General features: G+C 42.9%; 1 protein-coding gene across 1 annotated transcript; it reads right to left on the reverse strand.

Annotated features, from left to right (window-relative positions):
* Positions 1-344: 344 nt before the first annotated feature.
* BARX2 (BARX homeobox 2) lies at positions 345-33426 on the reverse strand. The gene is made up of 4 exons (XM_066564423.1): positions 33154-33426; positions 4870-5167; positions 2396-2480; positions 345-1625 (listed from the first exon to the last, which is right to left on the reverse strand). Exons 1-4 carry the CDS (start codon positions 33347-33349, stop codon positions 1374-1376), a joined length of 831 nt encoding a protein of 276 aa, XP_066420520.1. The 5' UTR covers positions 33350-33426; the 3' UTR covers positions 345-1373.
* Positions 33427-71771: the final 38345 nt, after the last annotated feature.

A 71771-nucleotide genomic window follows, 5' to 3' on the forward strand; every position in this document is an offset into this window, starting at 1 on the left:
AATCCTTGCCATCCCAAAAAAGGGATATTCAGAAATCATCTTCACAGAGCCACAAAGAGCCACTAAATATGTGTCCAAAACTGGAGGAGGTGACAGAAAATAGTGCCCTTGTTCTGACACATTCACCCAGTGACAAGGTGGCATTTACAACACCCTCACCTCCCTCAGCAAGTGCTACAAATAGTTTACACGGAGCACGTTGTAGAGTGATGTTAAGGAAAATCTGATGATTTCTATTTCCTCCAGATTTTGTTGGAACAGAAAAACCTATTCCAGAAAAGCCTCTGCCTGATACTCTGAAATAAGAATCTCTGGAAGAGAAACAACAGCAGCAACTGTTTAATTTATGTATTTTATTTTTAATTAAAAAATAAAAGTTATCTTAATACATCTCTTGCAGCCTTTGGGCAAAATGCACTCTTAACAAGACTCTATGAAACATGATGCACATCTTTTCCTGGCACATATCTTAAACAAATGCCAGCTTCCTGCAGCAACTTTGGAAATCCACCATTTTCCCCAAACCCTGAAAACATTTAACAGTTCATTTAAAAAATCCCTCTAAAAATTAGAAGTGGGCCTAAAGCAAAAGTCCCAGATCCAAGCACCCAAAAGCTTTTGGAGGAGACTTATATCCAAATGCTCATTTCATTCCAAGTTTTATCCCACATCACTGCAAATTCACAGACACAGCACCCAAACCACCCAAGGAGAGGCAATTGGAGCTGACCCAGGTATGGATCTCCCTTTGGAAGCTTTGATCTTAACTGGGCCAAAGCAAACCTGGGGGTCTGAACCGTTTCCTAAAATTGTTTAAGTCAGGCCCATCCCTAACAGAATTAAGTGCTGGTTACACAAGGAAATGGTGCTGTCAGAGCTCCCATTCCTTGGCTATCCCTGATCTGAGCCCAGGCCAAGCTCTTTGTCCATTGGCACCACACAAGACAAGGATAAAGCCAAGGGAACACACTGACCCTCCAACATGGCCACACACCTGCCTCCCACTGCCTGGGAGAGCCCCAGGCTTCTCAAGGAGTTGTCTTGGTGTGGTTTTCCCTGGAAATGTCCTGGCTCAGCCCTCCCTGCAGGAAAGCTCAGGCCCTTGCCAGAGGAACAGGCTGGCACCATTCCCACGGGATGTCTTCGTTCCACCTGGCCCATGATGGCTGATTCCCAAAGGCACACCGTGACCAATCTTCAGACTTATGCACAAGGTCTACATACATATATATATATATATATATATTTATATATATATGTACACTCACACCACTACATACATATTTAAATATATATATACATATATATATTTGGTTTTGATTTTTCTCTTTGATTTTTTTTATTCTCTTCTTTTCCCCTCCTTTCTCTCCCTTTTAACTTAATGGTGTAGTCTCCTCTGAGGAAGGCTCTGGTATATGTTCTGGAGACTTCTCTGTCTCCAACAGGACTTCTGGGTTTTCCTCTGTTAGTTTTGGCTCCTCGGAGGCTTGGGATCCCTCCTGCAGCTGACTCTGAGCCTGGCTATTCATTTTCTCCTCTGCTTCAATCTCCTCCGAGGTGGGAATGGAGTTTTTCTTTGGACGGCCTTTGGGCTTCGTTGGAGCTTCCTGTCCACCCTTCAACACCTGGAGCAAAAAGATGAACTGTCAGGATTCTGAACTCTGCTGGTCTCAGACATCCTGTTCCTATGTCTAAGTCCCTCTCTCTACACACCATTCCTGCAGCAACAAGACACTCCAGCCAAGGATCTATATCCAAGGTAATGCCAAATTTGTTAGAAGTGACAGTAACTTCTGCAGGTGCCATATGCATCCAATGGAACAGCCTAGACTGCATCTCGTCTCCCAAATCAGAAAACATAGACACCTCCACTAGAGAATATCACAGCATCATGCTCCCACCAGCATTTATTGAGTGGCTGACCTTCATAAAAAAGCATTTTAACTGGAAAAGGACCATGAAGATGAGAAAAAGTGAAAGGTGAAACAAAGATATGAGAAGTAAAAATTAGTATCAGCTCTCAAAACTGCTCTGTTTCCATAGAGCAACAGAGTCTTTTTTTTCTATGCACAAAACCAATCTCAGAAGCACTGAGATCACAGGAATGCAGAAAAATGCAGAAGGAGATATTTTGGTTTTTCCCTCACTTCTATTCTCATTTCTTTCACCTCTTTGCTTTGTCCTCCTCCTACTGCCTTTAGCCCCCTCTAGCCCACCACATGTACTTGCAGTATGAACACTTTAAAAAAAGAGACCATCTCTGTGAGAAATGATCAGGAATAAAACAAAATTTGGTATAAATAGACACAAGTCACTCTACTATGTTCAGCTTCCAAATCTGTTATTTGCAAGGAGCCATTTAAGAGCCATGGAGAAATGACAAGCACCCACTCACCATTTTCTTCCACTTCATCCTACGGTTCTGGTACCACGTCTTCACCTGGAGCTGAGTCAGCCCCAAGGATTGGGCTAAGTCGAGCCTGGGAGACAAACCAGACAACAAAATGAGTTTACTTAAGCCAAGAGGAGCTCAGGTGCCAGGTCTAGGCAGTGCAACACTGTTAGAGCATTCAGCAGTTTCTCTCTGATCAGTTGTCTCAAGAATGGTCACACAGAAGTGGTAAAACCCGTGAATTTAGGATGCAAAGATGGATGCTGCTATGGAAGATGCAGGTGTTGGCAAGCTCTCTTTTCTAGACATGGCAGGGTTTGTCTGCCCTCTTTGAGACATGAACCTGTTGCACTCCAGCTGCTGATGCTCTATGTTTGTCCATTAATTAGGAGCTACTGGTACATCACATCCCTGAAAAACAGGTCCCTGGTGTCTGAAGCAAACAGGTGGGAACAGACACACAGCATCAGCTACTCTTTGTATCATATTTCTCCTTCACTACCTTCAGAATGGGGATCATGGTACTTGCCCATTTCTCATGGAATAGTAGTACATCTAAATCTATCAATTTAATATACATTCTGTTATTGAGGCAATTTAAGCTTCTAAGTGAATTTATTTTTTGTATGTTTAGCTGCAGGGTATATGTGGCAGACAGCCCATAATCCTGATTCATCCTTCACAAATCTCCAACCCATGCAAGTTCATGTGAACCCATTCATTATTTCTATATTAAAGCCCAGGATATGAAGCAAATGTGGCTCAGAGTAGCTCCTGATCCTTCCCCACAGGTGATAGCACCATGCATCTGGTGGTTTTGTAATGGAGCTGCACAAGGGATGGAGCTGGAAATCCTCAGCCACGCCAGGAAAGTGCACCTCAGAGTCATGCAAGTCCTGCAGGTGGGACAGATCCAACTCAGAGCCACATTCCACAGTATTCTGCATTCTGTGACTTTTTGGCAAATATCTCCTTGCCTTTGGATGGGCAAACACATTTGTGAAGGCCAAGTTTTTCATAATGAAAGCTTTGTTACACCTGGGCTCCTTGGGCAACCAGATTTACATTTGTAAACACCCACATACCCCACCCTAGCTCTCTGTGCTCCACCTCACACTCAAGGATTCATGCTTCTCTCCCACTCCGGATTCACTCTGGACCTGCAGGCTTGTTCTGCCACTACATCACATCGGAAGCCATTGATCTAAGACACCATTACTGTTAAGAGTAGAACATGTCAGAGTCATTACCCTGATGATAAACCAGGGGTTTCAGGTGCCCTCCCAGGGCTACAATCTTCTATCCAGGACAAAAGCTGCAGAAGTGAACACAGGTCACAATTCACTGCTTTGCCAGGTTTTCAGCCATGCTGTTGACAGAGAGAAGCTTGGCTTAGACAACCCTTTGTGCCTTAGTGATCATGTCTGGTAACACCTGGTTTACTTGCAACCAGCTGCCATCTCTTGCCACATACCTCAGTGCAACCAGCACTGCCTGGAAACCCAAGGAAACAAACACAGAGGAAGTGGTACATGGGCAGGAATTGCTCATCGTCCTCAATGAAGCCAAGGAACAGTCATATGAGATTATTAATTACCAGCCTTGAGAGCCTCAGCAAACCATCTGGTGATGTGAAGCTGTGAGGAGTCATTGCAGGCATAGCAGGAACTCTGAAACTCCATGAGGCAGGTTGGCTACAACCAGGAATTTTCACCTGCAGCAATTTGGTGACAGGCAGTAGGAGCAGAAAATGCCATCTTCAGAATCAATTTAAATATTGGGACACTGCCCTCTGTGGAGTGCAGGGCCTGATACCTTTCAAACCTTCTCCAGGTTTACAAACTTCCTAGGAATTTGATGGGTCATTTTTCCATAATTTAAATTTCCAGAGTAGGATTCAAAGCCCTTAAAAAAGCTAAAATCTCTCTTAGTTTGGTTTGCCCATGTGGTACCAAGCAGTGCCTAAGAACTTGCCTGTGCCTTTGCAAGGCACCTTTCAACTCCAGGCTCTGCTTTCCAACCTTATGAACAGGCCACCACCTTCCCACTGAATTGCTGCCCACGGTGCTGGATAAAAGCCAGCTCAGGAGCAGCTGAAGATACCATGAACACACAGCCATGAGCCAGCAGATCCCAGGGGGAGACAGGCTCCATCATTTTTCAAGTGTGCAGCAGGAGTTGGAAAGGCAGAGATCCTTCTTCTCTGAGGAGATCTCTGAGCCTGGAGAACTGCTCCCAACCATGTGTATCATCTGACATTTCCACTGATATGATCTATTTGTGTCACCTTTGATCCCAGGAAAAGTAGCCTTGAATTTGAATCAGGTTACCTGCCATGGCCGCAGCCAACGGCAGAGGCAACTTGGTGGAGCAAGAGGCAGCACCCCCAGCCAGGGAATGTTCACTGTGGAACAACTGAGCAGGGCTGGAGCATCCCTTTCGCTCATCCCTACTCCTGGTTTGAGCAACCAACCTACCTGTCGGGGGTGGAGAGGTACTTTTGCTTCTGGAATTTCTTCTCCAGGCCCATGAGCTGGATCTCGGTGAAGATGGTCCGACTTCGGCGCGGCTTCTTCGAGCGGGGTGGGGGCTGCTCTGCCTCCGACTCGCTGCTGCCCTGGGCCTCACTGGGGGAAACCTCCGTGCCCACGGCGGCCCCGCAGGGCTGGGCTGGCAGCAGGCGGGAGCTGCCGGCGGCCGGGAGCAGCGCGGGCAGCGCGGGCGGCTGCCGGGTGATGACGGAGAGGAGGGGGTAGGCCCGGAGAGAAGGGGAGCCTGGCAGGGAGGAAGCACAGGCAGATGAAGGACAGATCAGTGCTGTTGTGTTTGAGCAATGTGAGTGCAGGGGAGAGGAGGGAGACAGGAAGGGCTTTCCTGGCTCTGCCATTTACTTATTAAAGGACAAGCAAGAATATTCACCTCTTTGGACCTGTTCCTTCTCCCAAATTGCACAGCTTTTCTTGGGCTGGGGAACCCTAACCCTAACCCTAATTCTAATCCTAACCCTAGGACAGGGAAAGGAAGGACTGCCTTTCCACTCCTTTTTTAGGAGATATTATAACCACTGAAATCATCTGTCTGATTACTGCAAGAGAGTGAACTCCAAGCAAAGGATGAAATATATCCCCAATCTGTTCCCAACTTTGTTTCCCTGGGGAAACTAGGACAGGGTTCACTTGAGATAGTCCCCCTGCCCTTGCAGGTAATAGACAACAGAGTCTGGTTCACAGCTCATTCCATCCCCTAATGGGCAACTGCATCAGAACCACCCTTGCCCTCCATTGCCCACACTGATCCCGCTGACCATGCAGGAAGACGAGGATGAATAGACCCCAAGAGTTCTTCACTGAGTGAACGCTGCATCTTACACCACCCAGTTGATACCAGCCCTAAAAACAAACCAGTTCTGCTCCAATCTTTTGAGATCAGGGCTGTTCTGGGATGACAAATCCAAACATTCCCAAACACTAGAGGAAGTTCTGATCCACATCAGGCCTTCTGATTTACAACTATAGCAAATTCCTGCTCAGCCTTAGCCCCAGGAAATTGAATGTTCCTTTAAAGTTTGGGCAGGGAAATTGAGCTACATACGGGAAACGTAAACTCAGTGTCAGATATACAACCTGCAGAGTCTTGGGCAACTCACTTTCTTGCTCCGTACCTCGTTTTACCTCATTTGCAAGATGGAAACAATCCTCCTTACCTACATCACTGATGGTAAAATATGGATTAAAATTTAATGTACACAAAGTATTTGGAGATCTTTAGATAAATGGGACTGTGGAAAGGAACATATTACACCAGCAGGCTGATTGTGAAACCCTTCACATGAATCACCACTAATGAAAATAATGATCTCAAGACCTCAATGAGTGTGTTGGGGTGAGTAACTCCACACTGTGGAAGAAAGGAGTTCCCAGCCTGGCCTGCTGATGACCTGTATTCCTCAGCCCTCTCCCCAGCTGTAGGCTTGTGATCACAGGAACCAGGTCCTAGGTGAGCTGGGTACATCAAAGAACATCATAGACTGTTGATCGTTGCTTCTCTCCTCAATCACAGCAAGTTGTGCAAAATCCAGCCACTTAAAAAGCAAGCTGGGGAAACTATTGTCAAAACTCTAAATAGCTGTGACTACAGACTGGGGTTTAGGCAGACTAGGGCTTCAGTCTTGCTTTCTCCTCCACACCTCCGCAACACTAAAAATCAAAGTATTTCCATTAAATGTAAAGCTTTCCACTTAAACCACCAAGGAAGCATTTGAGAGATGAGATCAGGTTTGCCAAGCCAATCTTTAGCTTGTGTCAAGCCTTATCTACCTTTTTTTTCTGGGTATTTTTTCTAGCTGAAGACTGTGCTGATCTACAGCACCACTGAGTAACCTGGTGGAAATTTTGCCTTGATTTACAACTTCAGTGGCTGTTCAAAGATCATAAATTAGGACAGAGTGTGCTGTCCTTTGCTTTACACCTCTGTCCTTTGCTTTACTCACAAAATCTATGCTGGTATTTATGCCCCCTCTGACACCACTCAGCTAAACAGAAGACAAAGCAGATGCTGCTCCCATAGCCTATGTCCTTCTTGTCAACCCACCACTGTTCATTTCTGACACTGTGGGACAACAAAAAACTTGCTGGCCCACCCATAGAACAGACGATTTCTTCTCTTTCAGCCAAATTTGCCCCAAAATCATCCCCTCTTGCCTCCTTGAAGGGTTTCTCAATTTCTAAAGTCCTATGAAGGAACATTGAGGCCACCTCCACCATGAGAGGTGTTCCTGGGTGTGCCATAGGATTCATGAGGACATCGTGTGTTGATGTCTTCATTTGCAGCAGTCCTGGGACTCAGCCCCAGGACACAACTGCGCTTGGTCACTCAGGCTCCAACAGACTTCTTGGATCCCAGTTCTACCCTGTTCTGGATAAGGAGACTTAAGCTTAAGCTTACTCCAGAAAGGAGTGGGTCCAGTCTTATTACATCCCCCTATCCACTGCTCTGGAGTCCTGGTTCAATCCTGCCCATCACAGAGGTCCTGCTCCTCTGTAGGTTCATGCTCCAAACCTTATCCCACAGCCCATTCCTGTTCTCACTCATGGGTAACTTTGGGCACCAGATCACTGATTAATCAATACTTTTGTACTTCCATACATTTCCAGCAGGGCTCTCCATAAAGCACAAAATTACTCATTAATAATAAATCATCTGAGCTCAGAAACCCCTGAAAGGCTCCAAGTGACTGACACCTCTGGATGAAAGGATTTTTACAAGAAACTCTCTTCAAAGGAGGTCAGCAAAGTCATTTGATATCAGAGCAGCCAGGGATATTTTCTTTTCTGTATGGCATGGTAGCAGCACGTGGAGTGCTTGAAGGGAGGGGAGGGCGGTTACAATCGTCCCAGAACATAAGATCTGCCTTCATCAAACAGAGAAAAGTCTCTTCAGGTTATTTTTCTAATAGTCAGGTAAGATTTGGATTACAAGAACTGCTTTTCAAGATGACCAGCAAGGCCTTGGCTATTTTTGCAGGGTAAAAGAGTGGTTATTAGAGAAGCAGATGACACCGGAGTTGTTTGGGTCTGGGTTTTCAAGTGCTGAGCACCTGAATGGGGAGATACATTTTCTAAAATTCTCAGCAGCCAGCAGCTGTGCCCTGGTCAAACACTTAGAAAAGCTCAGCACATGCTTATTTTTGGAGCCCACGGCAGGTCACAAATGTATTTACGGCCCTTCTGAAACCACAGTGCTGCTTCTGCGCAAGTCGTGGTTTACAACCGCCTGGCTGATTCGAGTTCCAGGTGCTGAACAGATTTGTGAGGCTGTTGACACTAAGTGTTGTGTATTTGTTTATCATTTGTGCTTGCAAGAGTAACCTTTGCTTATGGTTTGACACCAACAGTTGTGACAGGGCTTTTAGAAACCACTGTAAATAATGAAAGCATCATGATCAGCCCAGCTTTCACAAGACTGCTCAGTTTTTTGCCCTCAGCCTGGTGAGGACACAGGATGGATGTGGCACAGAGTAAGAAATAAAGATGGCATCTAGAAAAGACATGAGTGTCAAGGCTGCAGATATTTTTTGGGAGAAAGCTACAGGTCAGAAAGGGGGCAATGCTTTAGCAGCCTCTTGCACGTAGAGCAAACCAGAAATAACTGACCTCTACATTGCACAAGGAAGCTTTCAGTTCCCAGAGAATGAAGCCCAAGTTCAGTGTCCTGCTCTGGATCTAGTTATCCCAAAGTTCAAAGCAGCTGAAGGTGAGCCAGTCCATAGTCTCTAGGTACACTGCTAACATGACTCCCCTTAAACCATCTGTACAGTTCTCACCCTGATAAAGCCTTGCCTTCCAAACGCCACGAAATCTGAGGCGAGATCTAAACTCCTCATCCCCCGGAGTTCAAAGGTACTTCTAGACTGACATGGTATTGTAAGAATGGAATAATTTCCTAATCTTCAACAAATTAAATGCTGGCAGGCAGCTCTTGTCTGCTCAGCACTGTTGTGACACGCTCTGTCTCCCAAACTGGGATGAATGGGAGTGAAGAGCTCTTTCTTTCCATACCTGCCTTTCACAATGGTTCCACTGAACACGTTCTCACCTGCACTGTTGCGTGAGCACTTTTTCTGACCTACTGCTCTTTTGTACATGAAAATGCAAAAGATGCCCATATAAACCAGAAAATGAGGAATTTGCTACTCTAGAAAAACACCTAAAGCATTTTAATATTTCCATCTAAAACTGTCAAGAGGCCCCACACTCCAGTGGCGAAACCACCAGTGGTTTAGGATTCAGGAGGTCTCACTGCTCTTCACAGGGACAATGGTCTCTGACTATGTGGTTTTCTATAGAAAAGTCCCAGTTTTATCTACTAGAATAATCTTAATCACCCCAAAGCAGGTATTCTTGGGCTCACTCTGCTGCTGAATACTTCTCAAATATTTGGGAAAAATAAGTATAATCCCATACTTCATACTATGCACTACTGAAGGAGCACTGCCTAAACAACAGATTTTTTTCCTGTAGTTCTTTTTTAAGGATTTGAATAATCTCAGTTTCAAGCAGTAAGAATGCTCTTATTTCTGTGCACCCCACAAAGCAAACATCTGGCCACTCCTGCTAAAACTAACCAAGGGCTAAAAATAAAAAAGACATTGGATCTGCAGAGCATTTTCTATGATCTGACAACATTTTGCTTTGCTATTTAAATCTGCGTTGGCAGACACTGTACAGTGAATAACAGATCTGTAGTAAGCACTGCCCACATCACCTTGGCATAAACTGGCATACTCAAGCCACACACAGGATAACCCTGGACTCCTGTTTCCTAATTATATGTCAGATATTTCTGCAAAAAAACTATCATGGTTTGATGTATCCAAAATTTTTTCTTTGTCATTTGTTTTTCTTTGCAGCAGCAACAAGAAGAAGATGTTACATCAAGAAAACCAATCTGAAACCATCTCCTCTCACCTTCTGGAACGTTTCTAATAAACTTATTTTAAACTTCTGACCTCTACCTAAGACACAGTGGATACACCACCACTGGACAGATCACCTTGCAGAAGTTGTAATTAAAAATAAATACTTGAAACAAGTATTTTCCCCTTATTTACCCCCACCTCCCCTTGTCCCTGGCTTAATTTCAACCCCAACAGACACGGAATAGAAGGAAGAGAGAACAGAAAGCACTAATTAGTTGCACGGTTTGACTGCCGGCAATGGAAGAACAGTTTTCCTCCCAGGCAAACTTAGTTTCCAAATGTTGTTTTGGAAAGCAAGAAAGAAAAAGGAAGGAAAGATTTATGGATCAGTTCCTCTTGGCAAGTCAGCCCTGCTCAGAGGCTGAATGAATCTCACTCAGAATGGGCTGCAGCAAAAGGTAAATAATAAAAGAAAATGAATTTATGACTTAGGAAGGTCTATAAATCTCTCATCTCCTGAGTGTCAAAACAAAGAGAACCAAGGAGTTGAGTTCATTTTGCTGAAGGAGCAGGCAGTCTCCAGACAGGAATAAGTGATCCCTGAGTGAAGTAAGGAAAACAAAAGAAGCATGGAAACGTTGAGAATTAGTTGAACCGCACACAGTTTCTTTAGTGGGGAGGCCATTACATAGACTTTTTCCACCACAGATCCCAAAAAGCAAAGATTTTCCAACAATACCAATTCCATGGATCTCAGCTAGACTTCACCACCTCATCCAGAGCATGAGGGACCTGGTACAATCCAGGAACTCAATGAGGCCCAGGAGCCAAGTGCTTAAAGACAGCAGCCAGGTACCCAGTGTGTGCTGCAGGACACATGGCATCCCCTCAGTTAGAGTGGGACTTTGCCTTATGGCTGCCAGACCTGCCAAAAGTTGACCAGAGAGAAAACCTGACCCTTGTACAAGGGCTCTGTTCCTCTGCTGAGCTTCCTCAGGCAGCACATGGATCTGCAGCACCTAACTTGTCCCTTAGGAGCACCACTGAGGGCAGGAAAGCAATTCTTGCAGTCAGGTGAGACCTTATTTAATCTATTTTTGATGACATCAAATTTAAACCTTCTCTGCTCCCTCTATACCAGGCTTAGGCACTGAGAAGTTCCCCAGACATGGGAGATTCTTATTAACTATTAGAAGGGTTCTTCCCAAGACCAACACTGTGCTCCACCAAGCACCCTGATACAGACATAAAGGCAAGAGGAAAGGAAAGAACAGCAAAAGGCTGTGCATATACCAGAAAAATTCACATTCTCTCAGGAACAAGTGCTTAGGAGAGGGTTGAGGGCAATTGCCAGGTCTCTCAGACTTCCTTGATCTAGCCATTTCCAAGGTGCCTGGCCCCACTAAGCACACTCATGAACACTTCAATCCCAAGTTTAAAAAATGACATGGGTGATGTTTCTGCAATGCAGCATGGTGGGAACAGATCCCTCCGCTATCTCCGGAATGGGAAGCAGCAGAGCCATGCCCGGGGATGGCTGCTCCTGAGCCAATTATAGCCTGGGCAGAGGTGGGCTAATGAGGCAGCGATCACAGCGCTGACAGCTTGGCACTTCCCAGCTGTGAGTCCATGTATTTGCATGGAGCAGCCCTTGGAACACACTGGCACACACAGTCCTTCAGAGCTGAAGTCCAGGCATGGCAACAAAGCCTCCCTAAGCCTCCCCTGAGCAAGGCAATTGAGCCTAGAGGTGGTACCTAGGTATGGAATTAGATGTTTTTAGCATCCCTCGCAAACAAAGCTTAGCCAGAAAAGTGCAGACAAGTAATTTGTCAGAATCCCTTTTTATCAACTAGTTCAGGCACTGATTCTCTTCTCATCCTTTTCAGTCTTTAGGAAAGACAACCCTCAGATACTCTTTTAGATTTCCTATACCTCTCTTAGTATTGGAAGAGCTGGAAAATCTGCAGATAATCCTCTGAGCCTTTGCAAGTGCCATAGCTCAGCTCTGTAAGCAGATTTTTCTGTGACTATTACATATTAAATGGGAATCCTGGAACTGGGAGTGTTTGAAAATGCTCTTTGTTGCCATTCTTCCTCTCCAGCACCTCAAAGCTGAGTGACAGACTTAGCCTTGTTTGGGGAGAGGAGAATTGTCTGCGGTTTGGTTTCTTTTTCTACTTGCTCTCTTTCTTTGGATATGTGTGGAAAATGGTGGTAGCTAAGCTAGACCTAAAGTCTCTGCACAAGAGCAGAGGTGAAGGGCACTTCTGGGACATTTTAAGAGCTTCCAAAAATAGTCTTAAGACTCAGCCAAAATGCAGAGAGACAAAATTTCCATAGGAATTGTGTCATGGAAGCTACTGGAAGGCAGAGCAATCAACCCAGAAATCTTAAGTGCAGAACTGGAACACGAACAGACACTGCTGACACTCTAAAATAGCACCAGTGAGGTTCCTTGGAGTAAAGTTTAACTGCTCCCTCAACCAAAGACTGCAGGTACATTAACACTACATTCTTTTGCTACTTCAATGAACCCTACTAATCTGACAAGGACCATGAGTCTTGCAAACATTAAATACAACTCAGCAACACAGCAAAAAATGTAGCAAATGGCTTCTCTTCATTGTGGAAAAATCCAGACCTAACTGATATCCATGGCAAAATACCCATCAGCTTCAGTGGAGCCAGGATTTCACACTCATGTGCTCACAGAAAGAAAACAGACGACAAAACAAAACAAAGGAAGTTATTGCAACTAATTTTAGCACAGGGAAAATGATCGTTTTTTTAGGCATTCTTACTGAAAGCCAGTTCTTCAGGAGTCTACACCTCTGTATGAGCCAAGTGAGAATGGGAGAAAAAATTGGCATCTAATCAAATGTCAATATTTTACCTCAGATTTTCAGGTGGGCTCAACCAGGAGTCGTGTTTAACCTACCCTAAGAGAACAGTCCCTTTTCCCTTCAATCACTCTTTTTGGGGGGATCAGGTTTTTAGCTAAATCTGTTGCAAACAAAATCACTGATGTTGGTGGAGGTTGACTTAAAAGATGCTCCTCCCAAAGCATCTCCCACTCTGCAAATCCTAGTACAACTTCCCAGGGATGACTGGAGCTGGACACAACTCCACCTTCTGCTCCCTGTGGTCTGGGACACTTGGAGCTGTGGCTGAGTTCAGTCCAATTTCAAAGCCACAGGGGAAATTTTCTCAACTCTGTAGGATCCAGATTTTCTGTTTTAAGTCTGTCTCCATTAGCAATTTATCAACACATTGCTGTATTTCTTCTCAATAATAACAGCAATTAGTAAATTTGAATGATGCAAGGCTTGCATGCTGCTGGCCTCCACAAAAACCAACAGAAAAATAACTAATCCTTACTTATTAATGACGTTTGATATTCATATCATACTTTTTTGTGTGTTTAAGGCCCTGCACACACTACATAATTGGCCTTGGACAGCTGAGAAGCCTGAGAGCCCCCCTGAACAAGACTTGTCTCACTCCCTGCTGCCACAGGCACCTTGCCTTGGACAGGGCTGGATGTGGGACAATTATCCATCTTAAAAACACAATCCAAAACTAACCTAGAGCAGCAGTGTCTCCAGGGATGCCAGGTCCCTGAAGGATGGCACCAGGGATCCTCTGGCAGGGCTGGCGATCACCATTCTGACAAACTGGCTTTGTTCAGGGCCATTGGGGGGGAGGAGATGGTAATGCACCTTTTGAAGCTAGAGTGGAAAGACCTGGCTGTGCTGTCCTGGGGCAATCACTGGGATATCCTGGGATAACAATGCTCAGCCACTGAGTTTATTCCCAAATGCTGGAAAGACACAAGCCAGCAGCACCTGGTGCTAAAGGCTGCTGTCCCTGCACAGAGCAGCCTTTCTTCCAGGCTGTCAGTCAAGCAGAGGAGTGTGCCAGGACCTTGTCAGATCCTCAGTGAGGAGGAAAATTTATATATAAGGAAGATTTATTTTGTTTTAAAGAAGCATTTAAAGAATCTATTTGGCCAGCACTCAAGAAATCCTTTGTGGCAAAAGTAATGGCACTGTGGCTTCATTAGCGGAGAACGAATCAGAACACACACCACGTCTGTACTTTGAATTTTTCTGTTTCACATACTCAAATGACAACCTGCCTTTTGGATGGGGACCCCCTTGACTCAAACCTGCCCCCTCCAGCCAACCTGAGCATGGCTCAGAGAGGTGCTCTAAGGCTACACAAAAGGGTCTCTGTCTGGGATTCCCCATCTTTAGCTGATGAGTCCTTTAAATCCTTCTCAGTGGGAAAGGAGGTGCTCTGAACACAAGCAGATCTGCCTTAATATTTATTGGATACGTGGGCCCAAGGCCATTGTGACTTCAAACAGCTCCCAAGGGAAGGCAGGCTTGGAAGTGAACCTCCATTCCAGACTCTTACTGCTTGGACTCAGAGGGAGTTCTAAGTCTGGGCTACATCAATCCCAGCACATCTCCATAAACAACAACAGTCAGACAGTGCAGGGAAATTCCGGGATACAATCTGCCAGCTCCCTGCCCAAATCTGCACCAAGGGACACTTTGAGTCCACTAAGCCAACTTCAGCTTGAAACTCTTTTCTTTTGAACTGAGTCATGTTAAATACTTCAGTCAAGAGTTCTCTCCATCACTGTGGAGAAGGCTCAGCACTAGAACTCATCATCCACTGACCCAGACTTCACATGTGAAGCAGCCAAAGGATGAGAGAATGGAACAGCTCTAAAGGGTGGATTTACAGGAAGTTTCTGGTCTTGACTATTGGGGATGGAGGGGGAACACAGCACCAGAACTCTCAGGGTGTCTCAGCTTAAGTTGCAACAATTTACCAATGACAGACATGACCAGACATCATGGGACACTGGGAGAGGCCAAATCAATTCCTCTGTCCAGGTGGTGTCACTGGTCAAGGAATAAGATTTGGACTTTGATGGTGAAACAGCTCATCCTAGCTGAGAGGGTGGAGTTTGATAAAAGGATAAGTCCTGTCCTGTGCTTTGTTCTGCTCCCCAAGCATCCCTCCCTGGCCACTGCCCAAGTTTTGAGTCTATATGGCCCTTGAGCCAACACATTATGGCCATTCTTACATCCTCACACATCCGAAAAATGATTCTGCCTTCTCTGAGGATTTCACAGTTTCTAGCCAAGATCAAACACACAATGCCATGGACACATAAATCAATCAGTCCCCCCCTTCCTGCTCTGTAATTATTATCACAGCATCCATAAGCAAACACCAGCCTTGGTCAGCTGACAGGCTGTGCACACAAAAGCACTCTTCAGGTTTCTCAAGCCCACCCTTGTGTGAGATCCAGCAGAAAGCTGGCCATAAATATCACTACCTCTTCCTGTCCCAAGGCTCTAAAACACACTGCTGAGAGTGACACATGGAAAGAAAGAGAGTGCAATTGTTTCTCAACACCAGACTGTGTAAATTTTGCCTGATGGACCCTTTGGAAAACACTTTTTCCTTCTTAGAATAGTGGATCAGTGTTTAAAATACACACACATCCAGCTCTTTTCCTACCCGCTGAAATGAAAGGGGGACTTCAACAAGTGCCAGTGTTAACCTGAAATGGATCTGTCACATCTTGGCAAAGCTTTTCCCTCATAGTTGTGGCTTATAATCTCAAGGGTTGCTTTATTAATAATTTTGCCCTCATCAGGACACATTTAGGAGAGTGCTTGGTCTCTCTGAGCTGGATATATGATTCTTTTGCCCCCATCAGGACACATTTAGGAGAGAGCTTGGTCTGTCTGAGCTGCATACATGATTCTTTAATTTTGCATCTGCCCTAATACAGAGAAAACCCATCTCTGTTTCCTCTATGGACAAAAATAAACTCTGTGGCTAATTTGGCTGAACAGCTGCACAAACAATGCAATTTAGAAGGATGCAAATGATACACAGGCAAGTTTTGTTCACAGCCTGCCTGTCCTTTGTGGTTGACAATTAGATCAATGGTCTTAACCCATCTCTGGTGGCTGGGGTAAGGAGGAGAGACATGCACAGGGAACAAAGCTGAGGATAATGGACATCCCAGCATTATTCCAGGAAGCTGAAACCCTGCTAACAGAATCTAGAGCACCCTGGAAGAGGATTTCCTCCAAACCAGATCTTTTTGTTTGAGTAAGCTGACTATGTCACAGCTTCCATAAGCACAGGGCATGGCTATTTTTATCCTCTTCACATCAAGTAACAGCACACCCATGTCACCTTACAGATCCAATCTTAACTGAAAGAGAATGAGTTTAGGACAACTAAGCTTTCACGTTTTGGATGGGGGGAAATACACAGCTGGATTTCCAGGTTACAGAAACTTTTCACTGCCAACGATTCTACAGCATAAAAATCAATCATAAAAGTCCTGGCAACTTCATTCCTGAAGCAGCTTCCTTGACTTCAGGACTCTCTGTATTACATAAAGTCAGTCATGAGCTGAAGATGTTGCAAAAACCATCAGTCATGGTTCCATCTCCACCTCTGCCTGCAGACATGAGTGTCCATATGGACATGAGGAGGTGGATGCTCCCACCAGTAATACCCCAGTCTCCCAGCAAGCTGATTGATGGGAGCCAAGACCCATTGTGCTCATTCCAATGTCAGTGGCATATTGGGGTTTTTCAGCTGAAACAAAAATCAAGTTTCCCTCTTACAGAAATTCATCTAATCTCAAAAAATAAGCTGAAAATGTCTCAAGGATGGGCAGTCCCCAAATGGACACATACAGAATAAGCAGTTGCATGAGAAAAATGTCAGCCTCAGAGTTGCCAAGTGCTTTGGAGGGATGAAAGCAGGTATGTGCCAGAAAAGCGATGATAAGGTTTTCCTGGCATCCATACCACAGCCCTGACAGAAGGATGTGCCAGAGATTCCAGCTGGTGAGCTCCAGCTGTTGTGACCTCCACCTGCTCAGAGCAGCTGAGGCTGCCCCATCCCTGGAAGTGGCCAAAGCTGGGCTGGATGGGGTTGGAAGCAAGGTGGGATAGTGGAAGGTGTCCCTGCCCATGGCTGGAACTAGATGAGATTCCAACTCAAACCATTCTGGAATTCCATGATCTGATGATCTCCAAATGCAAGCCCTCACTCATGTCCAACATTCATCTGTGTGATTTTTTCTGTTCTGATAGGAAGAAACACTGTTTTCACATCTCCAGACAAATTTAGATTAGACGTCAGGTGGAGATAATGCCCTAATTAATCATAATGGATGGAATTAGGTTTCTACAGTGCTCAAATTCAGCCTTAATTGTGAACAAATGCCCTTATGTGCAGAAATGTTAGAAGGATAACTGTTGCAAACAGCTTCAATCCAGAACTACAAACATGCCCCTGGAAATGTTCTGATTTAGGGATTGAGGTGGGAAATTTAGGGATCCAAATGGAAAACCCTCCCTCAATCTAAGATTTGAAATCAAACCTTTGGTTATCACCCGCCATCATTCATGGATTCTCCTCCGAGTTTCCTACAGCCCCTGTCACCGGGAAACGTGGCGCTGCTGAGTTCCACAGGGATGTTGGGGATTCATAATCTCATTCCAATGCCAGTTACAAAATAGGCAAAAAACAACACAGCCCTTTCTTCCCTTCATGTGTAGGTGGGTGTATAATTCCCACTAGCATAAGAAGCAGCTCCAGGCTAATGGGGTATTGTCACATTCCCACCAACTTTACTCTGTCCCATAAAAGAACCAAACAAACAAAGTTCTGTTCACTTGGATGTAGATTTTGGGGAAAGAGGACGTCAGCCACAATATCTCCCTTCCTGGCATTGCCTTAATGGTCAGTCTCAGCCAACTCCCTGAATCCCACTGGACTTCTGTTTTCCCCACATGCAAAATGAGGGCAATAACACCAACCACACCAGTGATATGGCCTGGAAAGGACTCAACAGCAGCCATGAGAGGAGGCAGAGGTGTTGCTATCTCCCAGCTTGCTGCAGACATTTTGCATTAATGCATTGCATGAGTGCTGTGTCAAGAACTCTCTTTTGTGTCACACGATTATGAAATTCTTTAATGTGCCATTAATATGTATGTTAATTTTGAAGCAATGCATGTGTCCTGTTCTTGTGCAAGCAGTAATGTTTCCAGGGGAACTCCTCCAATAAGAGGCACAGATACAGCGTGTGGCTTTCCCAACAAAAATAGCTTTTTTAAGCTCAATTTTAAAAAAGTTCTTTTTACCCAAGAAAGACATTCTGCCTGGGATCAGCCATCCCTGCCAATTTTAACATGATGCCGATCTAAATAATTCTGCAGGGAATATTTTATGTATCTCCCAAATCTCACCACTACCAGACTCTGATTTGGCTGTGCTGGGATGAAACACATATTAGAGTTGGCATTTCCACATGCAGACAGACAAAATCTTTACACTGACAGTGTTTTCATTAAGCTCTGAAATAGGGGCTGTATCCCACCTGGAATGTTATTAAGCTGTCCAGAGAATTTAGGCAATTATTGACATTTACTGCTCTCTGATGAAAACACCCAACACTGCTGACCCATCATGGGAATTGGTATGCTCTGCTCAGCAATGGTGTGATAGTTCTGAGGGAGCTTTTAAATTCTGAGACTCAAAAGAGCCTTTAATTCACATTTGGTGAACCTCATATGAAAAACTGTTTCAATTTTAATTTTTTTTTAATCCCATTTTTCCTCTCTATTGAAGTATTGATGCGTTGCCTACAGCTGTCCCTGTTTCCATCCCAGGAGATCTGATGGGAAGGAGATCCAAGGGCTTTCATTTTATGTAGAGCTCCTGAAAGATTTGCTTGGACCCTGCATCCCATTTCACTGCCTTGAAACAGATTTTCTCCAATTAATTAAAAAGTACTTTTAAAAGTCTTTTTCCTTCTTACTTAAAGCCATTCTACAGAAGTTAAAGACTTGACATTAGATGGATGCAATGCTGAATCCATATGGATATAAATATATAGTTGGTTAATAAAAAGGTGAGTTCTGTGTCCACTCTGTGTATTCCAACCACCACACTCTACCATCACATCCTTTACACATACAAAATGACAAAGTAGAGGGAAAAGTGCAATCGAAACTGCAGCAAAATCAGAAACTTATAATCTGATACAAAAATTGGCTCAAATAACAAAATATTTCAAATTATTTTAGTCCTCTACTAAAAATAAATTTAAGAAAACAAAGTTTAAGGCACTTGAATAGCTTGCCCCTTCGAATGCATAAAGTTTCAGAATGACAACACATTCCTACTTGTTTCCAATTCGGAGGGAACAAAGTAAGAATCATGAAAGAAAAAGAAAAACCCCATATGAAAAAAATAATTTTATGAGTTGTCTTCTCACACATTAAAAGGAGGCAAAGGAAAGGCAAATTGAAATTATTTTCTCCTCTCTGTGGGTCACCTTTCATTAAATTGCTGAGAATGAAACATACTCCCACCAGGATGTTAACATCTCATTTTCAGTGCTGCTGGGGTGAGAAGCCTGAATAAAAATAAATGGCTTCTCCAATGAGACACATCATCCATCGTCAGCATGTAAAACACAGTCATTAATCACAGCACAACCTGCTTATTATGGGCATTCAAGAACTGGCAATACAAATGCTTATAAAACAGGGGCTCCTTTCACAATTGCCTGCCCTTGTCTCTCAATAGTTTAGAGGATTAACCCTTTTGCAGTGAGGGATAGGCAAACTGGTTTTGCTTAATTCCAAACCAACCTGACATCATGGGTTCAAAAGTTCGACTTGAACATTCTCAGGTGCAGTTTGTGTGAGGGAACAAAGAGCTCAGGGAAGATAAGGGAAGGAATACAGCAAAAGAGCAAATTGAAGAACCTTACAGGGCATGGACTGAGTGTAAAAATCCAGTAAGAGACAAAGGATGGATAAAAAATGGAGATGAAAGAGTTGAAACTCTTGCAAAGTAATAAACACGGTTTTGTCTTAACACCTATCTTAAAGTGATTTATGGGGAAGTCTCTTCCTTCCTACAGAATTCCCTCTGTTGGGAAAAAACAACAGGATTTTACTTGTACTTAATTAATACTCATGAAGAACACAGTTAAACATACACAGTCCCCACTGACCATATGACTTTGGGCTTCTCTTGCATTTCTTAGCAAAGGAATTTAAAATGCTAATGTGTAAAGGACCACCATTTTTCTTTAAAAAACGGGAAGGATGAGGAATTCAACTGGCTCCATGTCACATATGAATTCAAGGACAAAGCCAAGTACGGATGGCCCAAGCACAAAGCGCTGCCTGCGAAGCTCTCAGCTCTTCCCTGGGCTCTGCAAAACCCAGCTCCACTCAGTTATCCCTGCTCCCAACACAGCATGTCCCAAGCTGCCAGCTAAATGAATGCTCAGAAAATGGTCATTTATTTGCAGTCTGATGCAATTCCTTTTCTTTTTCTACACACCCAAAACTTCTATTGACTTCAAGGAGAAAATAAGTGGGGACACAAGGAAAATCCAGAGGTCTTGAGAAAAGCAGTATTTGGACATCCATGCAGCAGGCAAAAGTACCTAAGCCCCACTATTTACTGATAGCTGTAACAAGTGAAAACACCCCAATGAAGAAAATTCTTGTGAAGAAAAACTAGATGAGGTGTGTATTTGAATTTTCTCCTGAGGTGTAAACTGGCCCCAGGTTAACCAGAGTTGATAATTTGTCAAACACTTCAGTTTGTCATCAACTGGACAAATATTTCCAGTGTTGGTATCAGTTACTGGAGGCAAATGACCCATGACTAGCTTTGGGGAAAACAAACATTTTGAGAAGACAAATTAATAGTCCACCGTATTTTAAATTACACTAAAGCTACATACCAGGTACTGGAAATGAACACTTAACTTTCTTCTGGGTGGATTTTTCAGTTAATTAGCATTGCAGCAATGGGTGGTGGCAGCAATTCCATTATCATTTACTCCATATGTAAGAAATACTTAGCAAATGCTTCATAGGCATGACTGGTTCAGAGTAGAGTGGGATACATCCCAGCAAATCATCAGCAAGGAGTTAAAATCAAAAAATATCTTGATTTAAAAGAGACTCACAAGGATCATCCAGTTCAACTCCCAGCCCTGCACAGGGCAAAATCACACCTGAAGTACTCAGAAATTCAGCAATGGCTCTACTTCCTAGAAGTAGAACTGTCAGGAGTTTTCCCAAGGTATTTCTTCTAAAGGAAAGGTTTTCTTCAACTGAAGTCACCATCAAGACACTGTGATGAATGAAAGGCTTCTCAGTATCCTTCACTGCCAAAAGAATTTTCTATCCTGTAATCTACTACAGGAAAGCATCACTTTTGTTTTGTGGGTGGAAGCTCAGAGATAAAAACCACGAGCAGGTGAGAGCTTTATTGATGGGTTTGCTTTTCCAAAGGAACCCCCAAAGGTGACTTTGGTGCTGAGCCAAGGCTGTGCTGAGCAGTGTCTGTGAGGTGGGAACAGCAATGCTCAGGTTTTAAAAAGCTGCCAACTGATTTTAATGCATTTTTGCAAGTTGTATCATGATTAATTGTGCTAATGCTGAAAAGGGAGTAATAGGTCACAGAAATCAGCTTTTTCAAACATATTAAAGCGAGAGAGTCACCAGTTGCCATCAAAGTCTCTCGTTGCTCTCCTGGCAGTGGTTTTGCTCTGTGACAGGGAAGAGAAGGAACAGTATTTTTCCTATTTTTCCATGGTTGAGTATGTGCCACAGAAGTCCTGTACTAAGGTTTATCACAGTTCTGTCCTTTTTTCTTGATTAAAACTGCTGGATGAGTATAATTTTTCCCTTCTCTGAAGGCCAAATTTCTATTTCATAGTTGCCAACTCAGTAGAATGTGACAGTGGGAGCTATTAATTGATCCTGCTATTAATAGAAAGCATGGAAAACAGAAAGGACAAAACAATTACAAAAACTGTGCAAGCACAAAAGAAAAGGAAATTATTTGCCAAACTGAGTTTTCCAGACCAAAGCCCAGTCCATGGAGCCAAGCACACAGCAGTAAGACACTCCAGCACTCCCCTGCATGCTGGGCATATGCAGTCAAACCATCTTTTCCATTTCCACACATGTCCAGCACCTCCATCCTCCACAAAGAACCTCTCACAGAGCCAAAGCAATGTCATGCCATGAAAACCAGGATCAGGCCCTATCTTTAATTTTAGCACAACCGCTACAAAGACCAAGAGACCAAGCCAGATCAATCCCACACCTGCAGACTTGGCATGGGCTGGGAGATCATCTGTGCAGAGATGAATTTAGCTCACCCAGAGATGGGAATGATCCCAGTGCACAGACATTCCCTGCTGTCTGCACAGCTTGCCATAACCCAAGGTTTTGATGGGATGGCACTTGGGAGCTCTGACCTCCCAAGACAAGCAGACAAATGCAAGCCAGGAAACCTTACATCTGCAACTCAGAGCTGCTCCCTGGCTCTGCTGGAAAATGGACAGGGAAGAAAATTTCGGATGATAAATGAAAAGAATCGATCCTGAATGTATTAAAAATGCATAAGTTGTCTTAAAGGAACCATGTGAATTACAATTTAAAAGATAATAATGATTTAAAAAATAATCTGCCCAATTTTGTGAAAACACTGCCATACTTGAACTCATTTCTAAATCCTCTATTTTATCATGTAGATTATTTCTTTTTAAATAATATTTTGGATGGTGTACTTTGTTCAGCTGAGAAACAGATTAATACCCATAACCATTCCAGCTTTGGAATTTGGGATCAGCTCATGTAAAAGTTTCATTAATTTATGAGCTGGTACTTACACAAGTAAGCTCTCTAAATCTTGACAATTAGATGAAAAAGCAGTGGGATTTCTACAATCTCCTTTCAGTCTTCTTTGCTGCCTCTTCTGATGCAATCACTTCAGCAGCAAGTCTGTGATGGACAAATTCATTTACAGCACCAATGGCTGGGACATCTCTTCACAACAGACAGGTGCTCTGGGGATTAGGCACCAGCCAGAGAGATCTCTGTCCCAGCCACAAGAAAAAGGCTTTTAATAGGGCTGCACAAATAAAATAAAATCAGTTGGGATTTCATAAATGCTTTTGTTTTAATGTAATTTAAATACTGAACTACCTTACAGTATTGTGCTTTCAAATGTTTACAGTTAAGACAATAATTGAATTTGACTCATTCTGGCCCTGATCCAGCTACGATTTAATTGACTTCAGTGGGAGTTGGACTGGGCTCTAAGTAATTTTAACTAAAGTAATCCATCAATTGTTCCTCACCCACTTCATCAAACTCCTTCCTATCATTTATGATTGCTCTGTAATTTATTGCAACAAGGTGAAACCAACACTTTTAACTTCTGGCATGGCTTCCTGACCCTCAGTGGAGAATTTCACCATATGCAGCCACCTAAACCAGACCTGTTCGAGGAAAGCCAAGAGCTCAATACAGCTGAGTCCCAAACCTCCTGGTACTCTCCACAGAAACCTCCAAATATCAGCTCCTCCATGGCTTAGTCACCACAGCAACAAAATAAACTGTTAGCAAAGCTGTCAAGAGGAGGCTTGGAACAAAACAGGCAGAAGGGTGAAGTGAAATGCATTCACAAACACTCACAAATTTTTTTTTGGCCAAACAATCCTATTTGCTTCAGTCTTCTCATCATTTTTTTCTATCAATGATTACATTACTGTTTTCTATTTCTTTTCATATTTTTCCTCTTTGAGCCACAGGATGAAACACCATCCAGAGCACTAGGCCTTCCATAAGGCATATCATGTTATGTACAACATACATTATAAAATACCACTACTGCTAATTTCATTTCAAAGATGACAGGTTAATCTGTCATAGAATACCCTGTTTAAGTAACCAGAAACATATAAGGCACATTTCTCTATCTTCTAAAAGAAAAGGACATGTTTTTATTAAGGCTTCAATCCTTCTGTGCTTACACAACACAGCTCTGGTTTTTAATGGATCAACATAAGCAGCTCTATGTTGGATGTGGCAATAGGCACCTGCACACTCAAAGGTACAGGAACTTGTTGCTTCAACATTAATTCTCAAGATGTCTATTAGAATTAAATTCAGATGAAATTCAATCCCTGTAAGGTGAAATAAATCCCAGTCTGGAAAAAAAAAAACCAAATACAAACAACTCACTGGCAGGAAACACAGCCATTAACTGCTCTGTCACTTGCAAAATAACCATTAAAAGAAATATCCAAAGGCAAATGGTGGCCAAGTATTTAAAGATGACTGACTGATTACATGGAAAACTCTTATTCTGATGAAAATCCAAAAAATGAATAGTAAGGTTATCAAAAATGCAGGCCAAATATAAATACTTCCAATTCAACCCCTTCTCTGCAAGTCGTCCCATTGAAGTCAGACAACGAACTACATGAATAGAAACCACTGGCATGTAAAAAAATTTACAAGATAAGACCTGAACATACACATCCAAACACATTAGGGTCACTGAAAGGTTGTTGCTAGGAGAAGAAGACCATATATTTGCAAATTTTCTGTAATCACATATTCAAAGGGAATTGTAATTTTGTTGCATGGGAAGTTCTGGAAAACTGGTTTTTTCCTTTCATTAAAAAAAACCAAAACAAACAAAAAAAAAAAAAAAGAAAAAAAAAGGTGTGATTTTTTGAAAGAGAGAAAATGAAAAAAAAACCACCAGATTTGTCTCTGTCTCTTACGGTTCTTTCAGGTTCTGTGTCTTAGACAGAGCTTAAGTATTCTGGATGTGCTACCTGCAGTCCAAAGATTTTGAATGTGAGTACAGATGTCCATATTCAGAAAGTTGGGGTTTTATTTTAAAGACTGTTCTTCATCTTTCTCTTTAGTAACATAAATGCATCTCACCTGTTCCCAAACACCTGAAATACATGCAGCTGGTATCTGGGTGTTGCTCTGAGCTGTGTTCTGGCCAAGAATTTCCTCTCATGCATGTAAAGGTGCATGAGAAGAAAAGGGAAAATACTGGAAAATTGAAAATACTACATATTACTGTCTTAGCCAGGTCCTAATACCAAACCTCTATATTTTTAAAGATGTCATTAAAATGTAGCTTTGGGAATGCTGGGGTAGAAATCTCTCAGCTAAATTCTCCCACAGTCCTGGGAACCCAAGAAATAATGGATAACACCAGACTTCTACTGCTCAGCTCCCATTAGCTTGTCCTTGTGATCCTACTCTATTACAGACTTTACACAAATACAAGTGAGATCAAAAAATAAGTCCCAAATTTTCCAAAGAAGTGCTGCTTCCTAGCAAGTGAAGCTCTTGAACATGTTCTGGGTTCTGCAATCTAGCTGGAGCAATTCTTACATAGGAATGACTGAAAAGGTTTGGTTTTAACTTTCTCTCCTTGAAAAATAAATAAAATTTTGCAATACTGAAAGTAACTTCATTGTTTTGCCAAATGTCTCGTAAAAAGAAAAGTGGTATAAAGTTTTGCTTCAGCCTTTAGAAGACAAGTTTTCAGTATTTATTCCTGATCGAGTATTTTCTCTGATCTGATCTTACCCATACACCTACTTTTTAAACCTCTCCATTATCAAGCTAAATTTATAACATTTTCTTTGTTCGGAACTGAAAAAGACACATAATGATTATTCAATCTACCAATAATCCAAAAGATCAATTTTTCTGACTTCTCCTATTTTCACTTGGATATGATGAGATTTTGTACATAGCCTGCAAATGCAAACCCAGGTTTCCAGTGGCTCCAAGCAGGGCTGCAGTCACTTCTAACACTGGACAACTTATCAAGGGCTGAGCAGAAGAAAGAGATCATCAGAATCAAGTAATTAAATCCTCTGAGCAATCAGAGCAAAACCTTTCTCCAGCCCAGCAGTTCTTTTGGAAAAAACTTACGCCACTGCATTGAGCAAGTGCCTCCAGAGCTCAGTTCCTGACTCAACCATCAGTTCTGGCTCTGCCATCCATTGTGTGCATTCCATGCAAATGTGCCTTCCCCACAGGCCTGCACCGAGGGCATGGAAGTGACTTTGAACTGGAAAGGCATAAATTTTGTTCCATCACCCAAACCTGCTCACAACATTCCTATCAGCAGAAAATCCATCCTGGAGGTGGATCAACGCCCCAATCCGTACATTGCCAGAGCTGTGATCTGGGGAGCTGTCCGTCACTGCACCCAGATGGCAAAGAAATGTACTGCTCAACACAACAGAAGAAAAAATACAAAATCTCCTTAGTTACTGCCCTGCTCTGCTCCCCAGGCCTGGTGGAGTGACAGGAGCTCCACACAACACATCAGCTCCAAACAGTCTCAGTTCCTTTTCCTCACCTTCCACAGTGAGGATTTTTGCCCCTGTTCATGCCCAGCTTGTCCTGAAGGCAGCAATGCTGAGCATCATTGATTCTACAGGATGAGATGGTCTTTTCCTGCATTCTATAGAAGCAAGTTAAATAAAAGTCCTCAAAATAATTATGGCACTCAGTCTGCATTGTGCAGTCTCCATGAGCAGTGGCCAAATTGAGGACACTTAATGAAAGTGCTACATTTAAACTTAACTCACTGTGCAGATGGATTTAAACTGTGCTTCAGTGCCAGCTGTGAGGCTTTAGAAAATGAGGCGTAGGTGTCAATTTTCCCAGTGGAATCCCAGATTCATTAATGCCTCTTATTACAGCATTCCTCCACAATGCTTATTCATGCCCAACCACAACCACAATGCTGATTACTTGCCACAATAGGTTTTATTGCAATCACTGGGGTGTGATCTTCTGGTTTGTTCACTGTAGTTTTGCATTCATGAAATCCTTTTATTTGCTATTAACAGTACTGAGATAAGAAAGCAAAAGTCACTCTTTGTTACAGATATTTTAATATCTAGCACTGAAATTTCTTTAGAGACAGATTTCTCTGCTCAGTCCTGAGATCTGCTTTCAAATCCAGATTTTAATCTGGGTTTCCTTCTGAAATGCCATATCTAGTACTGCATATAATCCAACAGAAAAAAATAACAGGCATTTCTCCAAGTATCCATTTATCATCACCCAGCTCATTATTATTATCCCCCATATGCCACTTTTGGGTATTTCTGAACTAGATTTTCTGCTAAAAACATCAAAACACTTAAAACCCAAGATGGTCACCCTGAAAAACACTAGGCTCCTTAAAATTAACTGCTGTGCCCAGTCTACAGCACTTACAGAGGAATCCACTTTCAGTTCATAGGTTTGTTTCATTTACCTCAGTTGATAAAGTGCTCCTCATCCACAGACAGGCTTTCCCTTGTAGGGTTAAAATAGACAGGGAATTTTGGAGAATTTGAGAAAACTCTGACTTTCCCAATGTTGCAGCTGAATAAATCCTGCTACAGGAGCAGGGACACAGTCCTGACAGGAAATCCTGACTTTTCTGGGTTTTCAGAGGAATGCTCAGAGACAGCAGTGTAACTGTGACTGCATCTTCTGCCATTTCTAGGCAGAAATATTATCTCTGAACTATCTTATATCTATTAAAAATACTCAATAGCTTCACAAAGACTGGATCAAAGACATCTATAGAGGAAGCACTTTGTATTTCTCAGGACTAATAGAATTCCTTTCTAATTTTGCCTTTACTTTTTGCTACTCAACTATAGAATTCTATTGATCTTTGTAAGCTAAACGAAATAAATACAGGCAGTTTTCAAAGTATCTTTTTTTAAATTCATATATTTTTACAAATAATCAGCAAAAATCCCAAACAGTCTTGGCAGCAATGCAGATTTCCACACAGAGGCATTTTCAGCTTTGCAATTTAGGTTGGCACCTCCTGTATAAACACACAGATTCATTTTGGCCTGCTTCCCTCAACATTTTGGGACACAGGTTTTTCATGGACTCAGGAGCCATTTAAGACATGTAGATCTCCTGAGCACTCACTTCACACAGCACAGAAAGAAAACTCTTTCTGAGACCTTGCACTATTGCCTGGGATGCCGTTGCTTTCCCGGCAGTGTCCTGGGGGAAGACAATCCAACCCCAGCTGCAGATGCCACGCTCGGGGAATGCGGGACGAGTCCAAGGGAGCCTGGCAGAAGGTGCCCCCACCATTCCACATCAGCTTTATTCAACAGGATTTATCCATCTGTCATATTCCAGACTGGAAGCACGATAAATGGACGGCATTTCATTTTTCCCCGTGCTGGAACACACACACAACATGGATTCCCTTTTCCTTTCCCAAGCGTTTTGCCTTTCCCCCCGGAATTCCATAGCAAAATCTGTTCAATGTAAAGGAAAAGATTCAGCAGGTATTTGAGCAACAGAAATGGCTTCCACTCCAATTTGAAGTAACTTCCCACAGCAAAATCAAGCCTTGCCTGTATCAAGACCTTTTAAAAGATAATCGGAAGGAATCTTTTGTTGTGAGTTTGCACATAAAAACTGAGCTATTTCAATTCACAATAAATCTACTTTCTCACCATGGTTTCCTAAAAAGGCTGAGGAGACGGGGTGAGGACCAGAAGAATGAAACCTCATAGCTTATCTCCAAAACAATGATTCCCCAAAGGCCCCAGCGGCTGCAGGTACCGCTGAATTTAATCCAGAAAATATCATTTATATGAGGAAAATGACAGTTCAAAAGACCCCTTTGGAATAACCAAGGGGTTATTCCAAAGTTCATCCTAAGATAAAACAACAGAGGACAGACATGGAACTGGAAGAGAAGAATTCAAGATTTGAACAATTCTGTATTAGACACCTGAATACATTAAAATCCCAACCACACAAATCCTGAATGTTTTAAAGTTAAAAAAAACCCAACAAACCCAAACAAACCAAAAGATCTGATCACCAAACTAAAAATCCCAAAAATTATTTCAAAAGAGCGAATAATAATAATTATTAATCTTCTTTAAAGGAAACTTTTTGCACAGAGCAGCAAGAAGAGAAGAAAATTTTCAAAAAAGCAAAAAAAACAAGTGGAGAAACTTAAGATTGCATTCACTTCCTGAAGTTACAGCGCTTTTAAATGTACATATAACAGTAGAATCCTCTTCAGGACAACTCCCCTAAAACATCGGTAAATATTTTATATCTTATATCTTTATATCAATTCTCTCATAAAATAAACAGGGCCACACTGATCCAAGGTATATTTTTGCCTTGCAAGGTGTTGTTCTGGTATAGCAATTAAAGAGAAATCATCACAGCCCTACCTGAGATATGGACTAGTAAAAAACCTTGGCATAGACATAAATTACTCGGCTGCTCATTAGGATTTAAATTATAAACCACTAAGATACATTCAAATTTGAGGGTTTTTTAATGAGCTGGAATGAGGCCTGGTACAAATGAATACACATCACAGACAATTAACAATTTGTATTACCAACTTTGCTGAAATAACTGAACTCTGCAATTGAAGGCAACGCGATTCTTTCTAATCCAGCCATCTCAATTCATTTGGAGAGTTTAAAAAGGCCATCCAAGACCGATATTACTGATTACCCACACACAATGTCACGAATTCCACTAAGACCAAGGATTGCACACAACTCCCCTCCACACCCCAGCCTAGTTTTCATTTCCAAACTATTTTAGTTTCTTTGATAAATAAGGAGCTTTTCTAATTTGACCTTGTAACACTGCACACTGACAGTGTCCTTTGATTCTTTTACCATGCCCAAAACTACCAATAAGGCAACTGGATTCTAAATCTATCACTAAACCAACATAATACAAATAGAGGAAACAAATTAGAATTGGAGTACAAATTGCCTACAAATATTTTTAATTGAAAAATTAAATTTTAAATGCAATTTGAAAATTGATTCCTATAGGAATCTGCTCGGTGAAAAAGCAACCACTGTAACAAACCAAGCATATAAACAGTGTATCATTATTTATACAAATTAATCAATGGTGACATAATACGAAAAGTCAATAAAAATATAAGTATCATGAAATGAGAGAAATATTATTTTCACTCAGCCATCACAGCCCAAAAGTCATAAAGTAAAGTGGCATTAATCACCATCTGAAAATATTTCTAGTCTTTAAAATTTTAATCAAAATGCCTCTGAACCCAGACTAGCATTTTGTTACAGATTTGGTACAGATTTGGTACTGGTTTAGCCTTTTTTTTTTTTTTTGCTCAATAAACATAAATACATGTTCATATATCAAATTTTAAACTAATGATGGAACATTTTCACAGGGAATTGCAGTTTTCTTTCAAAAAAAAGAAATTGAAGCTCTCTTCAATGGGAATCTCCCCAGCGACATTGCATTAGACCGGCGACATTGCATTAGCTTTGCGTTAGACCTCACAAATGCTCCTCACAACTAAAATGTCAATCTTTGACCTCAAGATTCACCGGAAGAGTCCCAAATGCTTCTTCCACCACCTTCTGCTGATACTTGACAAATCTGTTTTGTTCCAATTCAGATGCCCTCAGTTAAATATTCAGCAATTCATTAGAGCCAAAAGAAAAACTCTTTTCTATTGGGCTTGCAAAGTTTTCTGATCTCTCTTCGATTAACTGGGGATGTTGTTGAACACACACACTGCACAAGTACAACATCTTGTCTTTCAGCTCCAAATAAATTATAAAGGCCTATCAGCCTTCTCTGACTTCACCCAAGATGAAAGAAATATTAACTCTTTAACCCATGAAAACATCTCAAACCCTGACTCCTGCCTCTCAAGGCAGTTTCTCCTGCCTTGAGAAAAAGCCACTGAGGAGATGTTACCTCAGTGGAGTAACTCATTACTCATCACTCCATCAGTTTCAAACACTCCCAAGTCCAAGCTATGATGGTACAGTAACAAATCTCTGTGGTTTAGGTTAAGACGCATTTTCTTAGATCATGAAGAGACTAAGTGCTCACTCCCTTCCTGATTAACTCCGGAGGCAAAGGAAACTCAGGCAGTAAGTTAAATGCCATACAGTATTTCTATAGTGCTATATTTCTGCAGCCTTTAGCCCCCAAGTAGTTTGGGAGGAGTTTTTTAGTTTATTTTTACTCTGTGTGTGTGTGTCTTTGTGGGTTTGTTTTTTACTTTATTTTAGTTTAGTTACAGATTTGTACTGGGTATTTTTCAAATTCTTTCACATTTAGGTATCTTTTGTGGTATTGTCCATTTCTTAGCCAATAGTTTCCTTTCATAAAAAAAAATTCCCATAGCCTAATACACATAAGACTTGAATTATGCCTATACACCTTAGAATCTGACAGTTTGGAATTGTGGACTTGATAGTATTTTCCCCTGTGATTTTAATTCCACAAGCAAATCTCTCTGTGTACTTCACTTCACAAATGCTGCAATTCCATACAGCTTAGTCCAATAGAAGCAGATATTCACAACCCAAACTGACATAGGGACAGGCCAGAGCTTGGGCTAGAAACACAACCTTGAGGGCAAATTCATTAAAGATCCCAGGCACAAAGAGAAATAAGGCTTTAATTGAAGAGTAACCACAAGAGACTCACTAGCATCACTCTCAATCCACTGCTGAATCATATGAGGATTATTAATGATTATTTACTGAATATACATCACCCTTGCAAAGACAATGCTTGCTATACTTGACCCAGAACTATGTATTTAAAAAATTTCCCTCTTTTTTTTTCCATGGGGGGTGGTGGGAGTCACACCAGCTGCTAGGAAGCACCTCACCCATCCAAAATCCCGAGGATCTATTAGGTGACATTCAGACCATATTTTTTATGCTGAGGTAATTGTACATGCTTCTGGACACTGATAATATCGAGGTTAATATTCCTTTTGGATGCTAAAGGAACTTTCTTTTCTAATTCTTCCTCTTTCTGTACAGAAAGAGAGAAAAGTCAAGAGGCTTGGTGTCCTTACCCTGGTGGATTGAGGTCTGCAGGCAGAATCAGGCACTCTGTGCGTCACTGCCACACACCAAACCCCTTCAGGACGTTTTGGCCAAGCACTGAATTTCACTACACAGTAGTGAGGGATCAGCTCTCAAAAATTCCCTTGTCAGCAATATCTTGATTAACAACTAGTTCTTATATAAAATATGTCAGCAATTAGTTAGGGAAGGCAAGGGATGTCACACACAAATCGGTTGGAAGAAATAAATGTTGACGGAGGATCAAATTGTCCATGCAACTTCTTCCCAAAAGCTGGTCATCATGGGTCTTAATTCTGATCCAGCCCCCTAATCCCTTCTGGATCTTTAATAACTAGTATTTACAAAATAAATATTCAGGTTGAAGGAAGATTTATGCTTGGAGCAAGGATTTACTCTACTTGTCAAACTCTTAGGGTACGCTAACAGCAAGTTTTCTGTCAGCACAGCTCTGCTAAGAGCTGAAAAGATCCTTCTTATTTATATTCAGCAATAAAAAATCTCAAACTAAACCAGCAAACCTAAGCCAAAGAACAGGCATCGAGGTTTTAAACACAACCTAATACAAGGTCAAAATGAACATTTTCAGCAAAGAGGAAAAATGTAATTCTATGACCTTGAAATAAGCATTATTTTTATTGGTAATTAGTCCTTTACCAATATTTTTCAATAGATAAGATTTTTTGAAGAATGAATTTTTAAGTTGCAGTTTCATCACCTCATTTCTCTTGACACATTGTGTCACCATTGGAAGTATGGCCTTATGGGAAGAACAGAAATCTGGAAAACTGCCTGCTTCACCAGAAAAAGGAATGTTTAAAAATATTTTTTAAAATCTGGAATGTATTCTAAGAATACTGCTTTTACTTTTAATGTGGATTTTTAAACACCCACATTAGACCAGTCCGCTTGTGAAATTTTATAATGCCCATGGTCAAGACCCGATTGCTATTGTGCTGCCTGTGCAGGGCAGAGCCGTTTGTGCGTATTTATTTGTGGTGTCGGCAAAATCTTTACAAGTATTTTCCCATCTTTGCTGTTAAGAAATAACCTACATTCTTTCAAAGAAAAAGAAAATTTAGGGTAGAAAAACTGCGTCTATAGATTTTTTTTTCCTTTTCAGAATATTTCTATTAATTTCTTTGTACTCACACAGACATATAAAAAAACCACTGGAGGTTTCAATGTGCATAAGATGAAGGACGATTTCTACAGGACTCCTTAGCACTGATATATTGGCTCCAATGCACACCCCGGATTGGGCTGAACCCCACCACTACACACTGAGAGTAACTAAAAAGTGATAATAACTAACTGATAGCTGCTAGTTACTGATAGTAACTAACAACGATTCCCAGCGCTGGCAAACCCAGGGAGTGGGGATGGAGTGTGAAAGCCGGGCTTCGTTCCGGCAGGGTTGGGGGGGACGCAGTGGGAGATGCAGGAGGCGCTCGTCCGAGACCCCCGGCTCCGCGCCCGCCGCATCCCCGCTGCGGGCACCGCTGGCGTCACGCTTACCGGCGCAGGAGTGCAGCGGCTTGGGCCGGACCAGGAGCGACGGGCAGACGGAGTACAGGGAAAGTTTCTCGAAGTAGTCGCAGGTCTCCTTGGAGAGGATCTCGTCGATCATGAAGGTCTTGTAGCGCCTCCTGCCTGCCTTGGGCCGGCCGGCCGGGGGCTGCGGGCCGGGCTGGGGCTGGGGCTGGCCGTGCATGGCGGGACCCCTGCGGGGCGGCCAGAGCCGCGCCCGGCTCGCATGGGCGCCCGGCTCGCCGAGCCTGTCCCCGAGCCTGTCCCCGCTGTGTCCACGCTGTCCCCGCCGCTTGGGCCGCGGTGCGCGGCGCCGGCTCCCCGCTATATAAAGCCGCCGATAAGCATCTCTCCCATCGCTCCGCGGCCTTTTTAGGAGGCTCGGGCTGTCAATCAGGGCGCCCGCTGCTCCCCGCCAGCACCATTGTTACCCTGCGCCGCGCTGGGAGGATCCGCCGCTCCTCTCCCCTCCCTGCTCGCTATTTTAAGATACTGGGGTGTGTGGCTTTTTTTTTTTTTTTCCTCCGTTTTCCTTTTTTTTTTCTCTCTTTTTCTTTTTTTTTTTTTTTTTTTTTTTTTTTTTTCCTTCTCCCCCCTCCTCCTCTTCTCTGGATTGTAATTATCTACAAAAGTTAAAACGCGGGCTGCCGGAGGAGAGTGCCGCCTCCCCGGCCGCGACAGCTTTCCCCGACCGGCGTCAAACCTATTCCCGAGCCTCCAATGCTGGAGAGTGGCAGACGGGAAAAAAAACCTGTTTATAGTTGCCTTGCTTAGGAGCACTGTGTAGCAGTTATTTTTCTCTGGAGCGGCGTAACTTGGACCCCACGTCTGAGATTATTTTCTGGCGGATCCCTGCTTAGTTCAGCTGGAATTTTGCAAAGCTGAGCTTTCAGCCCCTTCTGCTGAGGGGTGTTGCGGCTTCGTCACTGGAAATTTTCCTACCAGGCTGTGGGCTGAATTTTGTTTCTCCGTGGCCTGCAAGAGGAATCACCAGGACACCCTACTTATGGAAAGGTGTATCAGGAGGAATCCTCTGGATTAACTGGTTGCTGCAGATTTTGCAGAACGCCCAGCCAGCTCACTAACTTTAAATGGGTAAAGAGAGGCTCATTATGGAGATTTACCACTCTCCAAAAAATATTACTTGCAGGTTTCGCACAAGGATTTAAATGTCATCTGCAAAAGGTTATCAGACATCCTTCGGTTCTCATGCTTTGGCAATCCAAATGACAGCAAACTTATTCTACTAACAGAAAACTCAATCTGCTTTTGCAAAAGCCAACAACCATTTCAAACTCTCATCAATGATTTCAACCACTTTTATTTTTTCAACTGTTTTTTTTTAAATCCTTCAAAACACTGTAAACTATCTTTAACCTCTTTTGTAAAAGCACTACTTCTTTTTTCAATTCAAAGTTTCATTTAACTTCAGTAATAGAGTTGTTCATTTATAGAGACTCAAAATCAAAATAAGACGCTTGCATTGTCCACACACTGAACTGGAAGGCAGATGCAAGAATATATCAGGCTTTCGATACAGCCGTTGAAATTTTTTTCTTAAAACCGCATTACTTTTTTTTTTTTTCAAATATAACACAGCAAATTATAATGAAATAAATGTAAAGCAAAGTGTTTTGCTAAAATAAATTGTTTGGAAATGGTTTTATTTCTTTTTATTTTGAGAAACTAAAGTGATCTTCCGATGAGGAATTTCCCTAGAATGATAACAACTTAGGAGTTCAAGAACTTCTCGCCTCCACGACATTATAACTCTTTCTAACTTACTTAAACTGCTGCTTTAATTCCTAAACAAAATACGGCTATTTAAGCAGATGGACTGATTTTGTTATGACTGTAGTTTTTTGAGTACTCACCTCTTCATTCAGACATACACCACTTCAGGAGCATATTTTCTTCCTCTTTTTCAGACACTTTCTTTTTCTGTAGGAAACAAAGTAAGTACCAGCAACATTTACTTCAGCAATTAATACGTGCTGATAATTATTGCATAGAATATTTTGGAAGCAACACTGAGCAAGCCACTGATTTAAGCCCCAAAGCAGCAGCAAATGGCATTTTACTACTTATGTTTCCTCGGGGTCCGGCCAGGAGCTGCAGCCCACCCTACCCCCACTTCAAATTTATCCTGCTTTTCTTTACTTTGAAAAACCTGATACAACACAGCAGACAAATGTTTCCTGAAGAGTATTTCAGGAGCTTGACTAGATCCAGCCCAGAAATCAAGAGGGGAAGCAAACCGCGGGCTTCCCAAGCTCACGGGACAAGAGACTCTGCTTGTCTTTAAATGTTTCTTTCTCACATCTGAAGGGCTGAATATCCAGACATGTGTGGCTGGCACCTCTGTCCATACTCTAGAAATGTGATGCCCTCACCTGAGCCCAGGCAGGTGAACTGGCAGGTGGGATTAGCCCACACTAACCCATCTCTAGACACTGAATTTCTTTTTATTAATGTTTTTTTAAAAGTAAGTGGCCAGAGCAATACGGTGGGTTATGTCAGATGAAACACACACTGTCTGTCAATCAAAAAGGGGGTGCTTTGGTCAGGAATAACCAGGGGTTTTGTTTCCAAAATTAATGAAGTGGCTGGAATAGCAAACATCTGCCAAGGGGACTCAAACCCCGAGCAGCTGTTGGAGCCCCAGGACTCTTCCCATGTAGGACAGCCTTGCTGATAAGTGCTTCTCCCTGAGGTTTCTCCTGTGGCTGGGAGCTGGGACCAGACGGGAGGCTGGGAAGTGAAAGGCGCATTTGGGAAGGTTTCGAGGGCAGGAGATTTGACACAGTCTGTGTGCCCCAGGCTGGCACCTGCACGCCACAAATAGCAGCTGGGTGGCCAGGGACCAGGATTTCTGCCCTTTTCCAAAAGGGAATTAATCCAAGGGACACAATAGTCCATTTTGCCGAGTAAAGCATTTTTGAAATCAGAATTGAGGAAAATAGAACTGCTGTGAGTCTGTCAGTCAGTAACAAGTAATTTCTAAGGAAAAGCAGGGAGGTCAGCCCAGCACCAGAGAGCTGGAAATAGATTGTCCATGAGGGCAATTGTGTTCAATCAGAAGAGATATGGAAGCACCCTCTTTAAACTTGGGTTTCTGAAGACAACTAGTTTTGATTTGGAGTCAATTTGTGCTACCAGGCCTTTTGTGTGCAATGCCAGAGCCCCCAATGTGCAGTGCCCCTTGGGAAAATGATTAAGCACCTTTGAGTTGACTTGTTAGTCCCAGCACGAACACTACCATGAGAGACAGTGATTAAGGGAAGAGGAATTAAGTTGCTGCTGTATTGCTAAATTTGTGATGTAGCTAGTACCCAAGTGCTCCGCTTAGGGCAGAGTCAGCTGGTTGTGATCACTTTGCTGCTGCATTTGTACACTGTCGAGCACACTAGAATTCTTTGCCCGAAGAGGAGAATTCTATCTGTTGGGCTTTCAGCTTCCAGTTTCCACAAGAATTTAAAATGCAAACCTATTTTGACAGAATGGGCAGGATGAACTAAAGTGCCAAAGTCTGAGAGTGCCTTGGCTCTGAGTCTGAAGTCCTGTTTCTACATCGAAAGGGTAAAGATACCTTTCACAAGCCCCTGGCATTACCATTTTTAATCACTAGAAAGTCCCTTTTTCAGTGAAATGCAATCACCTTTGAAAACAGATCTGTACAGACATAATCAATCCTGCTAAACACCAACACTCCAATCTCAAGTGTATGCCTTTTTCAGCATGATATTGGGCTTGATACTTGATCCAGTATAGAAAAATAAAATGTGTGACTAGAAAGAGGAAGGCATAATATGGGCCAATGCTTTGCTCCAGGGAATCCAGAGGCTTTGTCCTCTCAGCATAAAGGTCTCAGTGCATAAAAATCTCTTTGAGTAAAAAATCTCAGCATCTGCCTGACATAAATAAAGTTTCTAGTATCTGCCCCATTCCAGAGAAAAGGGCATTGCTCAGGAAGATTTTTTTAAGTCAGTGAGAGTGTAAAACATCCAACACATGCACATAGAAGGAAAACCCACCTGATGGGTGGCTAAGTGAGCCCCCAGTTCTGTGCCTTCCCCTGACAGAAATGCTCACTGAGAGAAAGATGCCTCTGAGCAGGGTCTCCTCCCCGTCTCCTGGAAAGCCTTGCAAAGGCAGAGGAAAAGAGGAAAAGAAATTAAAGTGTTTGTTGATCCTGAACTTCACCTTGGCCCCTTTCCTCTGAGCAGCCGAGGAAACAGAAATTGCAGAGCAGCAACTGCACAAGCTCACACACCCCCATCACCTTTAGGGGGGCTCTTTGCTCCCAGCTTATCTTTACAACCAAATTTCACTCCTGGCCTAAGTGACTATGGAATATGACTGCTCCAAGTCCAGCAGTCTCATTAGAATTTTTATTTTCAGTTGCCAAAGCTATGGAGCCTGTCTCAAATCCTCAATTACATTATTTCCCCTGTCACCTAAAATCTGTCTGCAGCCTCTTTGAGTGTCATCAGGCCTCACTGTGAGTCGAACTGATTCCCCTCTTACTTCCTATTCCCCCACTGTGATGCTGCAGCATTTGTGTGGTTACAAACCATTCCTGGCTCCAGTTTTGTCCCCTAATGGACAGCCCTGGGCTTAGGGCAGCAACACTACAAACGTGTCCTTGACATGCTCAGAATAAACCAAAGCTTGAGTTACTTTCTTCAATAAAATTATACTGAAAGCTGAACTATCTATTGGGACACCTTTGTTTTATTTCCTGCTCTGCCTCAAGCCCTAAACCTAATCTCCCTTGCCTAGAGCCAACTTTGAATCATCTAGAAATAGAGTATAAGGGTATTCATCATGTGACTGGAGCCACTGGCCAGTCCCCAAATTAGTTAAGATGCTCTGATTTAAAGTAATAGTACAGCTAATAGCCATTTTTATCAGTGCTGATAGTGGGCTTAGAACACACAAGCTGTAAAGTTCATGGCACATTCGCAAAATCTCTTAAAAAGGAGACCTAGATATGGCCTCAGATTTACGTGCAGAGAAACTGAGGCGAAGTTTTCCTCTGTTAATGCTTGGGACAGAAGCCAGATCTCACTAACCATCATGTCCTCTCCAGGCAGAGCAGAATCTAAATCCCAGAATTTTCCTCTGTGACCTAATTTTTTCCCCCACAGCACACTGGGGGGCTGTGAGACAGAATGTTAATTTTTTTCCAAGTTTCCTCTTTGCAGGACACACAACACCTGAGCAGCTTCTCCTTCCTACCTATTGCTACCAAAACCCTGCAGCCAGACTCTGGCACTGGAGTTGGAGTATTTCCATGAGCTCCCAGGGCATTGCTGTGCCACTACACAGGGCACCAAGGAACTAAACCAGAAGGAATAAGACGCTATGAATCCTGAGACAGACCCTCTGGCAGAACTGAAGGCATCTAGAGAGGTATTTATGGGGTGTCTCTGATTTTGTGGGAGTTGCACAGACACCACGTACACCAGAGGCTATGCCAAGGAACAGAGCCCATCTTTCAGCAAGTGGGATTTATTTTTCCAGGCTATAGCTAAGAGACTACATTCTGGACTTATAAACTAGGGCTAAGGAGCTTGGGAGTGGCAACCAGGAATGCAAAGATCATTCTGTGCCACCTGAGGGTCCAGTTTGGGCAAGACAGAGGCACCTGGTCCCCTACTTGTCATCCCAAATATTCCTGGGACAATAAACAGTATTTTTCCCCTTTCTCCAATGAATTCCATGCTGCTGTGACAATCCACCCTTAAAGGGAAGGAAGTGTCCAACCATCATCCTCCTCCTTGCCGTCCTCTCTGAGATGCCAGTGAAAACAGAGACAACTATTTTAATATGGCCAAGGTAACAACAATCTCATTTAACTCATTTTCCTAGAGGGACTGGAGCCAATTGTGAAGGGAAGTATCTAATCTCATGAGAATGAGTGTTTGGAATTGGAACATCTTTCAAAAAACACCCCCAATTTTTGGCAGGGGAGGCTTCCCAAATCTAACACTACTTCACTCTTTAATCCATGCTGCAGCCTCATTTGGATGAAGATCCACATGTGAATGCTTCATCCAGCTTTGCCTAAGGCCAATTATTTTAGCACAAGTCTTGCTAAATCTCTGCCAAGCTGGTAGTGTGTTAAAAAGGAAAAATCAAAATATTTGCATCTCCTTCTATAAAACAGCCAGGATGTTTTGGTGTTCTGTGACTGATGCTTTATTCATTGCTCAGAGGATTATCTCTGCTTTCTTTATTTCTATTAGACAATTTACCTGAAAGCAGCAAAGATCCCCAACCAATAGACCAGAAGAATGTCTCCAGTCTCCATAGAGACACCAGGAAAACACCAGGATCATGTGAGTTGTACACAAGAAACCTATTCATACTGGAATGGGTGGTGTTCCAGGATGTTAAGTAATTTTGACCATCTGCCACTATCTCAGCCTGCAAGAAGCCCAAAGGGAGTTATACTGATGCCATCAAGTTCTAATCTTTATTAATGGTTTCTAGACAGCCTTCATCATTCTGGGCTCTGCAGGACCCCAATCCAAACCTGCAGATAGATCTTTGTACAGTCATCCAAGAGAAACCAGGACCCCCATTTCCAGAGAGCCCAGGGGCTGAGTATCCTACAGGAGCTGCTCAAGCTTCCCCTCCTGACAGCCAGAAGCCCAGTTATCCCAGTATGCTGGAACAGTCCAGGACTTGCTCTTCACTTACCAGGTGCTGTGCTGCCGCGGTTCACTACTGTAGATAAACTTGTACTTGATTAATACAAGGACAAACAAGGAGACACAGGGGCTCTGGGACTCAATAAATAACGCAGCATACCAAAATGAACTGTAGCATTCCTGCATCCATAGGTAAGGCCAGGATTTTCATTGCCTAATGCCAAGGGAAGGACAGAGAGGAAGAGCCTGATCATGCTTATAAATAGATTAATTCTTTCTAAACAAGGAAAGAGCAAAACCTCAGCTACAGTGAGAAGTCCTTTCCAGAGGTTCCGGCCAAATTTACCCTCTTGAGGAGCAGGCAGAGGACTGACTGTGTGTGTGGAAGCCAGCCAAGGCAGGGTTTGGGGCTTGAAACACAGAGGAGTCTCTCTCCTATTTAAAGTGCCTGGTTTGGCTCCCTATATGTCATTCCTCCACCTTCCACAAAGTCATAGAATCCTTACCTGTGTAAGAGCTCAGGAATCAATTTCATCACCAGAGCTGGAGAACTGTGCCATTCCCAGAAGGATTTGTTGCCTGGGTTGCTGCAGTTGAGTATTTCAACATCAGCTGGGAGGCAGCACCCAGCTCCAGGGGTTTGGGAATGCTGCAGAGGACACTCTGCATTGACAGTGGGGCTGCCTGCAAAGCACTCAGCTTCTTCAGCCCCAGCTCAGTCAGAACTGCTTGGAACACTGAAACCTTCAGAGCAACCCTGGACTAAAAGGTTTGACCCTGAAGAATGACCTGGATGTATCAGTGCTACTCTAGAAGCAAATCTGTCACACTCTAGATTGCTTAACAGCACTGAGGCACCTGCAGGAATCTGCAATCCGTCAGGTTTTGCCACTGCTCAGCTCCAGGCTCTGCCTCACTTCCCTTCCCTGCAATGCAGACAGAGATTTTTGGGTAATCCCAGTTCCATGCAGAGACAGGCCCTGACCCCAGCCTCGGGATCAGGCAAACCAGCCAGTGAGGAACAGGGAGGAATCAGCTCTAATTCCATTGCCATTCCCTGTAATTAGGATGTTCAAATACACGTAGCTGTTAAGACCCTGGTGCCAATAGTTAAGCCCCAGAGCTTTCAGTGTGTTATCAGTGCAAGGGGGGAGTAGGACATCAAACAACTGGTATATGTGCCCAGTGTGTCCAATCCCCTTATTTAAGGAGCACCCCCAGGTCCCTTAACACAGTTGTCCCATCTTTCTGCCCATAGTCTCAGCTTTATGCTTGATCCTGAGCTGTTTTTCTTCTCACCATTGCATATTTCCTTGCCTGCTCTCCCCAGTCCTTTTCCAATGGCATTCTGAAAGACTTTAATCCTTACTGCCATGGATTTTACAGCTGCTGGGAGCCTCGGGGCTGTCTCAGCTGATAACTGAGCAGTGTCTTTCACTCAGGGCTTAACACAGACTGCACAGATCCTCATCGTGTCTGCTTGCAAGGCAGAATTGTTCTCATTTGCCTTCCACCCATTTCAAAGGTTTCCCAGGGTAGATAAAGTTCCACTTTCCTGCTGGAGGAAACAACAGCAGCAATTGCAGAGTATCCTTAACACACAAAAGAAAGGTCTCTGGACTCAGCCTGAAAGCTTGTCCCTGCTCCTTGTCTGCCACCAATCTGCCATTAGCATTTCTTCATATTCCAGAGATGCTCCTACTTAACTGCACTAATATTTTACATTTAAATTCTTCATGACTTATCTCCATTTTATGCTCTCATTTGGGGCAACACCTTCCTTCCCCAGTCAGGACTTCATGTTCTGCTGTGAAAGTCTTCCGGCTATAAGGAAGAGAAGAAAAAAAGAGAAATAAACAGAAGGAAAGTTCATCTTCCCCTTTTCATAAGATGTCCAAGTCCTTGCACTTCCACCTGCAAGCAATAACAAGGGGTCATTGTACTAAGTGCCTTCTGCACCGTAAGAAGGGGACAGGACAGTCTAAGAGAGCTGTAATTGTTATGGTTGCTGGTTATATTGTGTTCATAGCTCAGTGTTAATGTCAGCACTTGAAAACAAAGTGTTTCAACTGTTAAAATAGGCAAGGCTAATGTAAAACAAGTTTATGTAGGTTATAATTGCACAATGTTGGCCTAGAAGGATGCCATGAAGAAAAAAAAGGTCTGAGCTCTTATAGTAAGGGCATATTATTATAGATCATTATTATACAGAGCTCTTTTTTTCTCAATTCTAAATTTCTCATGAATGTATTTTTTAGCACTGGAAAAAGAATGTTCTAACACTTAGTTTCTGAAGTCTTTCTAGCTCATACAAAATTTTATTTTCATCTGCTATGAATCTCTGGTGTAGGCAGGAAATCTCCTTATAAGCTACAGGGGTCAGGGAGCACTTGGAGACTCCTTAGTCTTTGTCTGTCTCTGTGTCCTATTCTGTGCTTTGTGTATTAAAGAAAACCATGGTTTACCACAGCTGTAGCTCCTAGTCTAGAAGAATTTAATATAGAAGCGTTAAAGTAGGTATGTATATTAACACATGGAACAAAGGTCAAGGCTTATGGAAAGTCTCCTATTAAGAGAACAGAAAGAAATGACGCAGCTGCAGCCAGAGAATAAATCAAAATACACCATTTTTCATAGTAAACCATGTTTCTTTTCAACTTATTACTACTCCTTCATAGCCTGATAGTGATTAATAGTAATACAGTAATTGCAGTAAGACGTTTCTGCAGACCTGAGTGTGAAAACCCCCATTCTTCCAGAATATTTGGATTGTGAACAGGATCCAGTTTTACAGATGATTCCTGTTCCATTGCCTGCAATGGGATTTTACTGATAGAGGATAAAGATCTGTCTTGTGATCCAGATAAGGCAAAGCTTGAGAATAATTACCAGCTAATTAGGTCTCTATGGTCCAACTGTTTTCTTGGTTGAATAAGTAACTGGTTAACACTAAAGACCTGCATCCTTGAGAAAAGTTGCTCCTTTCAACTTAGTGTGATTTTTAATTTATTTTTAAGTATCTATACTAAAGGCAGGACAATAACATCTTCATTCAGGCAAAGGATAGTGACTGGGGTTGTACTGGTAAGCCACAACTGATTGCTGGGAAGGCAAAGAGCAGGTTAAAGAGTTTTCTGTCCCTAATTGTTCTCAGCAGAACTGGTATGGCCACATTTCTCCAAGATGCTCCTGTATGTAGGAGAACAAACAACTCTGCCATGTCCCAGAGGGCTCTCTGGGTCTGAGACACCACTTCAGGCAGAGAGCTTTTGTTCCCCTCTTGCCCAGTTGTCACTCTGTACACAGGAGTAACAGGAGATGTGCTGCCTGGCCCATGGGCTGGGATAAATGGGGCTGGTTCTGTTTGGTTCCACAGGGCTTGGCCTGCCAATATTGGGAGGTGCAGCTCTCCTGAGAAAAGGTTGACCTGGGCAGCTGTTGCTTTCTGACACTTCTGCAGGGATTTCTGAGGGTGATGTGCATCCAAGCAGGAGCAGAGTGGGAAGGGTGAGTGTTCCTGGGCTGGTGGTGGTTGTGAATGTTACCCCTTTGTGTGTCATAAACAAACACTTTCAGCTGTAAAATGAGCATGCAAATAGAAAAAGATGACAATCCCAGACTCACAGAATAGTTTGGGTTGGAAGGGACCAGCCCCTGCCATTGGCATGGAATCTTCCAGTGTTACCAAAAAACAGACTGATCAGGAGTCCTGGACTCCTTGTGACCTTTTCACATCACACAGCAAACATGGAGAACAGCTTGCAGGTCAGAGTGACAGTAATCCATAGTCCCTAACAGACTGCAGTGGGATCTCCAGAGCCTTGTTCCCCACTGGGTATGGAGTCACTGTATTAGTGGGGAAAGGTCAGCAGAGCTTCATTATTTTATCAATACAGTTATCAAGTCCCCATTTTGGGAGCATGCTCCCATAGGGGAGTGGCTGCTGACAGCCTGTCTGAGGCACTAATGACCCAGTCATTAACTGCTGAGTGGAGAAGCCTGTTTGTCCAACTCAGGGCTGTGTGTGCAGTAGAATAGACAGCAGCAGAGGAACCCAGATGCTGGCTGAAGAGGCAAGAAAACAAATGTGCCTTTGGTGTGCTTCAGATGCCATGTTCAAACACCCAGACGGGGCTGCTGTGCTCTCAGAACCAACTGACCCTCCCTTTGCAAGTGTTAGGTCACAGACACGTGGGTTATTCATGTTAAAAGACAGGCAACACAACTCCTCCATAAAAGTCCACCAGACAGACACTTTAACCCCTGTAATCCCTTCCTGTGGTGTATGTGACGCCACAGAGATTTATTAATTAAACCCTGTTATCTGGTGGCCACTGTCAATTAAGTGTTTCCTTGTAACGTGCATAACGAGGGCTCATTCATTAGCAAATGTTTCCATTACATTTAAGGCTGTGAGTCTCTCTGAGCACTTCTCTTCCCCAAAAAGAGGTACTGAATTGGCTGTGGTTTGAGATTCTGGGTGAAGGGAGAGGAGAGAGAAGTAAAAAACAGATAATGGATCTGTTGCTAAACTGAACAATTAATAAATTTAATTGCTGTGCCCTGGGAAGGCGCAGTGCTGTCTGCAAAGAACTCTGTTTCAGGAGATGGATGCAATTCTTGCTGTGCCACTTGCCACTTGCACTGTGACCCCAGGAAAGTTGCAGCACACCCTTTTTGTTACTGTTCTCTGCTTTGACAGCTCTCTGGAGAACTCTGTATACGGATGAAAAGGAAGAACCTCATATGCAGGGTCTGCATCTTGATCAATGCCTCTAGAATGTGCTCTCACTGAATAATATGACCCAATAATTAATTGCAATATGTGCTGACACTCTGCTAAAAGTACCAGTTCCCTGAGTTCTGTTACCAGAAATAGTCACATCTCTGCCTGATAAACTCTGACTGCTGAGAAACTAAAGTATCAAAAGACTGAACAAAAAAGCTTTCAGGCAGTATCTGTAATAATAAAATCTTCATGATTTAAATGAGTACTAAAAGTCCCTTCAGACCTGATATGGTGTCTAGATCATTGGATTTCGGTGAAACGGATCTAACAGAATAATTAATCCACTTGGAATGTTAGCCAGAGTTCTTTCCAGCAGCTGCCTCGAGAGAAAGAGGGAAAGGACTAACTGAATCCAAGGCTTTTAAGTGCATTCCTGTCAGTTGTGCTGGAGCAGCTGCTGGGAGATGGAGCTTCAGTTCCACCTTCTGGCAAAATTTGCAGTTGCAAGTTTCTTTTAAAAACAGGATTTAAATTAAAAATATATTTTTTCAATTAATCCAAGACTGGGTTAGGGCTTATTCTGAATAAAGCTCAAAGGTAAATATGTCAGACAAATCACAAAGTCCGCATGTCAAGGAAAAAAGGAATTAAAGCATATAGGGAGGTAATGACAAATAGTCAAAGAAATTATACTCAGCCAGTAACTTGTTGGCTGATTTAGTCCTCAGAACTACATTTTTCTTGCTACAATGTTGTTTGGTCTTTGTACAGTGATCTCAAGGCTTTAAATTTATTACACTGGCAAAAGGAAGGAAAACCTCTTGTAAAGATTCATTAGCTGCCAGAGAGCCTGGAAAAAGAAGGGAGTGGAAATTTGGCTATCAGGCTGAGAAGATCCAGTGTGGTGTCCCTGTGCTGTTGGAGTGCTGCAGTATGGTGCTGGATGCCAACACTGGGGAGTAGGGTCAGCAGCAAATCCTGAGAGCATCCCACAGCAAAGATTCTAGTCAGATGTTCCCCTTCTCCCAGGTCCTTTGCAGCCAGACTGAGGGAGCTGTTACTGTGGAACACATGGAAAAGGCAACCTTATCGAATCAAAATCACTGGGAAAAAGAGACAATGCCATCTGGCTCCTCTGGAGAGAGCTGGAGACCATGCTGGCACTACCTCAGGCAGGCTGTGCACTCATCCTTCCCCACACATTCCTGGGACATTTCTAATCATAACTGTGAATGGCATCCCGCAGGGCCTTTCTGGGATCAGGTTCCCCTCTACAAGTGTCCAATCCTGTGTCTGGAGGCAGCAGAGCTCCCACTTACATCCATTGAAACATAGCCTGCCTCACTGCCATCAGAACTGCTATTTCATGGAGGGCCCATTTATAAAGTTTTTAATAGAACATAATTTAGACTTTTAGAGAATCATCATATCTATTCAAAGCTGCAATTTTTTAGGAATTCAGCAAAAGACAGGAAAGGATAAAATGACATATTCCTTGTCCTGGCTTCTGGGTTGTTCTAGTGTAACAAGTATATATAATCAATCATGGAGAGCAAAAAATAGCATTACTTTTAAGAAGCCCACTTTACTTTTCTGTCTTTTTAGTGTTCAGCCTGGGTTGAAGACATAACGAGTAACTCAGCACATGGCCCTGTCTGCTCAGTTTATTATCGTGCATTCCTATCTGACTATCTAATCTAAGATGTTTTTAAAGGACCCATCACCAAAATATTTAAGTGTTGCCACAGGATCTAATTACTAATCTTCAGGAAGAAACACTGGCTTTGCTGCAGATTTGAAATAAACCCCCCTTAAATCTTTCTGAAGGTTGAAAAGCAAACATGTATAAAGCATAAAACTGCCTTTCCTTGTACATGCCTGAGAACACTGAATGCAGGATGCAACATAAAACCATTGTTCTGTCAGAAACCGAGGTGTTGTTTCACACTGCATGAGAACATGAGTCATTAATATTGAGCTATGGCCAAGGCATGGTCTACATCAGCCTGTGTTCTTCATCACTCTCTTTATTGGCTGGCTTTTCTTCGAGCTTGCTTCTGCAGCCTTGGAGTGCCCTGCAAGTAGTTGTGGATTCATTCTCCAGCACTCATAGATCGGGCAACTTTTTTTTTTTTTTTTTTTTTTTTTTTTTTTTTTTTTTTTTTTTTACGTGTGGGAATTGGAGGGAAAGATGAAGGATGAGATTTGTCCAGGGAAATAAGAGTGATTTTCACGGCAGCATTCCAAGTGTAACCAGATGTCTTGTGTCATAGTCCTTCCCTGCAGGAGCTCTGCTCATCTAAATAGAGCCTTTCCCCTTGTCTCCTGACAAGCCAAGGACAGGCTCACCAGCTGAACCAAATAAAATCACAGCCAAAGTCTGCATCCTTCTGCTCAAAGGAGTTATGAAAACACTTAGGGAGCAATAAGCTCAGAGTAACAGTGTTGGATAGAAAATACCATAAAAACTGGGGAATAGAAGATTAGGGAATGAGCCTGGGATGAGTATTTTATACTTGTTATAGAAACCATCTTGCCTAAATCTAGGTCATTCCTTCCTTCTGTTCCTAAGTCACTACCAGCCTTATCCTCAGTTCCTGCCCATCAGGAATATCAGGACTATCCTGCATATCCATGTTTCTGGATAGTTCTTCATCACAGACAGGAACGGCCTCATGAGTCACATTCTTGTGTCCCAGAAAGAATGGAAGACACTAATAGTTTTCCTTCCAATTTAGTCCACTCAAGACTCAGCTCTGTTTGATTTCCATCAATCAAAGTATGATATTCCTAAAAGCACTGGAAAACATTGGGTGGGCACAGGCTCATTTAGGGTTTGGAAGGACAGGTCAGTTTATAGCCATACATTTGAGCTGAAAAGGAAACCATTAGAACCAATTCCATTGTAACTGACACTGTAGTGTTACTGGTGTAACCGTGTTTCTAAACAATGTCCACAGACAGAGCTACCCAGGCTCATGGAACAACCATCAGCCACTTCCCTCCATGGACAGAAGCATAGACCACATGTTCTGAACCTTCTCAGCCCGGCCTTCTCATTCCTTTTTTCCAGTCACCCTCCTACCAAGCAATGGCAGCACATTCATGGAGTCAAGGCACGTACCAAAAAGTTATCCACTGGCTCAATGCTCATGTCCTTGGACTGCTCTGGTTGGTGATTCTGAGGTGAAACAGCATCTTTAGAAAACCATGCACAAAGCCTTCATGTGACAGCACCTGTAACATGGAATTCACAAGTCTGCTGAGGTATGCCTCTGCAACATCAAAGTTTTACATCTAATTTGAATGCATTCAGCTCTAGCATCTAAATGCTGATTTAATAAGATTGTTTGGCATTTTATTTGTAAAACTTCTACTTATTATTTTGCTTTGTAGTGCATTTAGTTGGAGTTTTTTTAAGTGCTTTTACTAGGCTGGCACCCAGTTGATGAAGGATGAAGGATGAACATCCTTTGTGCAGTATGTTGAATCCCTGTGCAATAAAAATGGTCCCTTTCACCAAGATCTAATGTTATTCCTTTTCTCTGGGGCACCCTCACAGATGATGAAGACCCTTTCCTCCCCTGCCACGTCCTGGGCAGAAGTCAGACAGAATACTGCTACTCTGCACATGCCTTGGGAAAGCTGCCTGCCTGCTTCATACTAGGTGGTTTGCATGGAGCAGTGAAGGGGCTGCAATGAACACCAATAGCACTCCTCTTCCTCCCTATATTCTCCCATAATTGTAGCACTCATTACATTTGTTACTTTAAAACCACTAAAATACAAACCAATCTCAGCCTAGAAGTGTTCATGCTGGGAAAGACAAAAGAAGAATTTTAATGACACTGGGACTGGTGCATAAACTATCATTAAAAAAAAAAATCAACTATGCAAAGCTTAAGAAACCACTTAAACCCAGCACTAAGAGGGAGATGAGGAGATGGTGTTGCCCTAAAGGTGAGGAAACACAGAAGTGCTTGCAGCCAGTACCAGAGTGGCCTTCAGCTCCTGAGTTTGGGGTTCCCAGAGCTGAGGTTGGACTTCTGAGTCCTTCCCCACTCGGAGCTCGTTCAGAAAGCCAAGCCCACGATCTCCCTTAAAGCCACTCTCCTGCTCCATGAGCCTCACCCACTGTCCCGCCTCTGCTCTCCTGCCACCCCAGCGTCCGACCTCAGCTCTGGAGTTCCCAGAGTTACCAGCAGGAGCGGAGGGGAGCTGGGATGGGGCTGGATGCCGAGTGTCAAAAAGACAGGGAACAGCAGGGGGAGGTATTAGGCCAGGAAAACCAAGGATACGCGGCTAACCAGGAGAAACTCCTGCCTTGTGCTGACAGACAAGAGAATCGCTAAGGCCGCTTTGGTTTGTATGTCTACACTATGGGACACAGTGGACCCAAGGAAAAGGGTTTACAGGTGATAGGCAGAGACAACCCTTTGTGCCCTACTCAACTGCACAGCTGTGCACATCTGTGAGCTCTCGGAATGACAGAGGCACTGGAGGGACAGGGAAATGTTTTGCCCTGTGGGTGTATTTCTAAGTGCTGCTGACCTCTCATGTCTAAGGGAGAAAGGCAGGGATGCCACGTGCATCTCGGGAAGAGGATGTGCTCGCACCCTCCCAAGACATGGGTGCTCTCAACAGCCAGAGGTTCCAAAGAACACATCTGGAATAATTTTCAGCAGCATCTGGAAGCTGTCATGAGCTGCAATGAGACACAGTTGTTTAATTATTCCATATCCTTTGCCATTGTTGTCAGTGGCTATCCAACCTCCTCAGCATACATCCCAGCACACCAGCCCTGAGGGCTCCTTGTCACATGGAACACTTGTGATGGCACAGGGGCATCAGCTGCACCTTCAGCCCTGCCCTGATGGCGTCCAGCACAAGGAAACAACCATGGTAAGTTCACTGTTACAGCAAGAGGAATGAAATGAAAAGGGAAAATTCTTACGTACTGAAAGAGCCTAGAACAACATTCTAAGAGAATCACAGAATATGAGCTGGAAAGGACCCACAAGGATAATCCAACCTAACTCTTAGCCCTGCACAGGACATCCCTAAGAATCAGAGAATTAATCTGTGAGAGGAGAGAAAGGTTCAGGCATAATTTATCTTGCCACGAGACACAAATGAAGATTTCATTCTCAGTATCAATCCCTTCCTTCATGAGAAACCCATCAAGAAATCAATTTCCAGCAGCTGTATGGCTAACATTCTCTTGTGAGAAATGCTGGAAGAGGAAAGGAGTATGAAAGTACCCAGGACAGACTTCTCTTTCATCATTATACTATCAGTATCTCGTGCTCTCTTACCAATACAGAAGAGATGGATTTTTCATGGAAGATGCTCCTTTTTGTTTCCCTATCTCTTTACCAAAATCTTTGCCGCTGGCAGTGAAGGAGTTAAGCAGACTGTACTGTGCATTTTACTCATAGCACAAAGGGAGAGGGCTAAGAAGTCTTGCTGACTATCCCAGTGCTGAACTTTAAAAGCTTTTAAAGCTGAACTTCCTCTGTAATCGTTTGCACCTTCCCTTTTCGCCTCCAGCAATGCCTCTGAGGTCACTGTCTTGACCCAGGGTGGATGGGATTAGACATGGAAGGACGCTGATGCCTACCCTCAGTTCACTGTTTCAGAGTGGGATGGTGCTCCCTGTGCTAACAGGAAGCAGAGAAACGTGAGAAAAAATAGAATACAAATAATAGAAACCAAACAAGAATGTTGAGAAGTTCTGGGGCAAAGAGGAATACAAAAGGATACGTGGGATACAAAAGGATAGAGTGCACTCACACAGCAGTGGCTCCGGGGGCATGAACGAGACGTATGGAAAATGCAAAGGAATGACAGAGAAATCACTAAACCAGAACCAAATTCCAAAGGATACATCTAAGAGTTCAGCTCATGCTGCAATAAACAGCCAGATGGCTGCGTATCCCAGAGAGACGCTGCTGGGAAAGGAAATGGAGAGGGAAGGAGGGGGCGAGCAGGGTCAACTACACATGACTCTTCCATTCCCAGTGAAAGAGGAAAAGGAAATGTAGATTAAGAGGTGTCTTCAAGGCCCCAGCACTGGCTGAGCCAGCACAGGAGGCAGAAGAAGCCAAAGAATGTCTTTGAACGTCTTGTGCTCACATATTTTTCTTGCCCTCTTCCTTCTCATTCTCCCCCACCATTCCAGCTCCCTCTTCCCTGCACACCAGCCATTCCTCCATTTCTGACAGTCCCTCTGCAATTTTTCAGAGGCCCAGAGCAAGGGATGGTTTCTGACACCCTAAGCTGTGTGTCAGGGGCTCATGCCCTGCCTTCTTTTGGAGCTCTTGACTAGAATCTGTCTCAGGTCACCCAGGGAAAGCAGTGAGACAAGGCTTTATTCTTACAAAAAGTGCTCTCTGCCATCCCCAAAGATCCACAGGATCTCCCAGACTCATTTTAGCCATAAAACCAGGAAAAAACAGCTCCTCAATTAATACAGCAATGCAGGCTGGAGTTCCCACACCAGGACAGTTATGGAAAATAATGTGAATTTCAGATTGCATCAATTAGCTCAAAAGCAGGACATCTTGTAGTTGTCTGTGTGATCACTGTGTGATCTTGATTAGTCATCCACTCAGCCTGTATCTCAGTTTCCTCAGTTCTGAGACAGGGAGGAATACTGACCTTGCTTTGTACAGGACTTCAAGATTTTGTATTGAAAACAGGAAAACAGTTTAAAGAAGCATTATTGGAAGAATCAGGTGCTATTAGTGCCTTCTCTAAACAAGATTTTAAAAGCTTTGGTCCTTCAAACAGTTGTGAAGGTAAGAAGCATCAGTGAATTTCAAAGAAGGGGTTTGTTGTTTGGGTTTTTACTGGGCTCCTTTTCTGGCTTGGGCTGCAGTGTTCCACAGTGAATATGCATTATTTTTTCCTATTCAGCTAGGATGCATCAAAGACAAGCTCCCATTGACGGCAGAGAGATAACAGAGTGTTCTTGACTCATTGTTTAGTGGTTCATACATAGCCCTGGCCCACTGGGTGAAGGGCGGCAGCAGAAAAGGCAAAACCTGGTGCCTCAGACAACTAGCAAAACAAAAGCAAATAAAATAGAAAAACCCCACAATATTGTTCTGTTCTGCTTTGATAAAACTCCTTTTCATTGAATATTACTGTATAACCTGTACTCAATTGTACCTGTATAACTGTGCAATTGAGTCTTCAATTACAATTAAATGACTCTGGGAAACGAGGGAGCTCAGTTACACAGAAAGAGCCTTTCTAAAAGGCAGAAAAAGTTTGAACATTAAATCAACGATAACCAGGTCCTTTTACTTCTCTCTGCAGCTGGAAGTGCCAAACCCTAATTCACGTGGAATAAATCCAAAAAGCTGAATGTCCCACATGCAAATACAGATTCCAAGCACTCCTGGGAAGTCAGTTCAGGATGTGCAGCCTTAGATCTCCTCTCTGCTCCACCACTGAGTTGCCAGACTGCCCTAAGCCAAGGGGACTGGAGCAGCTCATGCAATGGAAAACAGTAGAAGCAGTATGTTATTATTACTGGGAATGCCAGTGGGACTCCTGGAGAAAACAGTACCAGAAACCATTCCTCAAGAGCTATTCCCAGTCCAGCTGTAAAGGGCTGGCAGTTTGTTCTGCCCAGGAATACTAAACTGTGAGGGATGTGACATGTGAGCAAAGGCTCTCAAGTGGAGTGAGACACAAAAAACCAGGTTGCACTCCATCCACCACTCTGGAAGGTTAATTCACCAGGCTGATTTATCCAAGCTATAAAAAAGTAATATATTCAGAAAAGGAAAAACTAGACTGGTTTTGCTTTTTTCCTCTTTCTTCTGTATTCAACCACTTCAGGGTGAATAAGGAATTATTTCTTCTAAGCTTTTAATTTTAGCATCACTGTTTGTAAAATATTTTCCCTTTTACATGTTTGCCTTTAGAAAGAGATTAAAGTCTACGATGAGGAATGTGTTGGTAGTACTTCTGTTTCTGGGTGCCTGACTGACAGAGTGCAGTACTTTGAGAAGTCAGCATTTTTAGGGCTGTATGCTTTCATCTGCTTTAGAACCTGCTGACTAAGCAGGGGAATAAAGAGATTGGGGTGGAGGGGCTGGCTCAAGCAGGAGGGAGACAACAGACTTCCACAACACCTTGCTAAGGGATCCCTTTCACTCTAAGACTGCTCCTAATGCTGCAGATGCTTTCCCCATCCCTTCCACCCCATGAGCAAGAGCTGAATATTAAAAGAATGGTTTCATGAATAAAATAGTTAACCAGATCCTGCAAATTTTATAGATCATCTTTAGTAAGTCGCTGTGGTAACTCATCCGTAGAAAACCAATTTGCTTTTCCACCTTGTCTTTTGAGGCTGTGTTTCTCTGGTGACTCACGTGACCCACCGAGCATCTCCCCACAGGGATTTCTGTGTCGCTGAACACCCCCACAGTGGGAAAATCAATGGCTGAATCCTGGGGCACAAGCTTTGGCCACCACTCTCATTTCCCCTCAGATCACTCCTGGCACTTCAAGGAGCAGGAGGCCTTTTTGCCTGAGTGGCTCAGATTCCAGAGCCCTGCAGCAACAGAAATTGAAACACACTGTCCAGAAAGATTTAATAAAATAGTCTTTCAGCCACAAAGATGGGCACCAAGCCATTCCCCTTTGTCTCTGCTTAGAAGCATTCCTTAGCTGACAGGCAATCAGAGTCCAAAAGAGGCAGAACACAGGGAAGAGAACAATTCTCCAGAGTCAAAACAATTTCAGCATAGAAAGAATTTGCATTTTTGGGCTATTGCAGTAAGTGAGACAAATGCACATCTCTACTTGCTACAGTATTTGCAATATCTCATACTACAGAACAGCCTAAGATAAGCAGGAATTCAATGGAATTTTCCCTAATTGCCCTTCCTCTCCACTCTTGCTTTTGAAGTTAGAAATCCCTACCTGCACCATCAGAATAGATAAAGTTTCAACTATAGCTTTGGTGGATTTTTTCTTGTTTCACCTAATGATATGTGGGATATTTTTATTATCATCATCAGCATTCCAGGAGTATCTCAAATCCTAGTCATAGCCCAGCAGAACTAGCTGTTGTACAGAAAAAGAGCAAAAGGCTTCACCCCAGGAAGTTTCTCTGATCAGACTTGCTGAGTCCTCCTTGTGTCCCATAAACATGTACACAGCTAGTTCCTACAAGTGGAAAGAGATTTACACTCACAGACATCTCCACTCTCTGGAAGTAAAGCCATTTCATAGAAATAAATAATAAAATAATAAATAAAACCAAAATAATAAAGTCAGTTCATACAAAATTAAGCTCCCTGAAGCTATCAAGCTGGGAAACAGATCCAGATATTTGCTCATTGAGAATGGGAAGAGGTCTAGGTCCATTAAAACTGGTGAAAACTTCATAGAGGATAATGCCAGTTCATTGGGAGGAACCATTTAGACAGTCTTGCACACTTCTTAAAAATTGTCTCGCTTAGATGACACAATTCAGTCCTAAATTGGAGACTGCACAGCACAGTGATGAAAACAACAACAAAAAAAACCAAAACCAAAACCAAAACCAAACCAAAACAAAACAACAACAACAACAACAAAACAAAAACAAAAACCAACCCAAAACCCCCAAATCAATCCCCCAAAGCTGTGATTTTCATCTAGGGCTCTCAGGTACATGGCAATTTTTTGTTGCTGTTGCTGTTGTTTTTCCTTCCAGGAGATTATATCCAAGCAGAACTGAAGACCACACACACTTTTCTGGGTTTCTGGGTATTCTGCAGCAGCTCTGATCAGGCAGTTCTGCGTCCAGGACTCCTGAACATATCCATTGGGTATGTGAAGCTCATTCCTACAGCAGCAGCAGAGCAGGACTAAGGCTTGCAGGAACTTAGGAGGCATTTAGCATGCAGCTCACAGCACATCCATGCAGAGTGACTCATGGTGCTCAGAATGTGCTGCACAGAATACCTGAGCAGGAAAGTGGCAGCTCTGCATCTTGCTGGCAAGACAAATACTGTTCTTGTGACAGGGACTTGGGAAAAGACTGAAAATCACAAACCAAACACCTAAGGTGTGCAGGAGTTGGAGACACTCTATTGTAGGGCTCCAGCTCTATCTAGAGGTTGGTTTAGACAGTTCAAGAGTTTAGAAACATGCTGCAGAGCTCCATTCCACACTCTGGCAACTCCTTGGGTTCTCTTCTACCTCGATCCATGTTTGATCTCCCTCCAGTGCAATTCAGCAGGAGCTGTGGGCACTAACCCTCCATATTTCACACCCTTGCCAGCCCCACTGTCCCTATTCCCCAGCTCAGGGGATGTTTTAAGGCACCTGTATTCACACCTTCCCCAATTCTCCCCTGTGTGATGGATCAGCATCCTGAAGAGCTGCTACTTATCCATGTCTATGGTAATTTCCTAGAGACAGACTTTAATTTTTATGATGTCAGTTGTTTTTGCTTGGCACAGGATTCACAGAACTCATTTTGTGTTTTTCTCCTTCTTCTCTGAGGCACTGCAGAACCTTCACACAAACGCCCCCGGTCAGTGGGCTCATCTCTGGGATGGAGACAAGTACTGAACTTCCAGGTATGGAAACAAGCCTTAAAAGGCACTTTGTGCTCCTTCATGGGAAGCAACATGAGGACAAAAGTCTGTCTCTTCCTCCTCTCTCATCAGTAAATAAGCTTATTCCTCAATATGAGAAAGAATAAGTGTAGCAAGAAGGAGCAAAGGGAAGAGAAATCTCTCTGAAATGAGTAAAGGAATTCCAGCAATTGAACAGCTCATATTTTGACACACTGAGTTATTAAATTTTGAGAACCGATGAAAAATCTCTCTAGACATAGTACTGCAGCCTAAGTGCCAGGATAAATACCAGAGCTTAGGCAGCCTGATTTTCCACACAGATACACTGTCCATGGGCTCAGGCAAGCCTACAGCTGCTGCTGGTGGAGAAAATTTTTAGGAAAAAGCCTCAAAAGGAGAAGGTGGCTCTGAAGGCAGTAGATGCTCTTCAATAACTGTGGCTAAATCATTAAATTAGCGCCTGTACCTCAATATTCCTACAAATTCTTCCATTATCTATTGATTTTACTGAAATCTCCCACACCATCCCCTCCTCCAGTTTCTGCAACCTGCTGCATTTCCACCTCTTTTCTGTTCCAACGGGAACTGATGGGAACCACTCCCACAAGCCAAATTTGGCACAGTGCATCACTACTAAGTATATAGTTGGCTTTTCACTTGCAACCTGAAATGCATCTGACTAGACTGCAAATTTAATATTTCATAATGAAACTAAATTATTTTTACCCTCCAAATATCTGGGAGCATTGCTGTTAATAACTAATAATCATCCCTTGCACATACGTAGCATCTCATTCAAAAGTCTCAAAGCATTTAATAAGCAACAATTAATTAACCCTGTAACATCACACTGCTGTAATTAAATCATCTGTATAAGGAATAATTGCACCACTGGTGATTCCGGTTCCAATAATTTCATCAAAATTCAGCAGATATGTCACAGCTGTTGTAGTGCAATGCAACAAATGGTGGCAGCCCAAGAAAGAGCCTAAAAAGTTCTCTGCGAGGCCCTGGAGAGGGATTAAGGAAAGGAGAATGTATATAGGTAACTCATAATATTACAGGGCAACATGGTTTAATACTTCTCTTTTATAGATCCATTAATCACCAGTATAATTCTGTTCATCATGTTCACATTAGGTTAAAAGTACCCTATAGAATCCCCACAGGAGCCCTAATATCCAATTCCCACAGAAACAGTCAAGTCAAGACTTCCAGCCTCTGAAACATAGTTTATGGATCAGTTGGATAAGATTGCCTGAAAAAGCCAAATGAGTTTGTGTGTCCAGCTGATGCATAAAACACCTTTGAGATTTACAGGCTAAAAAAGGAAGAGGAGTAAATGCTAATATCTCAGACTTCAGGGTGCTACATTTGCATTCAGGGAACAACAGCCATTGTCTCACAGCCCCTTAATGTCTAAATGTTTATGGCATACTTTCAAAAGGCCAGTTTGGGAATAATTTATGTTTCACTATCAGTTTGGATGAAGCTATCTCCTGTCTTTTCTTTTTCTAGTGCTGCACAAGCTTCTTTTCTGCCCTTTTGTATCTCCTTTTCAGAAATAGCTGTCCTATCTTCACACACAATTATGATATTTTAGTTCAAGACAAAGGAAAATGAAATTTGTTCCTTTAGAGGGCTTTCCTCTGCACACTTTAAGGCATCTGCCTAGATGTATGCAATCTGATGGATTAAAGATGGAACAATACTACTAATAATAATAAAGGCAAGACTTGCCCTTTTTTTCCAGCAGCTCTCAAACCAATGTAGTGTTCATCATTAATTAAGCCTTACACTATTGCCAGTGTTTCTGTAAATGGGAAATCTCAAGCACACAGTGTTTGAAAGCACTTTTGGGTTTCACAGGAGTTAGTAACACATTTAGGAACAGAGTCCAAATATCCAGACAATTGTGGCAAGGCCTAATTTCTCCTTATTCCTCTTGACTATATCATTAAAGTGTGTTTCTAGTGTTCTGATTTATAAGAAGCAGCTGTACTTCATGGCTTGCTGCTCTCCTTTTCCTTCCAAGCCCACAGACCATCAGACTGGATCAATCCCCAGCACTGCAGTCCAAAGCAGTGCTTAAAATGCTAAACCCTGCAATGTCATACCCAAGGTTTCACAGGGTGCTGGACCACAGACTGCTGAGCTTGAGTTACTTGCTATTGTCAGGCAAAGATCACACAACAATAAGGGACTAAAATCTTACCAGGTGTAATTTTCCAGCATTTTACTGAAGGCAGAAATTGCAGACCAACTTAAACCAGTCAAAGCTGTGGTAGCAAGACTTGAAGGAAGCCTTCAACATGCATAAAACCATCAAGATCTGGAGTTTCATCATGATGAAAAGAGAAATATCTTGCTTCAACATTTATGCCAAACTTTGGAAGAGACCCAAAACAGGACTGGGGTGAGATTTTCCCCACATATTCACTTTATTGCCTAAAAAAGGAGATTCAAGTTAGTTCCATCAAAGGTCAGTCTTCTGCTATAAGAGCAGAGTTCTGGCAGTGCTTGGACCTGAAAGGCAACACTGTCAGAGTAACAATGTGGCAGCCAGTTTGCAATAAAAGTGGTAACCGAAGTCTGTGCTTGTATTGCCCCAAATTGCTGCAAAAGCCCCAGGAAAGAATTTACTTCTCAGCTCAGAAGGCTAAGGATGCCCCAGCTGTAACTTCAGCTGTAGAGGCAACCACCCCTTGGAACTTTCAGCTTGTTTCATACCCCGATTCCTCCTGAATAGGAAACTAATGCGTGGCATAAAAGGTGCTGTTAATTAAGAGTTTCTAAGATGCCAGACCTTCTCCATGCTCAGGCTTAAGTCAGCAGTTCTGCAGGATTTGGTTTGGTTCAGGCTGCACACCAGCCCACAGCCCCTGGCAGCAGCAGTCAGATATTTGGGAAGACATTCAGCCAGTATTTAACCCACTGTTAAGAAAAGTCCACATCTTGTTTAAATTTGTCAGAATGCTTGCTCCTGCTAAGAAACATTTGACATGACAGAGCTCTGAGGTTGTGGTTTTTGTCTAGAGGACCCAAGCCAGTGTTAAAAACATGCAAGGAGCACTCCAGCTCGGTGAAATCAAAGCACTACATCAACAAAAGTAGTGCTGTGCAGAAACAGGCCCCAGATTCCCAGGTTCCAACAGAATTCCTACCACAAGGAGCCTATCTTACGAAAGGCTGTGAGTTTCTTGCAAATTTAGAGGCACTGCCCATGCTGACATCAAGGCCTATTTGGTACATTAAAAAAACTCATCATACTGGAGGAGTGGAATGCTCTGTTTTACAGAGCTAAGGCTTTCAGTGTTCATTTCTGCCTTGATACAAGTGAGGCAAGCAAATCCCATCCAAATGAAAATCCATTTCCTTGCTGTTATTGTACATGGGACAGATAAGCTCATCAAACTAGGAAAAAAAAGGGAGAAAAGGAGACCAAGTCACAGCATGTTGGTCACATCTCCCAGGCCCCTAGCTGCCGAAAAATTAGGCAACAGAATCTACTTGTTATTGTCAAGTTTCTAATATCCTCAGATGAAATAACTTCATCCTTACAAATTGCCTTTTATAATGAAACCTTCGAGGCGAGAATATCCTTATTTCATGTAAAGCACCTGATGCTGCAGCAGTGACTGAGAGCTGTCAGCAAGCACTGCCATTACCCTGGCTGCATCCTTCACCTACACACCTAACTGGGAATTACAGTTTAATAATGAAAAAATCTAAAAGAACTCAAGCAAGAAGGGTGGATAACTGTTCTGCAGTGTTTGTTCTCATGACAATTAAATAAAGTTTCTTCAGTCCTCCATGGCTGGCTGTAGAGAAGACCAGATATTAAATTAAAAACACAGCATGGGACACTCTTCCTCTCATTTTGCTCCAAGTCTGTGCACAGTATAGAGAACTTACTTTGCAAGGAATGGTCTTGTTTAAATGGCTTGATAAACTGGATTCTTTTGATGCTGTTTGCTCTTGCCTTCCCTAATCTCTCCTAATTATAATGATTTTTTTTGTCTGCAATGTATTGACCTACTTCCACATTCCCCCCATCCTGCTGTTCCTTTCTATCTATATTCTCTGTGACGCATCTGTGTTTTTCTGCCTTTTCAGAAAAAAAAAAAAAAAAAGAAAAGAAAAAATTAGGATCCCTGGGCAAATGAGGAGAGGTTTTGATTCTCACCAGACAGTGAATGCTGGAAACCACATGCTCAGATTTTTCCCCTTTAACCAGTCCAGGCCTCAACCTTCATCAGTCCCAAGATACTTTTGAGTCTACATGGAATTTGTTGAACTGTTTGAACAGACTCTGACAGAGACCTACAAAATGCAAGCAGATGCAATTCTTAATCACTCCAGCAAAAGGTGAATTTGGCAATTAAAGAAGCAACTTTGACACAGGGACAGAAGGAAAATAACTGGCTTTAAACAGTGGCAGGTGCATCACTTCAGATAAATTATACACTATCCATCCCAAATGCCTGAAGCAGAAGGATAGCCCAGGGATTAGGGTTTTAATAGAGAATTTAGAATTAGGGATTACAGTCCCTGCTCCACTCCAGCCAATCGCTGCAGCTTTGGCCATTTACAAAACAGGGTTAACAATTTTCTTCCTCTCTCAGCAATATTAAGAGATCAGAAATGACAAATATTTTCAGGCTGTTAAGGCTAAATACAACTTAGAGTAAATAATTATTGGATGGGATCTGCTGTAGTTTTGCAGAGACCTAAAGAGGAGCAGGGAAGCTCTGACCTGACCTGAGCAGGGAAGCACTTCCACTCATGTGAAAATTCTGGCATAATCCAAGAGAGAAGAGCAAAGCCTGTTCACAGCCCCATCTCAGCAATCAGATTAGTTTCTACTGGACACCAGAATGGTTTGGGTTGGAAAGGACCTTAAAGCTCACTCAGTTCCACCCCCTGCCATGGGCAGGGATACATTCCACTAAACTAGGTTGTTCCAAGCCCCATCCAACCTAGCCTTGAGAGTTAGTTCTCTTTGTGTGTGCGTGTGTGTGTGTCTTTTTGTTTGTGGTTGCTTGTGGGTATTTTTGGGTTTGGTTTTTTTTTGGTTTTTTTTTGGGGGTGTTTTTGGGGGTTTTTTTGGGTTTTTCTTTTTTTTGTTTTTGTTTTTGTTTTGTTTTGTTTTGTTTGGGTTTTTTTTGTCTGAGACTCAGACAGTGGTGCAACATCTGCCATAAAGCCAAGGAAAGAGCTGCTGGGTGAACACAAACCACTTCCAGGACATGTAGGTGTTAATGAGGACCAAAGTGCGACAGTGAAGTGAAAACAACATTTTGGCCCAAATATATTTATGAAGTTGTCCCTTTTTGACACAGAATATAGCAATAAAATATGAGAGGGACTCAGTCTGAATAAAGACAAAATAACACCAAAGACTTCAGGACAGTTGTTATTTTTGTTCAGACCTTAATTATTTTCCATTTCTTGCCACTTCCATCTGGCAAACTCCACTAGGAAACCATTTGTAGAGGTCTCACCTCTGGATTCAAGAGCCAGCCCTGCTGCAGACTCTGCAGCCTTCTGTACCAGTAATGCCTCAGTCTTCACTCCATGTTTTGAGTGTCTTGTGACCAAGTAAGTGAGGTTTCTATTTGCCCTGAGAACATGGCTGTCTGGACATACTTGTCTTCTGGGATATCCATCCAGCTGAGTTCAGCAGGACCCAGGCAGCTCCACTAGTGTTGTGGCTTGTGCTGTGACTACAAGGGAGTGAAGGATGATCAGGTAACTGGAAATAAATATAATGTGTGCTATCACCACTCAAAGTGTAGTCACTCAGTCCTGGAACTAATACTGGAAGATTTAGGAAAAGCAGTACAGAATCCTTGACAAAACCTGGGAAAAAATTATTTGTCAAGAGTCCTAATTCCCCTTGTGTGTGTCAATGCTTCCTAACTAATTGCTTCAGAAGCAGTGTTTGGTTTGCTGCAGCATGGGAGAGTGGAGAACCTGGGCCCGTGTTCAGGGAACAAATTGTTTAGAGCCAAGTGAGCAAAGACAAAAGGACAACAGGAATCAAAGGGGATTGTATCTGATCCAAGAACACGAGGCAGTTGGAAAACCGCCTCCGAAGTAAATTGCAAGAAATGGCAGGTACCATTGTAGCCAGAGAGCTGAGAAACAAGGATATTTCCTGAGCAATAAACCAAGTAGCATTACATAAAAGAAGAACTTAATTGAAAGGGACAACCATCCGCACTCCAGGCTTCCACCACCCTTAACATTTTGTGACAAACCAACAAGACACCCTAATACTACAGCATCCAAGGGGCTCTCATTTTACCACAGAATCTATTAAGTTCTTTTCATGGATGCCAAGCCAAAGCACAGTGAGGATACGTGACCACATTCATACAATTTGTCTCTGGCACCCCCCAGCTGAATCTGGACCTCCCACAGTTCAGGCTCTCACAGCTGGACTCCATTTTAACATATCACCCCCTCAACACATGCACACCTACAAAAAGGGGCCGGACACTGGGCTCAATTTTTGTTACTAGAAAGCCAGTGAATCAGCTCTCATTGACAAAGTGCAGAATCAAGCACATGTGCCTGCTCAAAATTCAGGGGAATAGGGAAAGACATAATTTTCCCTCCTGTCCTCAATATCTTACATTAAATGAATTTGCAGGGTGTAAACCCTAGGATATCACAGACTCCACCATTCTAACTGACAGTGTTTGTCCTCTTGTCAGACACCTGACAGAGCCAGGAGAGCTTCTTCATCCAAGAGCCTTCTGCTCACACTGAGCATTCAATACATTAATTACAGGTCTCATTCCCACTGGCTATCTTGCACTTGTCAGAAGAACTGCAAAACTCCCCTATAAATGAGAAAAGAAAGTCTCCTAGATTAAGCAGGATTAAAAAAAAATTAAAAAGCAGCTCTTGAATGGAGTATATATGTCTAATAGCTAATTATGCTGCTAAGTCATGGAATCTGATGATAAAAAAAAATTAGCTATCCCCAGAAGACACACAATCTAATAAGTGTTCATTGCAAATCTAGCTCCTAAATCTGCTGCCCACTGAGCTAATGAGGAATGATTCAGTCAGCCCCAGACATGTTTTTAATTTCATTCAGTGTTGTGCGAGGCTGCTGCAGAGAGCACAACTGGGGAAGACAGCACAAACCAGCCAGACAGGAGGAGCTCCCTGGCCAATTCCTTCAGGACTGGAAGATGAGGAAGAAAATAGGGCCATAATGAAGGCTTGGGGGCAGTAGGATTTGAGGCTTATTTTTTGGCTTGATATAACTGTGGAGAAGCTCTTTGGCATATTATTGGCAAATTTATAGAATAGGGAGAGATTCTGAAGACGTTGCTGCTTGTTAGCAAATCTTCTCTCAGGGCACTCCTCATCCTTATCTCCTGGTAGGTATTTTTATTTATTAATGCCAGTAAATAATGGAATCCCAGAATAGTTTGGATGGGAAAGGACTTTAAAGCCTATTTCATTCCACCCCCTGCCACAGACAGGGACACCTCCCACTATCCCAGGGTGCTCCAAGCCCTGTCCAACATGACCTCGAACTCTTTCAGGGATGGGGCAGCCATAGCTTCTCTGGCCACCCTATGCCAGGGCCTCAGTACCCTCAGAGAGAATAATTTCTTCTTAACTCCTTGTCTAGCCCTGCCTTCCTCCATCTTAAGGCCATTCCCCTGAGTTCTATCCCTATATAACCTGCACCTGCCCTTTAGGAAGCAAAGGGTGACATTCCTTAATCTCTAAGCTAAGAACAAAGCTATTACCATATTACTTTCAAAAACTGATCAGCAGCCCCAGTGATAGAGCACTAGGCAACAAAACTCCCATCTACTAAATAAATTGGGATGTGCTTTCTGTTTTCTGACCTACATATTTATTCAACATGTATTTTCAAGGGGCTGGTAGCATATGGCGCTATTCCAAGGACAGCCAGAGAGTTTTCATATCATAAATGAGTTCCAAAAAAGTTCCACAACTGATGATACAGCATTTTTAAACAAAATTGCAGATACAGGGATGTCGCAGACATCTTTTCACTAAAAATCCTTTCTTTAGGATTTTTCCTTCTGAGAAGCTAAGAGGCCTCAGAGACAGAATGTAAACAGTGGTTATCTGCTGCTGTGGAATGCAACAGGTCCACCTGTGATTGGCCCATCTTGGATGTTTATAATTAATAGCCAATCAAGGACCGAGCTATCTCGGACAGAGTCTGAGAGAGCTGCCTTCGTTATCATTCTTTTCTTTTCTCTTTTCTTTTCTTTTCTCTTTTCTTTTCTCTTTTCTTTTCTTTTCTTTTCTTTTCTTTTCTTTTCTTTTCTTTTCTTTTCTTCCTTCTGAGAAAACCCTGTCCTTCTTTTTCTTTTTAGTATAGTGATAATGTAATATATATATATATATATATCATAAAATAATAAATCAAGCCTTCTGATCATGGAGTCAACATTCTCGTCTCTTCCCTCATCCAAGAACCCCTGTGAACACGGTTATAGTAGAGGATATGTATTGTATTTGAATATGTGTATAGAGGCTTTGCCCCAGAGGTCCTGGTTGCCCTTGATGGGCTGCAGCTGCGATGTCCTTAATTGGGCTGCAGCTGTAACCAATGAAGATGACCGGGATAAAAGGGGGCGGGATAGCCAGTCAGGGAGAGCCTTGGAGGAGCCCTGACCTGAGAGAACAGCCTGCAGAAGAAAGAATCTGTGCTGTGAAGATCTGCAGCCATGAGAATACACCAGAGAGGTATGGACTTTAGAAATCTAATAATAACAATATGGGACTCTAGAGAAATAATAGAAGAACAACAAGTGGTGACCCCGACGTGATAGTTAACCGAGCAGAAGATAAGACAGCCGAGAGCTGTGGCGGCCAAGAGCTGCGACGGAACAGCCAAGAGCTGCGGTGGTTGCTAGCAGAAGATAAGACAGCCGAGAGCTGTGGCGGCCAAGAGCTGTGACGGAACAGCCAAGAGCTGCGGTGGTTGCTAGCAGAAGATAAGACAGCTGAGAGCTGTGGCGGCCAAGAGCTGCGATGGAACATAGCCTTTGGGTCAGGGAGCTGTGAAAGAGTATGGCCTTTGAGCAAGGAGCTATGTGGGTTATACATGGCCTGTGAGTCATGGGAGAATGTGGGTGTTGTGCATGACCTGTGAGTCATGAGAAAATGTATTGTAACATCTGTATAACTGTTAACTTAAGTAAAAACAAAGGGGGAAATATAGTAGAGGATATGTATTGTATTTGAATATGTGTATAGAGGCTTTGCCCCAGAGGTCCTGGTTGCCCTTGATGGGCTGCAGCTGCGATGTCCTTAATTGGGCTGCAGCTGTAACCAATGAAGATGACCGGGATAAAAGGGGGTGGGATAGCCAGTCAGGGAGAGCCTTGGAGGAGCCCTGACCTGAGAGAACAGCATGCAGAAGAAGGAGTCTGTGCTGTGAAGATCTGCAGCCATGAGAATACACCAGAGAGGTATGGACTTTAGAAATCTAATAATAACAATATGGGACTCTAGAGAAATAATAGAAGAACAACACACGGTCACATAGGGAGGTGGGTGCACTTCCTATTCACCTCCTAAGAGAGGAATCAAGGGGGAAAAAAGACTCACAACTCCTGAACGGGCATGTAAAGGGCATACTGGGGAACTGTCCTTGGAAGGGACATTTCTTATGCCTTTCTTGTTTGCTGCCCAGAGGCCAAAGTGCCTGGCCCAGCTGTCATTCCAGGATGCTCACAGGGAGAGCAATCACATAAAAGTACTGCAGACTTGACCCAAGGCCAGTTTCTCTCCAGCATAAGTTCAACCAATCAGCCAAGGAACCTTTTAGCAAAATTCCCTGCTAATTTCTCATACTTCCTCTGTCCTACCCATTGCCCAAAGCCACCCTCAATTCTCCCTTCCCTCCAGTGGCTTTTTCCACCCAGCTTGTCCCTTCTGGCCCCAGAAGCTCTCTGGCTCTCTGTGATGTTTCTTCCCCTCATCTGGGATTCTTGATCGGTGCCCAAGGGACAAAGGAGGCTCTGTTGGCTGCACCCGAGTCTGGAACACTCGATCTGCTGCTTGCAGCTCAATTCCTGCAGAAGTCTTCTCCAGGGGAACTTTACTCACCCTGGAATTGCGGTGCCCTGTAGGGACAGAAAGCTGGAACGTGTCATCTCTTCTGCTGCATTTGCCACATCTCTTGTGCTTGGCTCTTATAACTTTTTCTACTAACTCACAATTTAGTCCAGGTTGGTGCGCAGGACTTCTCCCTCTCCCATCTCAGATTTTCAGGGTGGCTAATACCGATATCCAGAACACCAGCAATTTTCACATCATTGTAGTCCTGGGATCTGCCAAGCTCTCCAGTCAATATCAACCTGAAACTGCAAAGCTGTTAAATTCAGTGTTCATATCCTGGGCTTTCTATCTACTCTCTTCTAGTCCATTCATTCAGGTTAAACATTGCAGCCTTAACCTTTTGTTAATCTACAGATTAAGGTTTTTATGCAGTACTGTAAGCAAAATAATGTCCATGTAAGTCTAAAAGAATTATGTGTTGAGGTCCAGCCTGCCCTTAAAAATAAGTGGGATTTCTGGTTTTTACTGCAGCGGTATTACAAATTGACTCTCAGCAAAAGGCAGGATGAAATTTTAGATCATTGCTAAGTAATTCAGTAGCAATAAATTTTATTATAAATTTTGTGAAGGTAAGGACTGAGTTTTGAGTTGTTTTAAGGCTTCAGCTTTATTGCTCTGTGTTAACTTTTGTGAGGCCCAAGGCCAGGTACAGGGAGCCTGTGAGGGCTGAGAGTAGGAGATACTCTCTTCAAAAGACACATTTCATTGTAAGATTATTAAATTCTACAGTATCATTTATTTACTTAAACAAATCACCACCTGGTATTTGGGTTAACAAAAGTAATTTTCAATAAAATATAATGAAACATGTAAATAACAATTGATATAGAGCTAGATTAATTAGTTTTGTTAAAGAATGTGCCCTAAAACATCAGCAGCCTTCCAGAGCTTTTCTGTCATTGTGCAAAGGTCACATAACACGGGCAAGCTGCCACAAATATTTACACTTGTGAAATAAGTTTTGTGAAAGATGAGATGAATAGTTGAGCTGAAACGAGTGCCCTGCCATGAAAACTACCCTGTAGCAGCAAAACTTGTGGTGAAAAATTACCCAGCAAGTCATTTGCAAGAGGAGGTTTCCCTTCCATCAGTTGATATCTGGGACACCCAAGCACTAGAAGATTTAAAAACTTCTTCTAATAATAACTGAGTATATTTATAGATATTTGTAGATAATTTCATCCTCTGGATAAATATGCTACACTAATTCCTGTTTAGCACCAGTATCTTATGGCAGCAACTGCTGCTGATTGTAATTATACAGCTGTCAGAAGTCAGGATCAACTTGGGCTTCCCCCAGCTCCGAGCTGAGTGTAGGAAAATAAAAATCTTGCTCTTAATTGTAAGTCTATAAAGACAGGAATTCTCAGTTTGTGCATTTGATGAAAGTAACCACTCTGAGTTTTGGAAAGTTCACAGCCAAATACAAGAACTTAGTTCAGTTGTGGCTTTTCTTACTGTGACTGCTGGGAAATTCTACCCATCCCTGAACTTCACAGTAGATTTGTTAACAAGAAAAAAAAAAATTAACAAAAGCTTGAGAAACAATCATCCCTCTTTCCTTCAATGTGGGATCAGTTCTCTGAAACAACAACAGCAGAAGAGCTGCCCCAGCACTTCAGTTCTAAGGTAGATGAAGATTTCACTGCAGATTTCACCAAAAGTTTCACTGATTTTCCCGTGCTGATTAACCAACCCAAACACCACAGTGCAGGGGTGAGCTTGTCACATCAGGCTTACACGATGATCAGATGAAGTGTTACAGTTCAGGAAAGGAATAAATGGAAGATAAATGTGGGACACAGCAAAATAATGAGGTCTGGCTCTGTCCTGCTTGCTTGTGAGCCCTCTTGACAGAACAGCTTTTTCCTTTGTTATGCATTTTACTAGTTCCTCTCCCAAAAAAACTCTCTTGGATCTGGCTATGTCTGAAGTGCATGTGAGGGGAAAAACCATCCACAAGTTTCCATAAGCCAGAGCCCGCCAAGCATCTGCATCATGTGTGACATGTTCCCACCTGACAGCTCTGCCAGGCTCTCCTGGAGGCTCCTCAAATGCCATATGTCTGTCCCAGCTCCAGAGAGCAGCTCTGCTTCTGCCAGCAGCAACCAGAGGCCATTTCTGGCACCTGCTCTGTGCAGCCCCTCACTTCCCCTCCTTTCACTTGCCCTTCTTGCAGGAATGTAACTCAGTGGGTGTGACTGGGAAGGCAGAGTTCAGATCTCATCCCAGTTCCAACCCTGACAGCCGTCACTTTGTTTTAAGCTCTCCCCATCTCAGCAGTTCACTCAGATTCCTCCCCATGATGTTTACAGGCCCCCATCTAAGTCATCCTGCAACTTACAATTTTTCCAAACTAAAGAGCCTCTAGACTTCATCCCACTTGCTCAGGGTTACAGCAGTCCAACTCAAACCCAAGCTATGGCCAACATTCAGTTATAAGGAAATGCCACATTTATCATAATTTCAACAACTGGATGTTACAGCTCCTGCATCAGGGGTTAAGCCACTCTCTCCTGCATCAGGGGTTAAGCCACTCTCTCTTAGAGATGGAGAAAATCTACGGTTAAAAATGTAAGATTCAGTGCACTTCTTACAGGATACTTGTCCAGCTTGTGTAGCTAAACCTCAGGCCTGCTCCAATCTGCCACATTCACTCACTCCAGGCAATTCCAGGAGAGACAAGAATAAGAATAGGCAGCTCTGGCTACACACAGTCATAAATATACAAATAATTACACAACAGAATTTGCACAAAATATGGTGGGGAGCAGCAGTATTGAAGCAGTCTCTGTAAAAACAAGGCAGGGGCTGGTTTACCCTGCACATCTGATCTCCATCCCACAGTTCCTTGGATATCCTTTTCCAAATGCATTCCAGGGCCTTGCTGGTTTTCCCCCCACCCAGTATCTTTACTCATCACATGATGCTTTACATTCATGCTCTTTCTGAGTGCTTTCTTCACCGGGTGTAGCACCAGTGTGTCCTAATTCACACCTACCTCCCAAACCTGTGTCAGCTCTCAGCAGAAAAAATACCCAAGCGTCAAGTTACTAAACAGAGGTTTTCAGCACTTGTTTAGCAAGTCACAGAGGTGCACAAATACTAAGCCTTGAAGGGCCCTGCTTCCCTAACTCCTCTCAATTTCTGCTCTCATTACCAGAGCAAGCTGTGCCAGTTTTCCACCCATGCCAGTGCCTGCAACTGCCTGGAAAACTGGTGCTGCAAACCCATCCTGCAGCACGGCGGGGGGGTCTGTCCCAGGTTATACCAATGGAACTGAAAGTCTGCAACCTCCAAGCAAATTCAGCACAAGTGGCTCAGAGGGATTGTGTGAACAAGTTGAAACACATCCTGACTTCCCTGTGCGCCAAGGTCACCAGCTGGAATGTGCTCGCCTGAAGTTTGCTCTGGGAGGAACAGCCTGTGATTGACCCAGCGAGTCACTTCATTTCACAGATGCTGCATGGCAGAGTAGCTCCAGGAACATTTGTGAGACTATGAAAGAAGGACTAAAAAGCAAGCAGTCAAAAGAACAGTTTTACTCTGTCCCAAACACAGCATCACATTTGCACGCAAGGAGAAGCCCAATAACTGGAAGAATTCCATTCGGCAGCCTGGGCACTCGTCTGGGTGGATTTGACCATCAAAGAGACAGGCTGGAAGAAAAAGTAATATTCTGCTCTGCTTGTATTTATGCACAGCTGACCTTTACATACGCACAGTCCAAGAGACTGAGTGTACACTAAGACTATTTTGTAAACTCTGAGGTTCAAGGCTTTAAAAATCAATTTATTCAGTTACATTTCTAATCTTTCTCGTTGTCTCATATGACCAAACACAATGTTCTCCACAGAGCTGACAGAATAATAATAATTTTTAAAGGGTGGAAAAATTCTTGGCATAAAGGCTACAGAATATTGCAAATTTAGACTGTTGTTTGCAAGCATTTTGAGTATTCAGTGACTATTTAATCCAAACCAATTCAGAGGAGGCTAATTTTTTTTGCTAAATAGTCTAAATGAATGGTTCATTAAAAATCTGATCTCACTTACTCTGAATGCTTATCTTTGTGAATACAGAAGTCACTTGAATTCACAGAGTTCGGTGTGTGTACAGTAATGTGCCCAGCTAATGGCTCTGTACCAATGACGCTTTCAAATTTGGGAGCTGTTTTACCTTGGGTAATCTTCCCCAAGGTAATTAATCCTTGTTTTTAATCCTGAGCACCATCTCGGAGTTACTGAACTCTGTTTCAAACCATGCACAAGGCACACACCACCATCACACCTGACATGCCCATTGTTTAGCTATCTTCCTGTTTATCACTGCTTTTAGAAAACGTCATGCAACAGCAACAAGCTGTGGCATTACCAGTGACAAGTACTCATGGTTCAGTCCCTGGGCGTAGGAGGTACAAAAACTAGTCACAGACTGATAGCTCTCATTTTGTGAACACCACACCCTTTCCTTTCCAAAGGATAAGCAGCTTTAAAAATATAGATATGCTGTTGGGTTTGTCCTGCATGAATCAGGGGGATTCTCATATTTAAAAACAAATATTCTAGCTATAAAATATGGCAGAGAAAAAGAATCTACTGTATCTGATGACTATGAGTTGAGATGTCTGTAAACAAAGCACTGGGGAACGGAGCACAACCTGTCACAACAGAGTGACCAGCTGAGCAATGAGCCAGACAGAGTCAATACACCCATTGCCAGGAAAATATATATTTATTCTCTGAAAACATGAGTAGGACTATTGGTAAACGAGTAGAGCCTTTATCTCTCCTCCCACAGAGTCCTCTCAAACATGCCAAATTTGCTACTGAAGTTACTTGGATGAAATCTCTTGGTCTTATCATTAATATCTGCTTTTGGGAAAGAGTCTGACTTCAATTGTCAATAGCAATGTGCCTGGTGGCTTCAAGAGAGGCAAGATTTCACACTTGATATCCCAATCCTAACTGAGTTACTTGCTTTTCCAGCAGGAATGAAGATTAGCTCAAAACTGAAGTTAATGAAAGTAGTCACATTTTTAGGATCATGCTTTTTTCTTGATGGCAAAACCACTGTAAGGATTCTGATATACCAGCTCATGTCTCTGCAGAGATTATCTCAGAACCCCAGCCCAAATTCACCACCCCTAGCACAAGCGGCCACAACCCTGCTCCAGAAAGGACTTGCCTTCCTCCCTGAGTTATTCATATCCCTGAGACTCATCCTCGGAAGGGTGACAGGAATTGCCTCACTCATCCCCGAAGTCTGGCATGAGCCATGACTAATGCTTGTGCTGTGCCCTGAAACACTGGGAGGAAAGGTGCTACAGAAGTGCAAAGCAGCTTTCAGGAACAGAAACACATCTTTCACATGTCTTCCTTGTGGTCCCAGTTTATTTTGTAAACAGAGTCTAGTACTGCTTGGCATCAGCATCTTCTCAGAACAAACATACAAAGCCCAGAAGAAGTCTCCAAATGCAACTGATTTCTTAAATATTTATCATTTCACTCCAAGAAAAATATTTAAAAGAAGAAGAACATGAAGTAAAGGAAGGAAAGATACAGTTATCTCAGATCAACATCTCAAAGCACTGCCAGGCCAGCTGATGGAAACCAGAACCAAATTCTGTACCACTAGCACAGAGCTGCTCTCTAGCTCTCTAGAGCGTCTCTCAGCAGAGGCATCTTGCCATTGACATTCCCAGGCAAAAAAGCCACCTGCAAAACCCCAACAATTCCAAGCTAGGCAAAATCCCTTTCAGTTTCCCTCATCTTCTTCCTCAGAGGAAAAAAAAAAAAAAGAAAATAGCAGAAAAAGAAAACCACGCGGATCAAAAATCCTCATCATGATAGAAAAAAAAATTGGTACCCTTGCTAACAAATAGATATGCACCAGTTTTTAAAAGCTGAAACCAAGAAATCAGACCTGGAGGAACTACCACCTGATCATATCCCTTCCTCTCGTCCCCTAGGGAAGTTTTTTTCCTGGATGCCCTGGCTAACTTGCTGATAAGGTGATGAGGACCAAGTGACCTTCAGATCCATGGGAAAGGGCAGACAGGCCCTGTGGACACACAGTAGCAACCTATAACTGGCAAGGGCTGAAGCAGTTCAGATCAGTCCTTTCCTATTTGGCAGAGCTGGATATCAGGGCTCGGTGCTGGTGAAGCATTTCCCGGCAACCCCAAGAGCCATTAAAGTTTTCCAGAAAATTAGCAACATTAAGAACGGACAAGAAACAGAAGGGGGAAGAGAAGGGGAGAGGTAAACATTCTCCCCTTATTTATTTATCTTTTTAAGTGAAATGATCAGACACAAAAGTAAAGGCAGTGAGATTCAAATCACAAGGCACAGCTTGATGGGAGGCAGCTAAGGGGAAATTCATGCAAGATCCTCAGCACTGAGTCAAGACCTTTCTTTGATCTCCAGTTTTCCCAAACCACATTCCCACATGCAGCCCACCATTTGTTTTTAGTTAGAGAGGAATAATGAAAAA

This window comes from Molothrus aeneus, chromosome 22, assembly GCF_037042795.1.
Source record: "Molothrus aeneus isolate 106 chromosome 22, BPBGC_Maene_1.0, whole genome shotgun sequence".
NCBI classification, from domain to species: domain Eukaryota; kingdom Metazoa; phylum Chordata; class Aves; order Passeriformes; family Icteridae; genus Molothrus; species Molothrus aeneus.

What these genes read in the sequence shown, in the direction of transcription:
- BARX2 (XM_066564423.1), bottom strand. Translation starts at nt 33,349, where the DNA reads ATGCACGGCCAGCCCCAGCCCCAGCCCGGCCCGCAGCCCCCGGCCGGC. An exon ending in TACCTCTCCACCCCCGACAG is followed by an intron (nt 2,481 to 4,869) that starts GTAGGTTGGTTG and finishes TTTGTCTCCCAG; the next exon opens with GCTCGACTTAGCCCAATCCT. An exon ending in GGATGAAGTGGAAGAAAATG is followed by an intron (nt 1,626 to 2,395) that starts GTGAGTGGGTGC and finishes TTTTTGCTCCAG; the next exon opens with GTGTTGAAGGGTGGACAGGA.